The following is a 72,089-nucleotide window of genomic DNA, read 5'->3' on the forward strand; positions in this document are numbered from 1 at the left end:
CTCTATTTCAATTCGCTTATCATTCTATTTTGTTATTCCGATACTGACTTGAGCGTCGGAGGCTCTACGGTCGACACCCCCACCCGGTGCTCAACCTAGGGCTCTTACGTGTTCTTGTGTTGACAGGTTGCTAGTGCCCAATCTATCCGAACGTACAGACGTCAACTTCAATTGTAGATTTTAGCCTCTACAATTTGGCGCCCACCGTGGGGCCCTAGCAATCAAGCGAATCAACGCACTTTTCTTAGATCTCTACACGAGCATCAATCATGTCCGATAGTTGTGACGAATCTGAAACTCCTGATGCACCCCACATGGCTACTCAGGCTGACCTAGCCGCCCGGATCGCCACCAAGACGGAACTACATCACTCTTGATCCCGTCAAAGGGTACGTAGGCAACTCTGCAGAGCATGGCTCTACGGAGCACAATCTGGCCCAAGAACTACATTTTGTTTGATCCTCGCCGTATGTAGGTAGGAAACTCTCCGGAGTGCAGCCACCAACTTCAAATCGACGTGTCTCAGCCTGTCCTGCGACGTTAGCACCTTGCGAGATACAAGTCGCCAATGATGACTCATCTACACGGACAAGATCAACCTGTATCATTAAGGAAAGAAACATCATCACAACATGAAACTCAAGATCATTGGTCTCTAGTCATCTAGTTGAACGAACCACCCAGCTTGGACCAATCAATGAGATAGTCAAAAAGTTTGTAAATATTTATCTTTTTTAAAGCTAGAATTAGCTACTTGTTCAAATGTCCACATGGTACTAGCCACAGTTGGTCGAAGTCAGTACGACCCAAATATAATGAATTCCAACTTGCTTCAATTGGAAATACTTGACTTGGACAATTTAGAGCCAACAACTCTACGATTCCATATTTTGCTTCAAAAAATAATCCCAAGCCGACATGTTGCATGAAAGCATTAAATCAACTAACACGCCAAGATGGGACACAATTTGCCCAAGTCAAAATCACAAGTTGGCCAACGTCAGCCGATTCCAACTTGTATAACCAAAAGAAAATCAAAGTCCAGCTTGGCCTTACTCAAAAAACAATAAACTCTCCAACATCCGGTCCGACTTGTATAACCAAAAGAAAATCAAAGTCCAGCTTGGCCTTACTCAAAAAACAATAAACTCTCCAACATCCGGTCCAACTTGTATAACCAAAAGAAAATCAAAGTCTAGCTTGGCCTTGCTCAAAAAATAATAAACTCTCCATCATTCGGTCCAGGCTGGTACAACAAAATGAAGATGAGAAGGACAAGCTGCATCTATTAATCTCTTCGACATATTGGTGTTCTTTCGAATATACAAGCTACATTGTGTCAATCCATATGATATTGAATCCATGATTTCAATAAGGCTCATATATGCCCTAAACGGATTTATACGCAGAATAAATACAAGTATACATATCAAAATCACATACAATGCGACACATATGAATCCAGCCTGGTTCTGTCTAGATGCAATAAAATTGTCCAACATTAATTTCAGGCTGGAAAATTCGAAATGAAAATAAAATGACAAGTTGTGTCTATGCATCTCTTTAACATATCGTTGTTCTTTTGATGTACAAGTTGCAATACGTTGCACTAATCCATACGTTATCGAAACCATGATAACCAAGGTATTCACTTCATCAAACGAGATACTCAAACATGTGCACATATATGCTCCAAACAAATTCACATGCCAAATGGTGATACAATGATATCAGCAAACCACATTGAATTCTAGAATAAGGCAAACCTCACAGATATCTAGCAATTTCGACTTTCCAAAAGTTCACAAATGAAACGTCCTAATAAGACAGATAGCTCAAACCGACCCAATGGTTTAAAGTCCAAGCTGGAGATGAAACACACACATGGCGATACAGGAGGTCGGCTAAATAGTCAAGTCTCAAACAGTGCAATGCAAGCAAAATAAACGAAGTCTCTTTTTCGCTTAAGATTCACTCCCCCGGCTCAGGATGGTCATCTCCGGTGTTCAACCCGGCAAAGTCGCTAGCAAGTTGTGTCTCCTGCTCCTTGCCCGCTTTCCACTTATTAAATTCATCTAAGTATTGCCGGACATCCCAAGTCTTGGGGGGCTGATTCTCGAGATACGCCAAGGCCATCACTCCCCAAACTCGAACCTCCGTCTCATAGCTTGCATAAAGGATTTGTTGCTCCAAAGCAACAACCATAGCTTCGAAATCCTTGCAGTCCGTTGCAGCTCGCTCCACCCGACGAGCATTTTTCAACTTGGCAGACTCCAATTTTTTGACAATCTTATTGGCCTCATCATGCACCTTCTTGACGACTGCCATTTTGTCTATACAACTTGCTCGTTATGCCCTCAACTCACTAAGCTCCACCACCATCGCACATAACAGTGCTAGAATTATAAACGAGATACTTAAGCACACGTTGGAGGAAGATGACAACATTATAGCATAAAGCAATTATCAAATGCTCCAGAAATTCGGCCAATTTCACGACATTTAATTCTACAAAGAGAAGTCAAGCTCTAGATTTTATCACCGCTAAAAGCTTTGAAATCCAACGTGAATATACATCAATATTTATTCAAGTGGTTTTGTGGCTACAAGTGAAGTGTCGTAAGCTGAATCATGAAATCTATTATCAAATCGATGGTCTCAAAATACGAGATGGAGAGTCATATCCCACCATTTAATTTTCATCAAACTTAATCATATTGAGCATGCATACATGCACAATGTTCAAAAGACTATTTGAACTGTATGATTATTTCGAGTGAGCAACAACAAGCCAAATGACAATAATTTGGCCCCATAACCATTTGAAGAAAAAGTTAGAAAAACTTGATTCTGATGTCCTTTCGAGTGTGTGGAATAATATATACACGAAAAATACCAAATCATGGCATACCAATTTCACAGGGGCACTATTGATACATTCAATACAAGAATATCAAGTGTTTAACAAGGCTACGGATCACAGATCAAACTTCAATTTATACCACAATATGAAACACAAAAAGAAAGCAACAAGATGCATTTTCAGACAGCTGCAGTAATCCGGAAACGCTAGCAAGCGATGCATCAATTCTCGAAATTCTAAACCAACGAGTCTACGAGACACAAATAGAAGTTTTGATAAATATTCAGCCATAAGTTCTTCTGGACTTTTACACGAAGAATAGATACAAGGATCTAAGACATATTTTGACTAATCCTTTGGCAACTCCACAAAATCAGACACTGAATTGACGAACAATGACGAGATACAATCGACAAATACAACGCAGCAGATGAAGTGAAGCCGCTAAACCTTTTTTATCTTGTTACTTCTCTGCTCTCTCTCTCCCAAGCTAGTCGTTGCTACAGAGCTCAAACCTCCAAAAGACAAAAAGGAAATCTATAAGTAATAAATAAATGACAATTGTGAGCTATTCCTTATCACACAAAAGAGAAGTTACTAACCTCTACAGAGATTTCTCTCCTGCTTCCTCCCTACTGCAGAACTCACTCACTCCTTCATAGCTTAAGGAAACAAAAAACGACAATGATGAGGAATGGAAAGCAAAATATAGGGTGCTACTAATTTGTCTCGACCCCAGAGAACTATATCACAGTAAATTCACTCAACTACCAACAGTCTGAAAAGGAGAAGATTTGAAAAAATCGCCTATTACTCAAACTTTCTCCAACATTGTCTAAAACTAGGCTATGATCACTCCATTTTATTTCTTCACATAAAAAAGTGTACTTCATCTCAAACAAAAGAGGAAAGACAGCTGTAACTCAAGGCAAAATCAAATGCAAATACTCACCTCCCACGGCCCTAATAAACACAATAAATCTCAATAGCATTGTACGGGATACAACAGCGCCACCGGGCTGGAACATAATCACTTGAACAAAAATGGAATGTTTTAACCATATATAGCTGTATCAATACAATCCGATAACATATGAGATGATCCGAAAGTCGCGAATTTACTCCAAATATTTTGGATAAGCACAGAAAGATAACTCATCAAAAAGAAGCCCGAAGAACCTACCTAATTGGCCTCTATCACCGCCCCAGAGTTTCCAGCAGAGAGCCACTCGAATAGACTCCTCCAGCTCGTCTCCTTCGCTCCATGAATCAGCAGCCGCAATGAATGCAGCTAACCTCATGGCTAACCTGAATGCAGCAGGAACCAATTTCCTCCAACACCTCTGCCCAATTCATGACAAAACTTCCACTACTCAGCCATACTACAGTTCTTGATTTCAACCCGGTGTAGTCGAATTTCTTTTCGCCCGTTTGGCACTTATCTCGGATATCGCCTGAGCAAATGCCTCGACAATCCTCTGCTCAGACTCGAGCAACATCTCCATCCTCTTCAACTCCTCAATTCGCCTCTCCCACCTCGGAAATCTGCTACAACCGCCGCCGACGCCATGCTGTTGTCACACGAACTATAGCACTTGAATCTATCCCAAATTACAAGAATTCAAAAAGAGAAGGAATTATAGCACGATTTACCCCGGAAAGCTGTCGGACGCGGCTTCCCCAATTCGTCTCTCACCTCACAACTCAGCTACGGCTGCCGGCAACGCCGCATCGCCGCCCCTTGACCTCTCTCTTCAGCCGAACCAACCGCAGCAACTCCTCTTCCAGCGAAGGCACCACCACCTCCAAGTGATACACAATAGCAGCTTGAGATAAGATATTTTATATACACAGATCCGACCCAACCTTCTTCCCCACTGAACACCGGCGAAAAACGGCTGGAGTGTCACCTCCACCGCTTGAATCCAGCTCGTCTTCCTCACTTCACAAAATAGCAGTCGTCGCCGGTGACACCACGCCGTCTTCGGCCCATCTCCTCCTCTCTTCTCCTTCACAGGTGCGCGCCGCCGGGAGGCCCCCTCTCCTCGAATCAAGCAACGGCAGAAAAAGGGAGCCACCCCTTCTAATTTCGACATCTGGCGAAATCGCTGCTCGGCCTCACCCCTCTCTCTCGACTCCCTCTCCATCTCAGTTACCACCGCCGTCAATCGAGCGGCGCCGCCAACTCCGAACCTCAAATCCCCAAATTTGAAATAACCGAAAAACATCTTCTCCTTTGATTATCCGATGAAAGGTGTCGCCTCCGACCACCAGTTGCCTAACAGCCTTCAGGCTGCCTGAAAAACCCTGGGCGCGCCTAACGCCGTCAAACTTCTCTCCTGCTGGCCAAAACTCGAACCGCGGCGTCTGACCGTGAGAACGGCGGAGACGGCCGTTGCCTGCTCGACGGGAAAGATGAAGCAAGAGAGATAGAATAAGATGGGAGAGAGGAATGAAATATCCCCTTTCCTCTTCATTTGAACTAGACGAAGAAACCAAGAAAGAGATATCTCCCCTTCCTCTGTTTTGCGAGCCAGGCTGGAGATTAGCCAATTTGAAAATTGAATTCAATATCTTGCATACAGGCTGGAGTAATCAGAAAAATTCGCTACTTCAAATTTTCAAATTGAAAACTATCTGCCTTTTCTTCATTTTGCGAGCCAGGCTGGAGCATAGCCTATTTGAATCGTCCCCTCCTCTTTTCGCGAGCCAGGCTGGAATCAGCCCATTGGAAAATTAAATCCAATATGTTGCATACAGGCTGGAGCAATAATAAACTTATTTTCGACATACAAATCAGGTTGGAGTAATTGGAAATTCGCCCATTTCAAAATATTACAAGTTGGAGCATTTAATTATTTCGACAATTAGATCCAGGATGGAGTAATTAGAAAGTTGCCTACTTCAAATTTCGAAGCTAAGAGATATTTACCTATCTCAATTTCCAGGCTGCGAATTTTGATCGAACAAGATTTAACAGTCAAATGAATTCAACTCAGCTCACACATCTACGGGCTGGTATTTAATTTCAAATCAGCCTATATTCTCTATTTTCGCAACAATTATCAAGCTGGTGAGTCAAGTACACAATATATATATATACACTTTATGAAAATTCCAGCTTGCCAATTTTTCCTACAGCATGTTATTTTTATGTGGAATAACCTCAAGTTGGTAAAATACCAAATCCAAACAGACACATGCTTATATTCTTGCTCTAACAATATTTTTCCAAGATTGGTCAAACATCACGACCCATATTGGCAAACAGCTACAGACTGTACTCTTCCTTTGAATAGTTACAAGTTGGAAAATCACCAAATTCCATATTGGCAAACAGGTCCAGCCTGACTCACTTATGTATAAGCTGATACTTTGATCCCACGCCGGCAGACGGGTCCAAGTTATATTCTTTTTTCAGATAAACCTCAAGCCGGTAAAGCACTACAAGCTAGCAAAGCACTCTAAGCTCCACAGGCTGTATTCTTTCTTCAAATAATCCTCAAGCTGGTTAAGCACTCCAAATTAATAGAGTATCAAATCCCATGTTGGCAAATCGATCCAACATGGCTCACTTATTTACAGGCTATCAATTAATTTCGAATTGGTCCACACCATTTACCTTCACGGCTGGTATCGGCCCACATTAGTATTCCTCCGATTCGAGGCAAATATCACAATTCGTTTCAGCTTGGCAATTTGAATAGCTGGTAAATGTCAACTTGAATCATTGTCTTTTTACAAACCAATTGGCTCTACCAATTGAGACAGTCCGATATCCCCACCTATACAGAAAGGCTATAATCAATTAACTCTCCAATTAGAAAATTCTAATTGTAGAGTGGGGGGCTAACTGTAGTGGGCAAATTTCGTCAACTTGGTTCAAGCCCAATCAACATTCCAAGCTGGACTAATTAGACAAACAAACCGATCAGTCTAACCCGACAAACCTCGAACCAACTTGGAGCGATGACTAGGCTGACCCAATTACTTGTTCGTTCAGCCCGATAAGTCAAATTATACTTATTGCAAGATCAACCTGGGCCGACCCAGGCTGACTATCTCACTTCATATCCAACTCATCCAAACGGTCTAGCCGAATAATTCGCACCCAGCCTGGCCCATCAAGCTTGTCCACCAAGCTAGCTCACCAATCTGGCACGACCCTAAAAAGCCCAGTCAGTCAAACATATTGGTCCATCTAGCCCAAAAAGCTATAGTTCAACTTGAATCGATAACCAGGCTGGAGGTATCACATCCGGCCCAAAGGTTACCGCCCACCTTGTTGACGAAGTCACATGACCTAGCCATCAACCCTAAAAAATATCTTTCGCCAAGCTGACACAGTCAAATGATGAATCTTCATGATCCCGTCCAAATCGCAACAAACTTGGAAGTGGAAAGCGTGGACGGATAAGGTCAGCTTGTAAAACCCTAGCGGCTGGCTGCCCTTTATATAGACAGACTGACTAGGTTACAAGGGGGACACGAAAAGTCATACTTGCTCTCTACTTCTTAAACTTTCTCTCTACTCTGCCGCCAGGCTGATTACTCTTCCAAGTCGGATACAGCCAACTTGGCCGCCTTCCACCTTTCATAATCACGATTAACATTCCACGCAGATTGCTCCTCCCAATTAGAAATAGCCAACTTGGCCTATCTTCGCCTCTGACCTTCCGTTATCACAACACACTGTCACCGTTTCCACCCTCCGACGCCGCTTACAGCCTGGAGTCACCGCATACTCCAGCCTGTCTTTCTCTCTATTTCAATTCGCTTATCATTCTATTTTGTTATTCCGATACTGACTTGAGCGTCGGAGGCTCTACGGTCGACACCCCCACCCGGTGCTCAACCTAGGGCTCTTACGTGTTCTTGTGTTGACAGGTTGCTAGTGCTCAATCTATCCGGACGTACAGACGTCAACTTCAATTGTAGATTTTAGCTTCTACAATCATCTACTCGAAACGAAGATCGATCCTGTGTCATTTAATTATGTTAAATTAAATATTTTCGATACTCGAAAAATTATCAAATATTGGTTAACTCAATAGCCGATTTCCTACAATTTCACTCGGTACGATTAACGATCCTCCCTTGAATACTTTTTGACAAAAAAACCCCTTCCAATTAACTTTATTATTTGGATCGGGGGTCTCATATTTTTTTGTAGGATCACCGTTATTCGTTGATGCTAGATTTGAACTATCAAAAATAATTATAACTAAAAATCTGAAATTAAAAAAAAAAGTATTTCATTCATCCCATTATTTATATCACATACCTTTTGGACAATGAGATTAAAAAAAATAAAATTAAAAAAAAGTGTGTGTGCTACATATTTAATAAGGATGTACTTGCACCTAAAATAAAATAATAGGAGGGTTTTAGAACATTTTCCCTTAATTATATATTTGCAGGGGATGAGGGAATCATCTACTTCTATACTCTAAACTTTATTCGATAAAACCGAATTTCTACATAGACAACAAAGTAAAACTTAATTGATAGGAGACTTCACGTTTCAATTAAGGGTGATTCTATATATAGCTCCCATTTTACTCATTATAGCCCTTTTTATTTAAAAAATATTAAAATTATTTATTAATTACTATTTTGTCCCTAATAAAAAAGTTAACAAATAATAACTACAACAGCCATGAGAATGCAACCAAGCAAGGTCCAGGGTCTGTGAATCCATTCATTTTGTGTGGATTTTGTTTGTCATTTACTACAATGAAAACAAAACAATCTAATCTATAAAGTAATTTTAGAACTAATTATCATTTCTCCTTCGACCACCCTTTCCATCAAAATTGATTCTTTGACTTACTTTGATAATAATTGAGAAAAATGTAAAAGAGAATGAAAAATAAAAAGAGGATTGAAAAAATGAAAGCAGGAGTTAATGGAGAAAGAATTAAGGCATAATATGAAACCCCATAAATCCATCAAGTTCCATATTATATTCTAGGATGAGAAAGAATATAATTAACGAATAAAAAGGATGAAAAACCCTTAACTGTAAATTATGCACAGAAGATTGTACTATGAATTTTGTGAATTCTCTTGATCAAATATTATCAATCTTATTGAATGCAAACAAAATTCTCAAAATAAAACTATGATGAGAGAATTATTTTGAGTTAAAATTTTGAGAACTAAAAAAAATGAAATGTTCTTTCAATTTTTTTTCCCTGTAAATTTGTGAGAGCTTCGAACTGAAAACTGTTATCTTCTAATCCTCCGTTGTTTTGGGATGAAGAAAGGTAATAGTGTATATCTATTAATATTTTTATTACTTTTAAAAATAAATGGCTATAGAGAGAAAAAATGGGGCTATGAATAGAATTGCCCTTCAATTAATGGATGAAAAACTTAAGTTTGATTTCAAGGAAGCCCCACCCCAGCTTGAGAAAAGTAATTTGGTTTGGTAAGAAATATAAAAAGAAACCCAAAGCGTAGGTGACGTGGACATAGGCACATCGCCTTAGCACCAAAATCGCTGTTTGATTGGTGTTGAACTGAGAAATGCGACTTGTTTGAGCAGAAATGGAGTTGAGCAGAAATCCAGAAAGATAAGATAGATTGCGATAACATCTTTTACTACTTTCCAACTCCTATGATTCTTGGGTAATGGCGCTTTCTTCCCCTCCAATTCCGCCATTTGCTTCATCAAAATCCCTGCTAAGTTCCAAATCATTCAATCCGCTGCTTGTGCTGTCCCACTCTTTCAGGCCATCAACATATTTTGTGCATGCAAAATGTAGGCGGAGTGTGGCAGCCGCCGTCACTCTTGATTCCGGCAATGGCTCTGTCACGGTGGAAGACGTAGACGATCAATCTGCCGCCGCCAATGCCAATTCCTATGGCAGACAGTTCTTTCCTTTGGCTGCCGTCGTTGGCCAGGTTTTAACCGCTGCTCTACTTTGAAGCATAATGTCTTGTGCTAAAATCTTTCTTAGGGAGTTTAGGTTAAATTGTGATGACAATATTCAAGTCCTGTTATGCATCCGTTACCATTGTAAATTTTGTAATTGTATTTCAAGAGCGATTGTGCCCTTTTTGCATAGAATTGCTCTCTGGCTTCTATCTATTTACGACCAGTTGAACTTTTTCACTACAATTTTATGATGTTCCAATAAGAACAAATCCTTTTATCCCGTAGGAGACTCTAGCCTTGTTCCGATCACTAACTTGAACCTGTTAAGTCTACGCAGGATTGAGAACTGGAAGTTGATGTCAGCTAGTATCTTTTCATGACATAATGGACTTAGAAGTTCTTTTCCTTTGTTTTTTTTCCTAAATATGGAAGGTGGGATGTCTGTCTTGGGTCCTGGAGATAACATCTGTGCTTATGATAAGATATTGTTTAAATAAAGAATGAGATTAAGATGAAATCACTTTAGAGATTTGAGGCCTATCTTGGATGATATAATGCTTATATATGTATAGATTATCATATTATTCTCAGTAAAATGAATGAGTGTATTTTAAAAATCAGAATAATTGACTACCTATATGTCAGAACTGCATCTACATTCATAGCCTCAATCAGCTAGATAAAATGTATGTCTTCTCATCACTAAATTTGTTAAGTTAAATATTATATATGAACTCTCTATAAAGTGGAAATGTCGATTTTGTTTAGGACGCCATCAAGACTGCTCTTCTGCTTGGGGCTACAGACCGTGAGGTTGGGGGAATAGCAATATCTGGAAAGCGGGGAACTGCAAAAACTGTAATGGCACGTGGCTTGCATGCAATTCTTCCTCCTATTGAGGTAGTTGTGGGATCATTTGCAAATGCTGACCCAGCATGCCCAGAAGAGTAAGGTTTACTACTTTAGAAACATTATTATATGTTCTTAAATCTGAGTGATGTTAAGTAATTCAAAAAATGATGGTTCACAATTGTTTCAATTGGGAAGTCAAATTAACTAATTCTATTGCAAAGACTGCTAAATATATTCTGGTTTGCTAATCAGTTGAGGAATAGAGGTAAGAAATGAGTTACAACTCTGAGTATTGTATTTATTCAATGAATGCACAATACTGAGTCAAGATTCTTCAGTAGTGCAGTGAAAATGGCTCAACTAATGGTTTACGGTACTTGATATGAAATATAAAATCAAATAATTTCAAAATTGTATTCTAGTTTGTTCAACTGCTTACATGACATTTTGATTGTGATTCTGTGTCTTATTTTAAACTTGGAAAAGAATCTTGTGGTTTTGGTTTCACCGGTCGACAAACACATTCTGATGTGTCTCTTTCTTCATTAACTTTAAAGGTGGGAAGATGGGCTTTCAGATAAGTTAGAGTACGATTCTTCTGGTAATATAAAGACCCAGATTATCAAGTCACCTTTTGTCCAGGTAGTTTCTGAAAAAGCAATCATTTTGAGTAGGAAGATCTATTATTTGTTATCTTAATTTCAATTGTTTTGCAGATTCCACTTGGTGTTACGGAAGATAGACTGATAGGATCTGTTGATGTTGAGGAGTCTGTGAAATCTGGAACAACAGTTTTCCAGCCGGGACTTCTTGCAGAGGCTCATAGGGGAGTATTGTATGTTGATGAGATAAACCTTTTGGATGAAGGAATTAGCAATTTGCTTCTTAATGTATTGACAGAGGGGGTCAATATTGTAGAGAGGGAAGGTATCAGCTTTAGACACCCTTGCAAACCACTTCTGATTGCTACTTATAATCCTGAAGAGGGGGCTGTCCGGGAACATCTATTGGATCGAATTGCGATAAATTTGAGGTAAGATTAGTGATCAGTTTTAATATGGAATGCCCCATTATTGAGGCTGGTATATAAATTAGGACACTGAGTTCATTGTTTAAGCAACACATTATTTCATATATGATATTAAGTTTACTTTTAGACGTTGACAAATAAGTCATGAAATCAATATTAATAACCTCTAGAAGATTTTTTTTTTTGTTCATTTTTATCAGTTTTGATAGTATAATGAATTTCAGCAATATAGTAGTATTTGTATCTGTAGATAGCATGGTCCATGTCTTACATGTTTCAATTAAATTGAGATTTGTCCCTACTATTTCATTCTAGTAGGAAAATAATTTAATACCATGAGTCCCTGATACATGGTAAAAACAGAACTATGCCTTAAGGCTGCTTCATTGCTGGCATTAAATATTCAGTTTCATCAATAATGTATGACATTGGTCTTCAATAAATTTATTTTCTGTACTATTTATTTCCCTTGTTTCCCATTCGTTTTGCCTGTGCTAATGTGGAAGATGAGTTTCTGCCCTTATTTAAATTTCTCATTTTAACTATCTGTTAATGGAGTTGACAGATGAAAACCATTAATGATACGAAACAGACTTAATATCTACTCTCTGGAGCAACTACTTGATTGCACTTCAGTGCAACAGTCGGAGCTAAAGTGTTAATACTTTTGATATACAAAGAATTTTTCTTCTTGTTTTCAGTGTAAGTAATTGGTTTATGTAAAACTCTTTCTCGCCACATATTTTATGCGGCTTAATACCTGACAGACTTCCCATGTCATGCTTACATTCTATATGCATCACTTTCTATATCCGAAACCTACCACCATTCTATCTCACAAATTTTGGTGTTTAGCGTATTATTCATACCAAAAAAGAAGATGAAGAACAGATCAAATTTTGATGTGTGATTGGAACATAAAATCTGCCTAATGCCTCGGTACATTTTGGCACCAAAAACTTGCTCAAGTGCGATCACAAAGATGACGGTAATATGATTAACACCTGAATTATTAATTTAAGAGGAAAGCCACATGTTCTAGTTCTGCCCACATGTTTCACTTATGGCTTTCAGATAACCTAGTCGACATACTATTTCTCCCCCAACGTTTGAAATCTTTATCATCCAATGTTTCCATTTGTGATATTCTGATTTTTTGAATTTGTAATGCTGATAACACCCTCTTCTGCAGTGCAGATCTTCCTATGAGTTTTGAAGACCGTGTTGCTGCTGTTGAAATTGCGACACAGTTTCAAAACCAAAGTGGTGAAGTTATTAAAATGGTTGAGGAAGAGATGGACTTGGCAAAGACGCAGGTAATTTGTGTCTAAAAGAAAAATAGTTATATTATAGTGTAAAAGTTGTCATCAATAAGCAACAGGGATAATATCAATAACCCAACATACAGGTCCATCCTCACCCCTCCCCCCACTGCCTCTGACTTCCGCTGTCATCACTGCACTACTTCTAGCCCCAATCCACAAGCTTTGCCACCTCTCTCATGGATCTTCCTTTGCTTCCACCCCTAAGTCCTTCACTATCATCTTTTTTACCTCCTCTCTACACATTCCTTTTCTCAAATTTAATCAAGTTTCAAGTAATTTGCAGATAGATGATGGATTCAGATAATTCTAACTTACAGTTTTGATATCGACTAAGTCGTATAGAAAAGAAAGAAATGCTGAGTCCTAATATAATTAATATAATTATATTAATTTGGGTGCGATGAGCTTAATATAATTAATTTGGAATTTTGCCAGTTTAACACCACAATTGAAGCATTTGTCCATGAAATTTCAACGTAATTCAATTCAGCGAGGCTGCGAGAGAGAGCGGGAGTAAAGATTTTGTTGCATAAGTGCATGTTACAATTCATATAAACAAAATTGTTGGATTGGAGCCACCTTGACACATTTGCTTCATGTTTATAATGCTTTATCCTGTTTGTCAATAGCTATTACCATGAGTATGTAATCTAGTTGACTTTGAAGATCACAGGACACATATGAATGTGTATATAGTCTTGCACTATCACATATTTGTCTGATTTTCAGAAAATCTTAGATAAGCAGGTTATTCGAAACAGTAGGGCATTTCATTGAAATTTTAACGAAAAGTGATTAAGGACGTCTTCCTATATCTTTGATCAAGTAATAGTTATAGATGTAGAAGGTACTAAGGCTCAATGTATTAAAACCTTGAACTGTGCACTTTAGCAACAAAATTCAGTTTCACTCTATATTAAGCTTATAAAATATAAGCACCTTCCTACGCATTAATTTCCTAATAAATTTTGTTCTTATATAAAATAAGAGGTAATGCTCTAGTACATAAAAATGAAGACAGTGGTTTTGGAGAAGCTGATGAAGTTGAAATTGGAAATGATCATTGGGAAACTGAAGGATTTTATTTAGAAGATGATGACTTATTGCCACGTTGAGCTTAATGCTGAATCAACAGCTCAGACATGCTTATTTAGTAGGGCAATCATGTCCTCAGTTATTCTTTTAATGTCCCATGAACCTGTTTCTTTTTGTTATGGATTTAAAAGTGCAAGCCAATTTTACAAATATAAACTAAAAATGTTTTTCAGCCCTTAGATCGTGAGATCTATGGTGGATTCATCACTTTTTGCTAAATGAATTCGTGGTCCTGGCTTCGAATCCTATGGGAGGCAAGAATTCCATTTTTTTGAATTCATCATTTTTCACAGCGAATCTATCATTTTCACAACAAATTCATCATTATGTAATAATACTATAAAGGGGGGTGAGGTGAGGGGGGGTGGGGGGGGGGGGTAGTATAACCCTACCCTGTATATAGTCAATGTCTCATTGAATAATGATATTGTCTTCTATGCAGATAATTTTGGCACGGGAGTATTTGAAGGATGTGAGCATAAGCAGAGATCAAGTAAAATACCTGGTCATGGAAGCCCTCCGAGGTGGTTGCCAGGTTTCTGGTTTGAAACTCTTCTTAATTTTTTCCTAATAAGTTCTCTTATACTCATTATTACGTTGACATGGAACTTTCATTCTATATTTGTTGATTTAATTATAAGTTTATGCTTCTTGTCTATTTTTTCCCTTGGGCTGGGCCGATCCAAAGGGCATTCTTTAATCCCATGTAGGGAGAGAATCTGTTAGTCTTATCGATGTAGTTTATCATGCAAGATAGAATTTTGTGGTGTCTTATAAGTCTGGTACCATGCTGTTTTGGCTGCTAACACCAGCAACTTATCCAAACAACTTGATGAAACTAACTACGTACCTTTTTGGGCATATGTGTCATGCCATTTAATGAAAAGGATATGCTTCTATTTGTTATTTATTTTATTAGTGGTTCTATACTTCTATCGATAAAGTGTACATAAAAACTTTAGAAGGCTATGTATGAATAGCATATTCTGTCCATATTTAAATTGCAGGGGCACAGAGCTGAGTTATATGCTGCACGAGTCGCCAGGTGTCTAGCTGCTCTTGAGGGCCGAGAGAAAGTCAATGTGGATGACCTGAAAAAAGCTGTAAGTAAGACAATCTTGCATTATGTTTCCTTATCTGTCATTTTATTAGAAACAACGGTGTCTAAGAAATGTCTTACAGTGGAACGTGAAGATGACCATAGGTGTTGATTATCAAAGTATGAAACGGATTCTTGCATAAGTCTATACCAGTTAGGCTTTTCCAACTGACGATAAAGACAATCTTGGCTGTTTATCAGACTGCTTAGGTGATCATTTGATTGGGTTGGGAACTGAGCTTAGTTGTTTAAGGTGCACAGTTTCTGAGACGATCTAGCTTTTATGACAAACCTCCATTGCCATGATCTCACAATTGTCTAAGGGACCTGGAAAGCAATATAAGGCATTTGGTTTGACTTTGAGTGATAATGCATGATTGATAAAATAATCCAACTTAATCAAGTGTTTGGTTTGCATGATTCAGCCTGTGATAGATAACTCGGCCTGCACCCTAATCATGCAATTGGATGATAATTTATCACCCCAAAGTTGGGTTCATTATTTAATCATCCTCCAATCCTATCAATCTTAAAAGGATGGGACCTGCCAAGCAGAGATACTCGAACCTCAACTTGATTCATACCCAAACCTGACCAAAAACTTAGCTACATCATCCGAACTTGACCTAAATTGGATTACTTTACCTGTGCACTACCCATACCCACCCGCTAATTCAACATCTTATTTTAGTAGATAACACCCCAATTCGAAACTAAAAAACATCAGAAAAATCCATTATCTTGTTGAAATCAACAAACACTCAATGACATGACAAATTCAAAAGATGGACAATGGAATATGCTCAAGTTACATGTAAGGAGTGAAGATCTAAAAATGAATGAAAACATGTCTAGATCTGTGATCCATAACATCAAATTTTATAACACTAGTTAGCAATAACCCTCTCAAGCTTTTTATTCAGAAAAATAACACTAGTTAGCAATAACCCTCTCAAGCTTACCTTGCCAAACGTTAATGGAGAGAATTATGACAGGTTGCTGTTAATGCAGGTAGAATTGGTTATCCTTCCACGCTCCAGCATTAATGAGACTCCACCCGATCAGCAAAACCAGCAACCCCCTCCACCTCCTCCGCCACAAAATCAGGATGCTGGAGAAGAACAAAATGAAGAGGAAGATAAAGATGAGGTGGTCTACTTGTTCATTAATTTTAATTCTTTACTTGCCTTTTTCAATTAACCATTTGTCACTAAATGGATGAGTAAATGAACTCCATTATGAGGAAAATTCTAAGGATTTAACCTTGCTTATCATCATGAATGTTCTCTGTGGTAATAGGAAGATAATGATGAGGAGAAAGATGAAGAGAATGAGCAAGAACAGGACCAAATACCTGAAGAGTTCATCTTTGATGCTGAAGGAGGTTTAGTGGATGAGAAACTTCTATTCTTTGCACAACAGGCACAGAGACGAAAAGGGAAAGCTGGGAGAGCGAAGAATGTTATCTTTTCTGAGGATCGAGGGCGATATATTAAGCCAATGCTTCCAAAGGTCAGATTCTTTTCTTTCATCTCATCCTTGAGGAAGCTTTACTTGGTCTGAGACATTAAAATGGTCAATATGCTACTTGTAAATTTCACTATTAGAAAGCACCTCTCTTAAACTTCTATATAGATGTATGTTAAATTGTGTAGAAACTTCTCTTATAGAGCTCTATAATGAAAAGCAGGGTCCTGTAAAGAGGTTGGCTGTTGATGCAACACTTAGAGCAGCTGCACCTTATCAAAAGTTGCGACGGGAGAAGGATATCCAGAAGACTAGGAAAGTTTTTGTAGAGAAATCAGACATGCGTGCTAAAAGAATGGCTCGAAAAGCAGGAGCCCTGGTAGAGTAAAAAAACCTACTTCTTTTGATTCTTACTTATGTCTTTACATTCGTTCTTGGTAATGCTATTAGAAGCAATACTTTGTGTCTTATATCAACCTGGCTTCTTGATATACTCATTCTTTTATGCTTGAATTGGAAGTTTCTTTTTAGTTATGACTATTAGAACAAATTAGTAGCTAGTAGATACAAATCCATAGTGATCACATACATCATTTTTAGTTAAAACGTTTCTGAATCATAGGTATGGAACAGATGCTAATCTTGTATGCATCCATCTGCCAATTGTATAAGCTTCTAGATTTCTTTGTGACAACATAATTAGTAACTGAGGTTCTGCTAATTATGGCAGGTCATATTTGTTGTTGATGCAAGTGGAAGTATGGCACTAAACAGAATGCAAAATGCCAAAGGTGCAGCACTTAAACTACTAGCCGAGAGTTATACAAGCAGAGATCAGGTGCATCTAAAATGATCCTCTCCCTTTCCATGTTTTCCGGGATTAGCTTCTATCTGCTCAATTGTTTCTGCAGTTTCTCAATCATTATTGTTTCTGGAGGTAGTTTTTGTGTGGACTATTTTGAAGTAACAAATGTAATGGGGGCTTGCAAATGAACTACTTTTGTGTTCTTATTTAAGGCTTGAATATGTAGGTCTCTATCATACCGTTCCGTGGAGATGCAGCAGAAGTTCTACTGCCTCCTTCCAGGTCAATTTCCATGGCAAGGAAACGTCTAGAGAGACTTCCATGTGGTGGGGGCTCCCCTCTTGCTCATGGTCTTACCACGGTATGCAGATCTGATGCTGTGATTATCACTGAAACTCCATTAAAATATAATGATCCAAAAATATGCTGCGATCAGTGGACCTGCTAGTTTGTTAAGTTTCGATGCATCTGTATTGCATGGATAAAAATTACTAACATTTGATACGGAGAAGCTTCTAAGTTTTCTTAAGCTTCAAAATAAATGTGGTTTCGTATTTGAGCAGACCATGTTTTCCAACTACTAATATTAATGTGAAGAAACTGCAATTACTGATGGCATATTATCTACGCTTGAGTAATTGCTAAATAATCTTTAACTAGCTCATCTATTAACTTCTGATCCCTTGTTTGCCAAACCTTTTCTACAGGCTGTTAGAGTTGGGATGAACGCAGAGAAGAGTGGTGATGTTGGGCGCATAATGATTGTTGCGATAACAGATGGAAGAGCCAACATATCACTAAAAAGATCTACTGATCTAGAAGCTGCTGCTGATCTGCCTAAACCCACTGCTCAAGAATTGAAGGTAAAACATTAAAGAATGGTGGAATGATGTACTGAATCTAAATTGCTCTACTCGATTTTAATGAACTAGTCTTGTTTCTTTCAGGATGAGATTCTTGAGGTTGCAGGGAAAATATTCAAAGCAGGAATGTCTCTTCTAGTTATTGACACAGAGAATAAGTTTGTTTCGACTGGTTTCGCCAAAGAGATCGCACGAGTGGCTCAAGGTATGTAACTTTAAGTAGTACTACTTCATATTCAGACTTTTGGAAATGAAGCTTTTTTTAATGTCACTTTTCTATTAAATTTCCAGGAAAATACTACTACCTCCCTAATGCTTCAGATGCTGTAATCTCAGCAACTACAAAGGATGCTTTGTCAGCTTTGAAAAACTCCTAAATACAATAAACAAAAGCATCAGACAATGTTGCTTAGCATATATGAAATATGGTGAGCAGTTTGTTCAATTTTGCCCTTTCTGATGTTATTTGTATGTAGAGAAATGTAATTAGTACAAGCAAAAACTTGTACTTTATCTTCTCAGAAAAAAAAACCTCGTACTTTATTTTTTAATGTTGACAGTAGAATCTATTCTTTGTTACCCTGTGAAATGACTTAAATCAAGCTGTTGGAGAAAATTTATAAGTTTTTCTTTATTTAATTTTCATTTTAGGGGGCATTTACTATTCTTGAATAACCTATATCTATACTAACATAAAAATTGTCTTGGGCACAAAATATAAAATTATCTATTATATCCTTATTACATGTTTTATTTTAAGGATAATTGTGTTAATGAAATATTATATATATAATAAATAGGGCTTATATTATATGTAAATTCTTCAAAATATATTTTATTGGATACAAATATTTATTTAATTATAAGCCTTATTAAATAGCTACAAATATATAGCAAATAGATTTAGTGTAATATCTAATGAATTGATACATTTTTATTAGGGGTATTGGCTTGTAAATAATCGAACTTTTTCCATTTTCTAGTTTTGCACCCCAACTTTAAATCTGCTTATAAATATCTTAATTTTGTATTAATTCTGATTTTGCACCCGACGAATTTTTATCCCCAATCGTTGCTGACATGGCAGTCGAATTGACATCCCAAATTCTACAATTACATGTTCTATATCTCACATTGACAATAAAGTTATTTGCTTCATTATGTACTTAAACTTCCCTCTCAATTCAGTTGTTATGTCAGTAATGATTTGAGGGTAAAAATTCATCGGATGCAAATTCAGAAAAAATACAAAGTTCAGGTATTTGTAGCTATTTGATAATGCTTATAATTAAATAAATATCTGTATACAATAAAATATATTTCGAAGAATACATATATTGATTCAGCATGAATATATTAGTTACTTTCTCCGTCCTGCTATTCATGCCTATTTCTTTTGGGCATGAATATTTAAGAGAATAAGATTATAGTGTAAAAGTTTCAAAAGGTGTGTGGGGCTACATTATTTGTAGTGTAAAATCATTACTAAAAATAGAAATAGGCCATGAATAATGGGACATTCCGAAAAGGAAAATAGGCCATGAATAATGGGACGGAGGAAGTATTAGATTTACATCAAAATTTTGTCCGATTTCATATTTCATAGTTATCTATATAATAAAAGATGAGTTTTTTCCCTCCAATTTTTCCCTCTTTTTTTTTTCTCTCTCTTCTCTCATCAATTTTTTCCTCTTTTTAATATATATAATTTAATTATTTTCTAAACATCGTCAAATTTGATTTATGAAGAATTTTTGTAATATACATCTTAAATTTAAGTCAGTGACAAAATATTTAATATGGTGTAAAATCATCAAAAAATGAATTTAAAACGAGTAAGTTATGAAAATTTTAAAATGTTTTATTTTCTTTCTCTTCATTAAAATTTACAACTCTATAATAATAATATGTAATGTTAATTTTCATTATCAATTTAAAATTATTTAATAAATATAATTATCATTACATTTTATAAAGAATTGAAAATTTACGTTATTAAATTTGAGATTTTATTGAGTAATTTATGTGGATTATATTATTTTTAAAACATATATTGCATTTATTTATATTTTAATTCTATTTAATATGTATACTTATTTATTTAAGGGTTAATTGCCCATAAAATACTGAACTTTCATCCAATTCTGGTTTTGCACACAAACTTTGAACTGTGGCGTGATAATTACTAAACTTTTGATTTTATCTGATTTTGCTACTAATCCAAATTCCGGCCAAATAGCAAGCTAATATATAATAAGGTGTGTCAATTTTGACGTGACGTATTTATTATTGCGTGACAATTAATTGACAAAATAATATTTTTTATTTAATTTCTTATCAATAAAAAAAGAACACAAAGCAAATAACTCAAATTGTCAATAATTTAATATATCAAATCAAATAATAGTATTTTTTTAGTTGAATTAATTAATTGAATAAATTTGATAATAGTAAGGGGATTCTTCCAATTTAGGTGCGTCAACCAAAGAACATTTTAATTATCAATAACTTAATATATAAAAAATTTATTTAACTAAGTAATAAAGTTTGTTAAATTTTCATTATCTGAAGATTAATTTTTTTTATAAACTATATATATTTATACTATTTGAATGACTTATATTTTATATATTGGAGTAATCAGTTGTGTAATAGTGAACTAGAAAAAAATGATTTAAACTTGATAATTAAAAAAAAAATACTATTATTTGATTTGATATATTAAGTTATTGACAATTTTGGTTATTTGCTTTGTGTTCTTTTTTATTATTATTAATAAGAAATTAACAATAGATACGTCACGTCAAATATTTGCACGTCATATTAGCTTGGTATTTGGCCGGAATTTGGATTAGTAGCAAAATCAGATAAAATCTAAAGTTTAGTAATTTTCACGCTACATTTCAAAGTTTGTGTGCAAAATCAGAATTGAAAGAAAGTTCAGTATTTTATGGGAAATTAACCCTTTATTTAAACATATCGTTTAATTTCGATATTCTCCGTGCATCGCACGGATGGATGTACTAGTATTTAAAAATATATTTGTGGTTTTGTTTCACATTTCTACTAAAAGAAAAAGAATTAGATCCCAAAAATACTAGTACAAGAATATATTAATTCATTAAATTATATATTAAAATCTATGATTTTATCTTTCATCGCTAAATTAGTTAAAAATCTATCTTCGGTTTTATATTAACCATGAAAAGAATAGTTTTTCATATTTGTGAAATTTATCACAATTATTCAGCTCTAGCAATTTATTAATGTGAAGTTCATGAATTGTGTGCAATGCACACACTCTCTGTTAGTATTGATAAAAATATTATACTAAGCTAATTAGTTATTTATTAAGATGGATTCAAAATTTGAGATACCTTAAAACTTCTGATAATACCTACAATTTTAGATAACTTGATTCATATTCAATTAAAATGGATAGGATTGGATAAATTTTAGTGATTAAAATAAAATCACTCAATCATGTGTGTTGCGAATCATGAATAGTAATTTTTTTTTGTTAATGTTTATGTTATTTCCTTTTAAACTTATATTTTTGGGTGATAAAAGTCAGAATGTAAGATGTAGCTTGCCATTTGATGGATCTCAACACATACCCAAGTCTGTTACTTGCATTCTTGAGAATAATGAAGTTTGTAGCATAGTTATTAATAATGCAAATAGCGCTCGTGGTCGCACCGCATCGCGATTTAGAGGTTAATGTTCAATAGCGAGCATTATTTTCTGATCGCGCATCGTGCTAAAATCGCGCTATTGATATATTTTCTACATAGGTTATTAATTACTGCATGGGCTTTCAATATTTAATTAGGGTTTAAAGTTATAGATAACTTATAAATTAAGTCTGATTTGACCGTCAAACTCCAACTGCATGACAGACTCTTTGGTTGTTATTTTATTTTAAAGTTAACCGTTTTTGTTTCTTTCATCCCCTAATCCCAAGCGACAGACAGACTCTGTTAGGTCCTGAGGGTCTCGAATAGGTGTATGGGGGGGGGAAATACACCTATGGGCTATTTTTAACAAATCCTCAATAAGAGGGATCTCAGTCAGAGATCAAAACGAAACTTTACATGCAAACAAAGACGCATGTTTTACTGAAATCAGTTTTGACCAAACAGGGTTGACGACTGATACTGAAAGCTCTTCAGTAAAGAGTTATCAGTTAAGTTGCTGGAACTTAACTGATGCAAGTAAGGGCTTCAGTCGAGTTTGCTAAAACAGAGATGATAACACTCTTCCTGACTATCAGAAGATAGATCAGTCAGACTGATATCATACGTAGCGGAAATTAAACTTAGTTTCGCAATAGCCTCGGTGGAGCACGATGTTGGTTATTCGGTTTCTCTTTGCAGTTAATCAGTATTCAGTTTATCAATTGAAATAACACAAGTAAGAACGTAAAGCTGAAAACTGTAAACAAAACAGAGACTTTTACGTGGTTCGGAAAAATTCCTACATCCACGGTTGGTTGATCAGACCAACAATTCACTCTGTAAGTGCTTAACAGGTGCACTGCAAGCCAAACCGTGTGCTTGCCGGGTGCACACAACCGTACCACTGAAGAAAACCCTTCTTCAGGACCCACGCTTCACTCGCGTCGGATTTCTCTGCTCAACACAACCCGTGCTAAGACTTCTCACTCAGAGTCAGAGTACCTTCCTGAACTCCGAATCACTCAAACACTCTTTTGGGAGGAGGTTTGAACGAGTGCCAACTATACTTACAAAGAACAAGTTCTTTGAAGCAAGTTTGACCTTTGGCTTCTGGGTAAACAGAGGTTTGCCTAAGGTCTAAGAGAATGTGTGTAATCAGCAGTGACTGATTTTGGCTTTGGAATTCTCTTCTTCGATTCAAGCTTTGTGGAGATTAAGCTTTAGGCTGAGTAGCAATTTCGGCAGAGCTTCAGCTTATGTCGTTGAATCGGTGAAGGTTGAAGTGATCCTCGAGCGCTATTTGTAGGAGAACTCTTGAATAGATCCGTTGGCGTAGATCGTCCTCAAGATTTCTTCCGTTGGAGAGCAATTCGAATTTGGACTGAGGCTTCAATCTTCGAGGTTCCTTGTCTGGGTGGAAACGGCTCTCTTTGATGGACAGGAGATGTGACGTCTCAGAAAAGTAACCACCAGATAGGAATGACCTCTGCAGAGATAAGATCCTGAGATCTCTGCATTTAATGCGGCTGTACTTTGTGAGTACGTGGCTTCCTCTGAACGTTGGAAGATCAGTCCGAGGAGGAATATTCAACTGATACTTGACTTTAGTATCAGTCCATTGCGCGCATTCAGTAATCAGTCTTCAACTGATTCTTCAACTGATACTTCAGTTGGTATCTGCAGTCTTCAGTCTTCAGTATTCGACACTACAAGCTAAACTAGAAACGAACTCTAACACTTGAGTTCAAAAACGATTCCAGTCTATTACAGTTAAGACCTATGAATTTTGGTATCATCAAAACAAGGGTTAGGATATTCCACAAGGTTCCCAACAGACTCTTTGGTTCTTGAAGAATCGTTCTTCACTTCTTCTTCCTCTCATTTTTTCATATTCATCACTTCTTCCTCCCCTTCTCTCATATTCAGTTTCTGGTATTTCACGAAACCAACACCTAAACTAGAAAGCAATAAACGACACCGAATTTACGTGGTTCGGTCGAGAAGACCTACGTCCACGGGGTGTTGGGGATTTTTCACTATAATCGAGAGAGTATTACATTTTACAAGAGATGAATGAGTAAAAAATAAGATGATGCTCTAACCTACTACTAAGTCTCTATTTATAAGCATGTAAATAAGCCCTAGGGCCTCAAGCCCATTTACTAAGATAATTGGGCTTAAGCCCCTTTAGCACATTGACCTTGGTCTGAATCGCCTATGCTTGCTTGACTACGCCGGAAGCTCTATTATTTCTTTTATTATCCCAAATCTCCAATTAAACCTGCACTGGTTAGCTTAATAATAATAATACTAATCATAAGCATAAATAGAAATGTTCCCATTATATAGTGCATAGCGCTGGTGCATATTTCAGTCCTCATCAGCTACTCCCCCCTGGTCTGGTTGAACCGGGTATTCTTCGTGTTCAGCCAGCGAAGTATTGTTAAAGCCAGCGCTGTGCTGTTTTCCTTAATCCCTGCAAATCATGAAGACATAAGAGTTTTAATATTATAAGAAAGCAAAGATAAGCATTTTCCCCTTGACTTTGGAATTGTAGTTCCAAGTTAGATTTCCTTCTTGTTTGTTGAATGTTGACAAAGATAAATAATTTCCATTTCTTTGGGCGCATAAGAAGACCAGCGCTGAGAATACCCCATATTGAATACTTTGCATAGATAAGCAATATAAATGCTTTGTGTTGGATGAACCAGAAGACCGCTGCAAGAATACCCGAATAACATAGGAAGACCCGTGTCGAAGTTGAGAAATATGATACTCTGATCATGTGAGAAAACCCGTCATAAATATTTGTCGACTCTGAACAATATACCCTGTTGTTGAGCGCGTAAAAAATCCAGCGCGTGAGAAGACCAATAGATAACATTGGCACGCCCAAGAGGCGGCTTACTTCTCGCTGAGCAGTGATTAGAATAGATCAAAACAACCCATAAAGCAGAGGCGCAAAATAGTGTAGCCCGTAGAGTAGAACAGAGAAATACCCCAGCCCGATCAGAGCAGAGAAGTATCCCAGCCCGATCAGAGCAGAGAAATGCATATCAGATCAGAGAAATGCCCGTCAGAGCAGAGAAACGTCCCTCAGAGCAGAGAATTGTCCCTTAGAGCAGAGAATTGTCCCTCAGAGCAGCCCGGTCAGAGCAGAGAAATGCCCTTTCAGAGCAGAGAACTATCCTTCGGAGCAGAGAATTGTCCCTCAGAGCAGCCCGGTCAGAGCAGAGAAATGCCCTTTCAGAGCAGAGAACTGTCCCTCAGAGCAGAGAATTGTCCCTCAGAGCAGAGAATTGTCCCTCAGAGCAGCCCGGTCAGAGCAGAGAAATGCCCTTTCAGAGCAGAGAACTGTCCCTCAGAGCAGAGAATTGTCCCTCAGAGCAGAGAATTGTCCCTCAGAGCAGCCCGGTCAGAGCAGATAAATGCCCTTTCAGAGCAGAGAACTGCGGCAGAGTATTGAAATCATGCCAGAGCATTGAAATCCCGACAGAGGATTGAAATCCCGGAAGAGCATTGAAATCCCGACAAATGATTGAGATCCCGGTAGAGCATTGGAATCACGAACGGCGGCAGAGCATTGGGATCACGGACGGCGGCAGAGCATTGGGATCACGGACGGTGGTTGAGCATTGGGATCACGGACGGTGGCTGAGCATTGGGATCACGGACGGTGGCTGAGCATTGGGATCACGGACGGTGGCTGAGCATTGGGATCACTGCAGAGCAGTGAAATCACGGCAGAGCAGTGAAATCATGGCAGAGCATTCCTCAACTGCTTCCCTCCTTTGTATGCATTCCTTTGTTGCTTCCCTCCTTTGCTGCTTCCCATCCAAGCTTTGAGCACTCTGCGCGGAGCATGGAAGACCCGGGGGGTGCAACCAACTTTCGCGGCTTACGATTAAAAGAACCCCCTGCACGGAGCATGGAAGACCCGGGGGGTGCAACCAACTTTCGTGGCTTACGGTTAAGTGCAACCTCTGCACGGAGCATGGAGGACCCGGGGGGTGCAACCAACTTTCGTGGCTTACGATTATGTGCAACCTCTGCGCGGAGCATGGAAGGCCCGGATGGCACGACCAACTTTCGCGGCTTACGATTAAAAGAACCCCCTGCACGGAGCATGGAAGACCCGGGGGGTGCAACCAACTTTCGTGGCTTACGGTTAAGTGCAACCTCTGCACGGAGCATGGAGGACCCGGGGGGTGCAACCAACTTTCGTGGCTTACGATTATGTGCAACCTCTGCGCGGAGCATGGAAGGCCCGGATGGCACGACCAACTTTCGCGGCTTACGATTAAACAGTAACCCTCTGCACGGAGCATGGAGGACCCGGGGGGTGCAACCAACTTTCGCGGCTTACGATTAAACAGTAACCCTCTGCGCGGAGCATGGAGGACCCGGGGGTTGCAACCAACTTTCGCGGCTTACGATTAAATAGTAACCCTCTGCGCGGAGCATGGAAGGCCCGGATGGCACGACCAACTTTTGCGGCTTACGATTAAACAGTAACCCTCTGCGCGGAGCATGGAAGGCCCGGATGGCACGACCAACTTTCGCGGCTTACGATTAAACAGTAACCCTCTGCGCGGAGCATGGAAGGCCCGGATGGCACGACCAACTTTCGCGGCTTACGATTAAATAGTAACCCTCTGCGCGGAGCATGGAAGGCCCGGATGGCACGACCAACTTTCGCGGCTTACGATTAAATAGTAACCCTCTGCGCGGAGCATGGAAGGCCCGGATGGCACGACCAACTTTCGCGGCTTATGATTAAATAGTAACCCTCTGCGCGGAGCATGGAAGGCCCGGATGGCACGACCAACTTTCGCGGCTTACGATTAAACGATGATTTCTGCGCGGAGCATGGAGGGCCCGGATGGCGCAACCAACTTTCGCGGCTTACGACTACACGATGATTTCTGCGCGGAGCATGGAGGGCCCGGATGGCGCAACCAACTTTCGCGGCTTACGACTAAACGGTGATATCTGCGCGGAGCATGGAGGGCCCGGGTGGCGCAACCAACTTTCGCGGCTTACGAGCGCTTCCCTCTGTTCTGGTGGAGCATGATCCCTCTGCTCTGCTGGAGCATGATCCCTCTGTTTTTCCCTTGACTTGCTGAGAAGCAATTTTTGAATTTGAAAATTGGGGACTACGGGTATACACCCTACTCCCCCTCTGGTGACATGTGCAATACTCTGTTATGAACATGTTAAGTGTGTGTGTGTTTGGTGCTCATGCTTGTGATGATTGTGAGAGAGTTAGCATAACTACAGTTCCCAAGTAACATAATTCAAGTTGCAGTTCAAGCCCTAGCACATATGCAGAAGGTGTGCAGCTTCGTGTACTTAGTCAATTCATAATCTAGCCCTAGGCACATATGCAGAAGGTGTGCAGCTTCCAAGACATAATTATTATTGCATAAATCCCAGCACAGATCATATAAGTCATGGTTTTGCCCAAGTAAAGAAGTAGAATATTTCCCAAATCCCTGTCATGCTTTCATGCTCCCATAAAAATACCCTAAGGTCATCATTTTGCCTAGTGATAACGCATAATGTTCCCCCATCATGCTCACATGCTTCCACGAGATAAAATTCAGCGAAGTACCTGAATTACCACTTACAAGTGGATTAGCTTTTCGTGTTATGGTGATTACCATACTTGTTCAAGTTTTTTCCCAAAGCTGTTTATCACGTGCTGTAAGAACTCTTGAACGAGAATATTAGTAAAATATGAGAGCCCCTTGAGACAGGGCTGCAAAGAGAATCCGAACCCTAGATTATATAATTCATTGCCACAACTTGATTCCCATATTCATATACCGATGAATTCATTCAAATTTTCAAATCCCATCAAAGATCATATAAATCATGATTTTGCCCAAGTGACAAAATATCACATATCCCAATCATGCTCCTCCCATTGATAGAGTTCAGCGAAATACCTGAATTACCACTTACTAGTGGGTTACCCTGTTTTACATTATGGTATTTACCATAATGGTTCAAATCATTCCCCAAATTTGTTTATCCTGTGCTACAAAAACTCTTAAGCACATATATATTAGTAAAATATGAGAGCCCTTAGAGATAGGGCTGTAAATCAATTAACAAGTAAAAAAGTGTACGCTTCGCTTTTGCCAAGTAACAGTGCCGCCCTAAACATTTATTCCATCGAATAAAAGTTATGAGAATCCCCAAAAATGACACATAAATTAGAATATTTGTGTCCCAATGGCTGAAATTCACAATCCTGAAATCACGATTCTCAAAGAGAAAGTATAATGGATAAACAATAATTATTCGTCAGTGCAAATGATATGAAACCACAAATTTAATAATGTCTTTATCCCAAAAACCCATGTCACGATTAGTCTTTTTTTTTTTGTGAGTATGTTCAGCAGCCCTGTCTTGACGCTATAACGTTCCCCAAAAGTTGAGCTTAGGACCCGAGCAAGTAACTAGCAGAGCTGTCGTTTGTCCCCTTTTGTCAAGAGCTCCCATGAATAAACCATATTTGGCTCAGCTAGGCAATTGTAGTGTTCTCAACAGCGAGCAAATGTTGAAATACCCGTCTTGGTGGTCCTGAACTCACAATGCGAAATCGGGGTTAAGTTAGTCCAACAAAATGACAGAATTAATCCCCAAAATCAGAGCAAAAATCATAGCTAAATCACTCCCAAGTTCAGAGTTATATCTCAACAACATCAAGTAAATTAACAAAACTCATTGAACTACACCCCATCATGAACACATATAATCCCAAAGCAACACAATCTCACAGAAAAATATGCGTATAACCATAGATAACCAAACAATATTCCCGAAAATCCATCCCACAATTAAACACATAAAATCCCTTGAGTTTGATTGAGCATTTTAGCAACCCACAAAATTCTCCAAAAATCCTAGACATTCCCCATATACATATATATATATATATATCAATGACTAAAAGAACATATAAACTGAGCTCAATTTTCTGGATTGCAAGTAGAATAAGAAAACGAAATTTAAATCTTCTCTGTCAAATTAGGCAGCGCCATATTTTCGGTGAGTCGCGCCTCTGATCCGCGGCAGAGCTGTGCAGAGCGAGGCGGTGCGGGGATTGATGGTAGATCACTGGAAGCTGGATAAACTATCTCCGAGAATTCCATTTTCCTCCTTGAAAAAGGGCCAGGATCTGATATTAGGCTTTCTCGCCCTAAAATCCCTGTCGATTTCTTAGCTGTCGCCTCGTTGTCGAGGTAGGGAGAGAGAGGAGAGTTAGGCGAAGACGTCGCCGACAGGACGAAGCGCCGGCCTCGCCGGAGTTCTGATAAGAAAGTAGAGCTGACTGATTGTCAGCGAGAGAAAGAGGGATGGTCGTGTTCTGTTATTCTCGGGAACTTTGAGGGAATCGCCGATCCAAACCGTGAGATAGAGATCCCATCGTTCCCGTAGAGGAATCGAAGGCTTACAGATTTTGGGGATTTTCTATTGGAGTTGAAAACATTTGATTTTAAGGAATCACCGAAAGATTTATGGAGAGACTACATTGGGGTGCTGGATTCGAAAGGAAATTGAAGACGGGTGGTGTGATGGGCAGCTGGGTTTTGCTTGAATTCAGATGAGAAATCTCGGGAAGAACAGCCGGAATATTTTACAGATCCCCCCATTTTTTTTCTTCGATGAACAGTAACCGGCGATGAACAGTGACTGACAGTGATGAATAGTCCCGGTGAACAGTGACTGAAAAAACAATGAATCTCAGGCCTTAGCTCGATTTTCCCACAGACGGCGCCAGTTGGTATTTCACGAAACCAACACCTAAACTAGAAAGCAATAAACGACACCGAATTTACGTGGTTCGGTCGAGAAGACCTACGTCCACGGGGTGTTGGGGATTTTTCACTATAATCGAGAGAGTATTACATTTTACAAGAGATGAATGAGTAAAAAATAAGATGATGCTCTAACCTACTACTAAGTCTCTATTTATAAGCATGTAAATAAGCCCTAGGGCCTCAAGCCCATTTACTAAGATAATTGGGCTTAAGCCCCTTTAGCACATTGACCTTGGTCTGAATCGCCTATGCTTGCTTGACTACGCCGGAAGCTCTATTATTTCTTTTATTATCCCAAATCTCCAATTAAACCTGCACTGGTTAGCTTAATAATAATAATACTAATCATAAGCATAAATAGAAATGTTCCCATTATATAGTGCATAGCGCTGGTGCATATTTCAGTCCTCATCAGTTTCTATTCTATGGCAAGTTCAACTAGTGAAAAATATATGGATGCAGATAGTCGCATGAAACTATGGTAAACCAAACAACACAAAAATCGTTAGATGCAATTATTGCTCTAAAATCTACAAATGAGAGATCACAATGTTGAAAAAGCATTTAGCCGGATGCTATAGAAATGCAGCAACCTATAAGATTGTTTATCCTACAATCCGACAAGAGATGAAAGAGCATTTTGAAGAAAAAAAGAATGCAATAGCATTGATGGATGTGATTCCTCACTTTGATGATATAGTTGACATGGAAAAATACGAAGATGATGAAGAAGAAGTTCCACATACAAAATCTCATGAAAAACAGCTATTAGTCGAGTCATCTACAAATTCTGCAGCCTTGAAGAAACCACGAAATCTTGGTCGTTCGGATTTAATCTACCGGAAGCTACTAAATGCAAAGAGTTCTAGAACTTCACAATCACAATTTGAAGAAGCTCAAAAGAAATTAAGGGATGATGATGTTCAAAAGTTTACAAGGTGAATGAATGATGCATGTATTTCATTCAATGCACATTGATGAGTGATGAATGGAGGGATAAAAAGGGAAGATCACTCATCAACTTTTTAGTGAATACGCCTAACGGAAGCATGTTTATAAAGTCTATTGATACTTATGAATATTCTCACGCTGGGATGAAGATGTTTGAGCTATTATACAAATTCATTCAGGAGGTGGGAGAAAAACATATGGTGCAAGTTGTTACGGATAGTGCTTCTAATAATGTTTATGCTGGTACGTACGTAGTTTTAAATTATTAATAGTTATGTTTTATTTTATTTAAAAGTATAATATAATTAATTATTCTTATATTTTTCATTTTGTACTTATTAGGAAAATTGTTGGAAGAGAAGTACAAACACATATTTTGGTCTCCTTGTACTGCACACTGCTTAGATTTAATGTTTGAAGACATCTTCAAAATGCTTGATTTGAAGAAAACACTTGAACGTGCTATTATGGTTAATGGTTATATTTACAACTGCACTCAAGTGTTGAGCATCTTGAGGAATTTACGAACAAAAGAGACATGATTAGGCAAGCAAATACTCGCTTTGCGACTGCGTTTTTGACATTGAGGAGCTTCCAATTGCAAAAGCAGAATTTGAATAACATGTTCAGTTCTGAAAAATGGAATAAGAGCAAGTTTGCAAAGAAGAAGCAAGGTAAACTCGTGTCAAGCATTATCTTCATGAATTCTTTTTGGAATACTGTACGTTACGGAAAGTAGGCGCCCCACTTGTGCATCTCTTTCGATTGGTGGATTGTTAGAAAAAACCTCCCATGAGATATATTTATGAAGCTATGAATCGTGCAAAGGAGCAAACAACAGTTGCATTTTCCCATGTTGAGGATATATACAAAGATTTCTATGACATTATAGATAAGAGATGGGATGTTCAACTTCATCAACCTCTACATGCAACCGACTATTTTTTGAATCCCGAGTTTTTCTATAACGATCCAGATGAGATGGCTCAAGTTGTGGAAGACATAGAAGGATTCTATGATTCAATTACAAAATTGACCAATTCTAATGGCATAGAAGATGAAATACTTAAGGAGTTGGTTATTTACAAAAAAGTAGATGAAATTTTTTCTATACCGGCTGCAAAAATGGAAAGAACTCTGATCTCGCTGGCTGAATGGTGGGGGTTATATGGGGCATCAACACCTAACCTACAAAAATTAGCTATCAAGATTTTAAGTCTGACTTGTAGCTCATCGGGTTGTGAACGCAATTAGAGTGTGTTTGAACATGTAAAGTACTTTCAAATTTTAAATTATAATTTATTTTGTTTAATTATATAACTATTATATATATCTAATGCATTTTTCTTAATTGATATAGCTTCATTAATTCCAAAAAAAGAAACCGATTATCACATACAATATGGCACTTCGTCGTAGGTATGATAAGTGTGACACAATTGACCCTATCATCTTGGGTAATGGGGTTGATAATGAGAACGAGTGGATGATAGGAAGAATGGAGAATGAAGAAAATGTCCCTATTTTTGACAATGATGATCTCAATGGCGTGAATGTAAAAACTGTCATAGGAGTGAATGAAGAACCTTATCAACTAAGGGGATCTCGAGGTGGAGATTCTCAATCTTGAGGTGGTGGAGCAGTTAAGTCTACATATATATTCTAAGAAAAAAGTGGCAAAAAATAAAGGAACTGCCACTACATCCACATCTAAGGCACTCATTCAAAATGAAGAGAATAAATCTCCATTCAGTTTCGAAGAAGAGAGTGGCGATGATGAAAAGATTGACATCGAGCTCTACAAAGATGATGAAGGAGATGGTTCGCTATTTGGTTCGGAGGATGAGGATGATCATTAGAGGCTTTAATGCAATTAAATATTTATTTTTATTTGAAATTAAGTTTTTGTAATTTTGTCTTTTTATTAACTAGACATATGCATATTTTTCTTATGATTATGATATCTATGTTTTTGTGCGATATATTCCAATAGCGTGAGTGTCGCGGTGCGCGATGCACGATAGCGTAGATGAGTGACTTGGGTTTGATGCACTACATCCTCGGAATGGAGGTAAGTCAAGAAGAAGAATGCATCTTCTTATCAATAAGTTCAAGATGCAAGATTGCAAGCCGGTCGTCACTCCTCTAATCCCAAATGAGAAGTTAAAGAAAGAATACGACACAAGGCCTACCGATGCTACCAACTATCGGAGCTTAATTGGGAGTTACTTAACAACGACGAGGCCAGCCATCATGTACGCCACAAGTCTTCTATCCAGATTTACGGAAAATCCGACGAAAACACACTATGGAGCAGCAAAAAGACTCCTTAGATATCTGCAAGGAACTCTCAACTACGGTATTTGGTATAAGTCAAGTTCCGACTCACAACTCGTTGGATATTGTTACAGTGATTGGGCTGGATCACAAGATGATATGAAAAGCACCTCTGGCTACGTATTTAAGCTCGGATCAGGAGTTTTCTCATGGGGATCAAAGAAGCAAGACTCAGTTGCACTTTCATCAATTAAAGCTGAGTACGTCGCAGCAGCCGGAGCAACATGTCAGCTATATGGCTTAAAAGAATATTGGAAGACATGGGAGAACTACAAAACTTGGCAACCAAGATTTACTGCGATAACAAGTCAGCTATCGCAATGGCCAAGAATCCAATTCAACATAATCACACAAAGCACATTGATATCAAGTATCACTTCTTGAGAGATGTCCAAGCCAAAGGACTTTGATAGAGTGAAGACGGAATTATGAGAATAAGAACTGAATTGAATGATAATCCTCAAAAGAGGCCGCAGAGATTAAACTCTGTCACAGCGTCAAGCGCTATCAACAATAATATCTGGATGCCCTAATTTACTAAAAAGAATGAAATAAATACTTAGTTCCTACTAAGGCCCATGCATAAGACATAAAGCCCGTACAACCCAAAAAGAAATAAACTGAATAAATAAAAGAATTCATAAAATTCTCCTGCGATCTGCTACTCTGCTGCCTTCTTAAAACGGCGCCGGGTATACACCTTTAATCCACCCGGCGCTGCTCCATCAATTACTCCCGGGGACGAAGCATCCTTGTCCTCCCCGCATATCTGCCACATCCACCCAGCTACTCCCCTCGACACCCAAACCCAACCATTGAATAAGCACTTGCTCCACTGTAATGCTAGCCCGAACCACGAAACGACACTCCAACACACCGATCAAAACAAATGGGGGATCAATTGTGAGCAGTTCATTTGGTAGAATAGGAGAGACAACTGTAGCTCCAACTGCTTGCTTTAACAGAGAAATGTGAAAAACAGTGTGCACCTTTGAATTATCCGGCAGCTGAAGGCGATAAGCTGATGAGCCAATTCGTGCAACTACCGCGAGTGGCCCAAAAAAACGTGGAGCGAGCTTAACACAGGTGGTAGAGAATAAACTCCTTTGTCGATAAGAATGAAATTTAAGATAAACCATGTCGCATATGGAAAACTCCAATGGACGTCGATGCTTATTTGCCTCGTGCACCATGCGCTTCTGCGGGCGCTGTAAATGGAGCCGTAACTGGTTAAGCACTTCATCTCGCTCGCGAAGCGAGTCCGCCACAGCTTGGACCCGAATTTTCCCCGACAAAAAAGGAACTAAAAGAGGAGGGGGTCGGTCATACACCGCTTCAAATGGTGTCATGCCAGCACTCGATTGGAAATCAGTGTTAAAGCAAAACTCAGCCCACGAAAGCCATTGTCCCCAACTCTTAGGCCGTTCTGAGACAAAGCAACATAAATATGTCTCCAAGCACCCGTTCATAACCTCAGATTGGTCATCCGTCTCAGGATGGTATGCAATTCACGCGCAACATCGTCCCCATTGTTTTAAACAATTCTCTCCAGAAGGCGCTTAAAAAATGGGATCCCGATCAGACACTATCGATGTCGGCATCCCATGCAGCCGTATAACCTCCTTGGCAAACAATTCAGCCATGGTCCTTGCTGTAAACGGATGCCTCAATCCCATAAAATGACAATACTTTGAGAGTCAATCCACTACCACGAGGATGCAATTAAATCCTCCAGAGCACGGCAATTCGGTAATGAAATCCACGCTAATATCGTCCCAAATTTTACTGGGAATGGGAAGTGGGTTGAGCAGACCGGCTGGGATCTTAGCTACATATTTATTCCGTTGGCACATGTCGCACGCAACTACATACTTGGTGACACACTTTATCATTCCAGGCCAATAAATAAATGCTGCCAACTGACGGTAGGTACGGAATGCCCCTGAATGCCCGCCTCCTGGAGTCGCATGAAATTCTTCTAACAATCGCTTTGCCTACGGAGAGTTAGATGGAAGGACAACCCGTCCCTTATAGAAAAGTGTTCCCTGCGTCACACTGTAGTGCTTTGGCCCTGGTTTCCCCTTCTTCAACGACGCTATGATTTGAGATAATTTGGAATCATTTTTCACCGCTCCCTGGACGGTTTGCCAATCGACCCACACTGTGGTATCGACACTGCCCCTAACTCAAGCTCGTCATCGCGTCTTAAGAGAGCATCAACTGCTATTTTAGTTCGCCCCTCCTTGTAGACAATCTCAAAATCAAAACCTAAAAGCTTTGCAGCCCAATTTTGCTGCGCCGGGGTTGTTAAAGCCTGAGCTAGCAAGTGTTTTAGGCTGCGTTGATCAGTATGAACCACAAAACGTCGTCCTAGCAAGTAAGGGTACCAATGTTGGACTGAAAGAACAAGTGCCATAAGCTCCTTCTCATACGTTGATTTAGATAGATAGGAGTCGACCAGATAAAATTTTGCTGAAATATGCTATTGGCTGTCGTTCTTGCATTAACACTGCTCCAATGCTGCGGCCGAAAGCATCACACTCAATCACAAAAGGTTGGGAGAATTCTGGCATGCGAAGAACTGGAACTGAGGTGAGTGCAATTTTGAGAGCCTGGAATGCTTCATCTGCCTCGATTGGCCCCTCTTCCTTTTTAAGTAGGGTCGTCAATGGTGCAACTAGCTTGCCGTAGTTGTGGATAAAACGGCGATAGTATCCAGTTAATCCCAAGAAGCCACGTAACCCTTTTAGGAAGGTGGGAGTTAGCCACTTTAAGACAGCTCCGACCTTGGCAGGGTCCATTTGCATGCCCTTTTTAGATATAATGTGGCCTAAGTACTCAACCTATGAGGCGCCAACTACACATTTCTTGGGGTTAATAATCAATGAGTGGGTATGGAGTATAGTAAGTACCATGCGCAAATGAAGCAGGTGTTCGATCCAACTTGTGCTGTAGACCAATATGTCATCGAAGAATACTAACACGAACTTTCTCAAGTGTGATCGGAATATATCATTCATAAGACACTGAAAAGTGGCTGGTGCATTGGTAAGCCCAAATGGCATAACTAAGAACTCGTAGTGTCCTGAATGGGTGCGGAAAGCTTCTTTAGAATGTCCTCGGGTATGATTCTGATTTGATGGTATCCAGCCCGCAAGTCGAGTTTGGTGAACCACCTTGCGCCATGCAACTCATCGAGAAGTTCTTGGATGACTGGAATTGGGTACTTATCTGCCACAGTCACCTTGTTTAATGCTCGATAATCCACGCAGAACCTCCAAGAGCCATCTTTCTTGCGTACTAGCAACACTGGACTGGAATATGGCTATTACTGGGCTGAATAATTCCTGTTGTTATCATCTCCGATACTAACTTTTCCATCTCATATTTTTGCAAATGGTTGTATCGGTATGGACGAACAGACACCGAGGGCACTCCCTCTTGTAAGGTTATCTGATGGTCGTATTGGTGGGCTGGCGGAAGGCCTGTGGGGGCCTGCGTGACGTCTGGAAATTCAGAGAGCAGGTTTTCTACGTTCGCTTGTTCTCGAGTGGTTTGCGACCTGTCACGATTAACACTCATCATGTCAAGCCCATCTCTAGCCCACAACAGCCAGGCCTCATCACTTGGCTCAGACGAACTAAGTTCAGTGCGAACACAAACTTTATGGATCAGCGATGGGTCACCACGTAAGCACACTTTCTTGCCCTCAACCTCGAATTCCATAGTGAGTCTAGCCCAATTGGCCGTCACATCGCCAAGCTGAGCTAGCCAAGAAACTCCCAATATAACTTCAACACTGCGGAGAGCAAAGACCTAGCAAGTAATATGAAATATTTGATTGGAGATGAGGAAAGGTACTGCCTTACAAACTCCGCGGCTGCGCACCGACGTGCCATCCCCGAGAACTACGAAAAAGGTTGTGGTCTGTTCCACTTTCAGTTTCAGCTTTTGTGCTACATGTTCCGTAATAAAGCAATGGCTAGCGCCATTATCCACCATTGTTAGCAGTCGTCGGTCTCCCACTCTACTAAACAGCTTCAAAGTTTGGGCTCCATCAAACCCATTGGATGATAATTTGGAAAGCTGTAGTTGCTACAATTTTGCCCAAGGATCCTGATCCTCGTCATCCTCGTTTCCTTGCTATTCCATATCGATTTCCGCCTTTTCTATGTCGTCTTCCTCCGCATCCAAAATCACCATGAGTGATTTGGCCACACACCTGTGCGTGGGGCTGTAGCGTTCCCCACATTTAAAACACTTTCCTTTAGCTATATATCCTTTTTATTGCTTCGGACTGAGTCGCGAGTTGCGGCTTCCCCGTGGACCAGATGAGGCTGACGATATAAATTGGGGTCGATTCCTAGGGTTTCCAGACTGTTGTGATTGACTCCAAGTCGCTGATGGGCTATGGTAGGTTGAAACTGACCTTGTGAATGTCCCTGTAGTGAACCTGAACTTTGATGGTGCAGCGGAAGTCCTTTGGGATCGTGCAATTCTTCGCGTCGATCTAATGGCAGCAAAAACGTCGGTCATCTCCAAGCTTGGGATGCAATCTCTGATGGATTGATACAAGCCGCCGAGGAACATGCCCAACTGTTACTCAGGTGGCAGAGGTGGAAGTTGGGCGATTCGCTCCTCAAATAAGGTTAAATAATCTTCCAATGACCCTGTTTGACGAGTCACGTGCATGGCCTCATAAGCGTTGATAGCCGAGCTGTCGCCAAACCGCTCTATTAACTCCTGCGTGAACTGATCCCATGGTATGGTTGCAGAGCGACGCAGCACCCACTGCACCCAAAACATCGAGCGTCCTGACATGGCGATAAGCGCCAATCACACTTTCTGGTCAGTTGGAACGCGCTGCACCAGAAAGTATTGTTCCTATGGATGTAAAAAAAGCCCGAAACCGACGGGTCGACCCGAATAGACCGATAAAAAAGGTGGGTTAGGGCTGAAAATTTTTAGCCCGAAAAAAAATTAGCCCAAATGGCCCGAACCGAAAATAGCCCGAGCCCGATAGGGTTGGCCCAAAAACCGAGTGGGTTGGCCCGATTAACCTAACATATTCTTAATAATTGATTTGTAAACTTTAATACTTTACTTTTTAATTCGATAATAACATTTTGAAGCTTGTAGAATATGTTTTGATTTTTTCCAACGGTTAATAACAAACATCTATGATATAAAAGTCAAAGAAAGATAGTCATTTATGTTAAATCTATATACAATTTTTATCAGAAACGAAATTAATGTTAGATATTATGTAAACTTATGTTAAAATAACACTATTTTTTGTATCTAAAATAAAGTGAAATGTTTTGATTTAAAAAATTCGACATATTTTTATTACAAGAATATGATTATCTATACAAAAATTAAACATATAAAAAAATCGTAAAACTTGCAGGTCCGAAACCGAGTGGGTTAGGGTTAGAGTCGAAAAATTTTAGCCCAAAAAATAAAAAAATCGACTAGCCCGAACCGAAAATAACCCGAAACCGAATGGGCTGACCCGAAACCGAGTGGGCTGGCCCGATTGACATCCCTAATTGTTCCGCCTGTGCTAGCCACGCGATGGGATCCGTCTCATCAAACATCAGTAAATCCATCCGTGGTGAGGTTGTGTCTGAAGTATGATGCTTACCCAATTCCCCACTACTATCCGAGCTACTTGAACTTTCCTTGTCTGATAGTTTAGCCAAAATAGCGGCTAGGGTTTTCTGCATGGTAGCCATCGAATTCTCCAATCCGCCAACTGCCGCCTGCACTTCCTCTACCGTCTTTTCTACCTGTTCAATCCGTTCCTTATTCGTCGCCATAGGATTCCATGCTCACCGCACCAAATTGATAGAGTGAAGACGAAATTATGAGAATAAGAACTGAATTGAATGATAATCCTCAAAAGAGGCCGCAGAGATTAAACTCTGTCACAACGTCAAGCGCTATCAACAATAATATCTGGATGCCCTAATTTACTGAAAATAAGGAAATAAATACTTAGTTCCTACTAAGGCCCATGCATAAGACATAAAGCCCGTACAACCAAAAAAGAAATAAACTGAATAAATAAAAGAATTCATAGAATTCTCCTGCGATCTGCTACTTTGCTGCCATCTTAAAACGGCGCCGGGTATACACCTTTAATCCACCCGGCGCTGCTCCATCAGACTTATCGAGATAAAGCACTGTCCAACAGAAGAACAACTAGCAGATATCTTCACCAAGGCGCTACCAAGACATAGATTCCAGTTCCTACGAAAAATGCTTGGAGTCAATGATAAATGCATCAAGGAGGAGTATTGAAGTGTGATGCATTTATCTAGAATATTCGAGTTCAAAATTTTTGTAGGCCACTAACTTAGGGCACTTTGCAAAATTAGGCCACATTTTTTCGGGCTTGCAAATTTGGGCCATTTATTATTAATTTGGGCATAAATGAGCCACATTTGGGCCTGGTCGGGCTATAATGTGGCTCACTTACGCCGAAATTAATAATAAATGGCCCAAATTTGAAAGCCCGAAAAAATATGGCCTAATTTTGCAAAGTGCCTTAAGTTAGTGGCCTACAAAATTTTTTGAACTGAATTAAATTGGTGGCTAAAATTTGATTTTCACATATTTTGAGAATGTATATAATGAGAATAAGTGTAAATAAAAGAAATTTGAGAAAATTAATATTTTCCTATTATATAGTATAAGATGTCTTTTTATAAATATATAAATAATTATTGTTATCTTGAGGAACATATATATTTTTTTACACAGTGCATTAGGATATCTCGAGGAACATATATATTCCTACAATTTAATTTCGAACCTCCGATGTATCGTCGAGCAAAGGAAATTATTTGTATATTTTAATGTATTTTAAAAATGTTTTTTAATTCATTTTTTATTTGTGTTTTTTTAATTATGATTATTTTATTATTTATTTTTACATATGTATAAATATACCAAATAAAAGAATGAAATAAAATTCCACATCAGCGTTCAAGCTCCAACTGTGAAGTCACGCACGTCTCACGTACAAAATAGCTCGATCGGGCCCAAATGTGGCTCATTTATGACGAAATTAATAATAAATGGCCCAAATTTGCAAGCCCGAAAAAATATGGCCTAATTTTGCAAAGTGCCCTAAGTTAGTGGCTTACAAAATGTTTGAACTCAGAATATTCTAAGTGATAATAAGCTATGTATATTCTAGAGAATTCACCACTAGCTAGATTAATCTAGAGTACTCTAAATAATACCTAGAAAAAGTATAAGTATTCTAGAGATTAGATATTTTCCATAGAGTATCTAGAGAATTCCTTAAATAGATACTTGTAGAAAAACTAATGTAGTGGGATCTAGAGAGATCTTCCCACACCTATAAATAGAGCTCTTGTGAGCTATTTGTAACCATCTCAAAAATATCACTCTATCTAACATTATCTAAGTTCTTTGGAGACAAGAGCTCCACTCTAAAATCATTCTCTCTATCTTCTACACACACTACACTCACAATATTCTCTACACCACTTCACTACAATCACTCACCACACTCAAACCACTGTATAATCCCACCATTTCTAACAGAATTGAACTCGAGATGTGTTCGTTTCACTCATTACTTGGGTGTTCTTTTAGGGATTAAAAAAATAATAGAAAATTGTTTTGCCATATGGGGAGGCTAAGAAATGAATTATTTACAAGTAAAAGGATAATAATGAATCTGTTATTTTGTGTCATCCATCATCTGATCAATTATTAAGATTTAGTAAGTATTTTGTTTTTTGTAAGAGATAAATATGAGAGTCCCCCACGTAGTGGTAGCAATGAACTCTGGTTGGCTGAAGCCGACAACAGAAAATGTTATAGTTGGAGACAGTGAAAGAGAGAGACATATACAGAATCAAATGGCAATGAAATGATGGTTCTTGTGCACATTTCAATTTGCAAAACAGTAGTAATTTCTGATGCAATGTAAATACCATTAAAATTGTGGGTCAAATAAATTTCCAGCTGCATTATGGACTAGTTTTTTGTTTTGTAGTATTTCCAATTGGTGAGTAGGAATTAGTGGTGGGTAATGGATGGACCCCACCCCTTTCTGGATATACCTCCTGCCTCAACATACAAAAGGGTCGCCACGTGGCACTCATTCTTTCCCATGGTTTAACTTTAATAATAAAAATGTAGTAAGAATTAAGTTGAAATCTACATGACTGTCTCAGTCTGTATATATATACACAATTATCACAAGTGATTTGCAGGTAGCTAGCCATGGCTGATTATCATCAATTGATCTTGAAAGAGTCGTTCGATCCCGACGTGGAGTTGATCAACAATCTCTCAGCCTCAGGGCTATTCCAAAATCATGAAGATTTCAATTTCCACAACTCAATTTTACCAACTCATCATGAGTTTGATGATCATAAACAAAGGAATAAGGGGAAAGCCAGCACCCCTGCAGAGAGCACTTGTTCATATCAATCGCATCATACTGCCAATGTCAGCTACTTCTTCTCCTAATCCCTAATTATTTTTTTTAGGTTGAATTAAATTATATAACTATATGTATGTGTATGAATGAATTACAGCAGCAGCAGCAGCGGCGTGGAGGAAGAGCAAAGAAAGAAGAAGAAAAAGGAGGTGAAGTGATTCATGTAAGAGCCAAGAGAGGCCAAGCCACCGATAGTCACAGTTTAGCTGAACGAGTACGTTTTTATTTATTTATTATTATTATTATTATTATTATTATTATTATTATTATTATTATTATTATTATTATTATTATTATTATTATTATTATTATCCCCATCCCCATTAATATATATATTATATATCCTCATCAGGTTAGAAGAGGAAAAATTAATGAGCGATTACGGTGTTTGCGAGATATTGTTCCTGGATGCTACAAGGTACTTTAATTATATATAGATTTACTTTTTATTCTAGTTATAAAAATTAATTAATTGTTTGATATTCTGTGATAAAATGAAACAGACGATGGGCATGGCAGTGATGTTGGACGAGATCATCAACTACGTCCAGTCGTTGCAAAATCAAGTGGAGGTAATCAAATTAAACACAATTAAGGAATTGATTAATCAAAATTATATATATATGAATGGAGTAATTAATTGTAGCTGGTGTTGTTGAAAATGAAACCAGTTTCTGTCGATGAAGCTGACAGCAGCTAGTTCCTTTTACGACTTCAACTCAGACACAGATGCCATCGAGGCAATGCAGGTGCACATCACTAAATTAATCCTATATTTATTTATATATATTGTTTATTTAATCCTCGTGGCTTACAAAGTTGGACGTTTTATTTGCAGGGAGCAAATGCAATTGAAGCAATCAAGGCTGGGAATGTAGCAAACCCTTGTGCTCATCTACCCCACAATTTCGGCTACTATCCATGAACATTAATTAATTCCCACTCTCCAATAATATTATTCTATTTTTGAATTTGTATAAGGCAAAGAAAGGCACTAGTCGATTGTCTATTTATACTTAGAGATTTGTATCTCCATAATTCTCAAATCTTGAGAATTAATTAACCATTTAATTAGTTTGATCGAGTGCATGTGTCGCATTTGTAACAATAAATTTTGTAAAAATATATAGGGTTTGTGCTGATGTATAATTGGATTGTGGTTATCTTAATTTGAACTCGGAATTTATCCATACACATATATAGTTTTCTTATTTAATTTTCTTTTATAAGTCGGCGCTCTATATCATATATAGTATAAGTTTATATTTATTTTTTTGAGATATTATTATTATTAGTTGTCTCACTCAATTAACTTTTTGTGGATAGGGGATTGACCGTGTTTGTGTCTTGATAGCATGTTTTTATAAATTATTATCGTTTATTTAATAATTGGTTTGAGTTTGTCCTCAGCTTCCATCATAAATCCACTACCTGTTCATCAGTAGCTATCAACTATGTATAGATAGAGAAAATTTAATATTGTAGGGCCTCAACAATTTGATTAATTATTAGTAGAAGAAAGTATATATCTTCTTTAATTTTTGAGACAACGCCTTTGGCTGTTTTTCTTCACATTATCCACACAAACTTATTTCATGAACCCAGTAAATTTAATTAGGTGGTTTTGTATGAAAAATTTAATATTTTAGTTTACTAAGGTGTGTGTTGGTTTTGCAATATAATGCAAACTTTTTCTGTTTTAATTTCCTTATATTTATAGTTTTAATTTAGATATCAAGTACAAATACCAGTCTACCTAAATGTATGAAATGGCTAAACTATTTAGAAACTGGAACAATACCCTGTAAACTATTAGAAAATTGATAAATTAATCTACATTTGTAGTAGCCCGCTCTTTTAATTATGATTAAAACTAGTAAATGCAATTTTTATAAATGAATCCAGTTTATGCTGTTTGTGATTAGTATAGCACCAACAGGTTTTAATGTGCTTTATATCGTATGTACTTATGTGATATATTTATGTGTATGAACATCATGAAGATTATTGACTATGATAAATCATGTGTACGTCTATTCAATATATACAATTAAGTGTCATAAATCATAGTGATGATGTGTGTATATGTGTAATATAATAACTCTACATTATTGATGTGCTAATAGATAAAGAAAAATCAAAGTTTAGATAAGTTATTTTTTTCATCTTTTGCTAATGATGTACACGTCTCTCTCCACCAACTCTTACTTTTTCCAACTCCACCACCCTTTGCTCCACCAACTATCAGCCACCACTCCACCATCATTTGCTTTCCACCCAACAAATGCAATGCTTGGCTTCAATGCTTTCTTCTTCTTTGATTAAGTTCACCTGAAATAAAACAAGAACCATCGTTCATTACAGTTAATCTCCTATTAAAACCAATCTACTATAGCAAACAGTACAGCAACTAAGCCAAATAACTTCAAGGTGAGTTTTATATCTTTTAACTCTACCATTTCTGCCAGAGTTTTCTTCATTCGTGTAAGCAAAGGCACCTTCAATTTATTTCAGTTTCTATCCACTGATTCAATCACACAGCAGCCACCCAAGCACAAGGATCCACAGGTAAATACTAAGCACTATTATTTCGAATCCAGTACGCATATCATCCAACAAGCATGAAGTGAATAGCATAATCAGTTCCAGATGATATAAGACTCTCATAAGCATGATAGACATAACAGACGCGGGCTTTATCATGTAGAACACCAACCACTGTTGTGAACAAGTGACAGTTCATATGAAATTTTAAACGAGCATAATTTGAGATGTAAGCAAAACAAGAAAATTACACCTTATCTTTGCCTATTTCACGTTAAGAACCGATAGAAAAAGGAGCGAGATTATTTTTGACTTAGCTTTAGAAGGGAGCGGGCTGCTGCCCTGCTCTGATTTGAGGAGACGACTCGACGACGGAGTTTCCATCAACATCGGAATGGGAGAATCGCCGCTGCAGCAAGTTTTCCCCTCAACTCGCCGATTCTGGATGGAAGCAGGGGCGGCATACCTTCATCAAAACCAGCAGCAGCGTGGCTGAACCGAAGGCGAGAACGACCAGCAGTGACTGATTCGCCGGATCCCGGAGCCGCGGCGGCGGACTCCTCGGCTGAGGACGGATCGAGAGAAAGAGATGGCTGCGGTGCGTGAGTTGATGCGAAAGAGAGAGAAGAGGTGGAAGAAGCAGACGATCCCTGGATTCCGAGCGGCGGCTGCTCGCCGGCGGTTGGGACGGCCAGAGCAGCGGCAGACGAAGCCCTCGGCGGCCTGACGAGCAGCGGACGCCGCTGCGAGTGAAGCGGCACGGTGTATCTCGCCGGCCTTCTAGTTGCAGTGGCGGCAGTCTTCGTTTCTCTGGAAGAACTAGGGCTTGGTTCTAGCCCCATCATCCGTGCGCTCTAGCGACTGATCGAGACTCGAGAGGGAGAGCTGAGGTGGTGATTTCTGAATTGAGAGAAACTAGGGCACGATTTTGGGGACTTTGCGCTGAGGAGAGAGAACGGCGGTGAGGTTGGACGCCGGTCGGAGAAGAGGCGGCGGCTGAAGTCTCGACTGATTTTGAGAGAGACCGCGATTGATTTTTGAAGAAGAGGGAGAGAAGTCTCGACTGGTTTGAGAGAGAAGGAGGAATCGGCTCCTTGAGAAAGAGAGAAGCCGAGAATTGAGAGAGAGAGAAATAGTATGGGTTGTGTTTTATTTGGGCCATTCCCTTATGTGATTTGGGCCATTTTATGTGGGCCGAATTTTGGGCTTGTTTTTTTAAAAACTTGGGCTTTGTTTAATTTGTTTTGGGCTTTCCTTATAATTAATAAATTGGGCCGATTTTAATTACTGTATGGGCCTCTGATTTTAATTTAAGTTGGGCCTAATTTATTTTATTCTACAATTGGGCCTTCGTTTTTAATTATTTTGGAGCTTGATTTTATATTATTTGGGCTTCCATATAGTAAATTCGAACTGGGCCATTTCCTTATGAAATTTGGGTCGAATCATTTTTTTTTAAGTTTAGGCTTCAATTGTTTTAAAAGAATTGGGCTGAGATATTGTTGTTAATGGACTATTATTCCAAATCCCAATTATATTGTTTGGGCTCGAATTTTTTTTAATTGTTTTGGGCCAAATACTTTTAAGATGGGCTTTAATTCTTTTAAAAGATTGGGCTTGAATTGTTTTAAGTTTGGACTGATGTAAAGTTGTGATAGACTTTTTATTCCATGTCACAAATAAATTCACCGGGCCTGTTTATTTCTTCATGGGGCCGATTTTATTTGAATAAGTAAGCTAGATTAATTCTTTTCAGCCCACGTTAATATGGACTTCTCCATTATTTTAAATTATACTGTTACGGCGCTTAAATTCGAGCCATTCACGAATAATTATCAGGCTGCCTTATTGAGCCTCTTAATTATTGAGCTTATAATATTGTTTCCTTTAAGGCCAAAATTATTATTTTGAGCTGCCATTATTTATTTGAGTTAAGCTACTCGTTTTATTTAATTAATTGGCTACTCTCTTTTGAGCCTATTAATTATTTGAAGTTACGCTAGTAATGATGCTTCTATCGAAAAGCCCGATAATTTCTACAAGGTCACACCTCGTTTAAAGCCGAGTTAGTCCTTTTTCAATCAAGTACAAATGCGAGGTTTATTTCACGACTAGAATATTCCGATGAGGAAGGAAGAATCACAGTTTTATTCGACCGCGCTAGACGAGAATTAGCTAAATCTATTAACGAGGATTAATAGTAGAATTCCCGATTATCGCTCAGAGTATTAGTTCATGCATACCAGATTCATGCATAGTTAAATTACGCTTTCTCATTAATTAAGAATTTTCCTCGAGGCAATGTCTTATTTTATATTCTCGTGATTAAGGTCAAGCGCGAGAGTAAGAACTACACAAGGAGTTAGAGTACCTTAGCAAAACTTTGCTATCAGGTGGGCAATTTCTTACGCGTAAATAAAATGCTATGCATGTGTTATGCTTTAAATGCAAATTGGATCTTCAAGTATGGTATGCTTTATTACGCTTAAATGAGTTAAGCTTTATTATGCTGCACGTTAAATGATTTACGCTATGCTGTTTATACTATTTACGCCCTATGTAATTTACGCTTGATTACACTTATTTACGCTTGAATGCTTTACGCTGATAAGTTTATGCTTATGTTTGATGCTTGCGTCTGTTGGGGGAGGCCTCCCTCAACAGTACGATGCCGTGTCCGCTGAGGAGGGCCTTCCTCACGGCGCGATGCCCGTGTCCGCTGAGAGAGGCCTCTCTCGCGGCGCGATGCCAGTATGCCAGTATGCCAGTGTTACAGCGTCTATTGGGGGAGGCCTCCCTCAATAGTACGATGCCGTGACCGCTGAGGGAGGCTCCCTTCACGGCACGATGCCCGTGTTCGTTGGGGAAGGCCTTCTCCACGACACGATGCGTGTTTATGATTGTTAATGATGAAGAATGCGCTCATGCTGTTTATGAATTTGGAAATGTTTAAAGAGCAAAGGATTTGAAATAAACTTATGCCTCTTATGCGATGTTGTTGATGTTATGTTATGCTTGGCAACTGCCCACTAAGTACTCTTGTACTTAGCCCTTCGATGTTTATGTTTGTGCAGGTTGAGCTGTGATGGGCGATGAAGTGTTGTTGCTGAGTGGAGTTTTTGTCGAACTTAAAGTAGGCTCAGAAAGGATACATGTCTTCATACATGTATCTCAGTTATGCATTCCGCTGTAAACACTGATTATTTCAGTTACACCTTCCGTTGCAAACTCTGATAATGTTTTTAGCCAAGCCCCTAACGATGCCTTTTTCCTTTTAAGGAATATAACGCTTATACAAATTCGTTGAGTACCCTTTTTATGCGAACTATGCCTTTTTCCTTTTTAAGGAATATTTCACGCGTATTCAAGCTCTTTGAGTATTCTTTTATGCGCCCCTTTCTAAACCCGCTTCTTAATTTCCCTTCCCCAGTCATGGTTTTCCCGGATTAATTATCCTTAATTAAGGCCGGTCGTGACAGAGTGGTATCAGAGCAGTTCGTTTGCTCTGAGCCTAAGAGTTTATTTAAGCCAAACTTAGAATGGATCACTAAAGTGTCTAGAGTTCCATTGACAAAGCTCAGCACTTCATCGCATCACACTCAACGAAGCAGAATGGTAAGCTATTCCAAGTTTTGAGTTAATGTTTACAAAAAGTGAGAATTATCGTAATAGCAAAGTGAGTAACTGTTAATAGCTATGTTATGTTGTTATTGAATGAAAAGATTTACGTAAATGCGATTAAGTATGCCTATGGAATGAATCCATATGAACATAGAGCTATTAAGTTATGAGCTCACCACTACTACAGAACATAGAAGCAAACATAGAAGAAATTAGATTGTATCTTTTGGTGGCTATAGTGAAGGCAGCAAGATAAGTGATGCGTATATAATAATTTTTAAGCTCATGATTTTATAGCCGCTATAAATCTCCATGACTTATGCCTAAGTATCCAGTTTAGATTATGAGATATTATATGCTTAAGAATTGATATGACTCATGGAAATGAGATGCTAAGGACCCTTAAAAGCTTACTACATCAATGTTGTCATTGGAGTTATGACTTGTTTACAAGTTAGAATAAGTTAACCTGTACAAGAATTCTTTAGAGGCTTGTATTAGATTATGCTAGAGTGTACTAATTGGCACATCTTTGCTATCAGAATGCCGCCTAAGAGAGGACGCCCTGCGAGAAACAATAACAATCGCAGAAACCGTAACGCTGTACCCGAAGAACCACAAAATGCTCGAGGACATAACCCATCCCCTCCGCCTCCGACTAGGAGAGTCGAAGAACTCTTTTTAAGGCAAAATCCACCTACGTTTGACGGAACGAGTGAACCGGCTGAAGCTGAGATTTGGGTGCGTGCAATGGAACGCATTTTCAACTTTCTACGCTGTACTGATGAGGAGCGCCTATCTTGCGTCTCTTTCCAACTAACAGGATCAGCGGATTTCTGGTGGGAAGCACGACGAAAAATTCTGACACCTGAACAATGGGCAAGTTATACTTGGAAAGATTTTAAGACAGGATTATATGATAAATATATTCCGAAAAGCTATAGGAAGAAGAAAGAAGCTGAGTTCTACGAGTTGAAGCAAGGAAAGAAATCCGTGGTTGAATACGACAAGGAATTCTGCAACCTGTCGAGGTTTGCTCCACAACAAGTGGACACAGAGGAGAAGATGGCAGAGAAATTTTGTGCCGGACTACGGTACGAAATTAAGATGGCTCTAGCAAGCCACGGAGGACTCTCATATACGGAGTCTCTGAACAGGGCACTTGACATTGAAGCCGCAATGCCGTCAGACAAGTCAGCCCCACCATTGATCTCAACGCCAAACGATCTACCAGGAGCCTCACATACTCTCAAAGGGAAGCGCAAGTGGAACAACAACGAAGACAATATCAATCAGACTAGTAAGAAAGTGTGGCAAGAAAAGGAACGGGCCGAACAGTTTATTCAACCAAGGTATGAGGCACAGACTAATCTCGAGCCAACTGGAGGTAACCAAGGTCAGAAAGGAATTTCACCTTGCCCAAATTGCGGTAAGATGCATAGGGGTATCTGTCGGGCTGGAACTAACGGTTGTTACAATTGTGGCCAAAAAGGTCACTACTCCACGCAATGCCCCAACAGACAACGAGGTTCAACAATTGAGAACAACCACACCTCTTTGCCAGCAATACGCGGACACTTGCGAAATCAGCCTCAATCACATCAGTAAAAATCTTATGGAGACACCGCAGACAAGAGAAGCTACGCGGGAATTTGAAGACAAGATGAAGGAAAAATATCCCGAACTATTTTAACAGAGATATGCAAATTTCGGGACGAAATTTTTGTTAAGAGGGGTAGTATGTAGTAGCCCGCTCTTTTAATTATGATTAAAACTAGTAAATGCAATTTTTATAAATGAATCCAGTTTATGCTGTTTGTGATTAGTATAGCACCAACAGGTTTTAATGTGCTTTATATCGTATGTACTTATGTGATATATTTATGTGTATGAACATCATGAAGATTATTGACTATGATAAATCATGTGTACGTCTATTCAATATATACAATTAAGTGTCATAAATCATAGTGATGATGTGTGTATATGTGTAATATAATAACTCTACATTATTGATGTGCTAATAGATAAAGCAAAATCAAAGTTTAGATAAGTTATTTTTTTCATCTTTTGCTAATGATGTACACGTCTCTCTCCACCAACTCTTACTTTTTCCAACTCCACCACCCTTTGCTCCACCAACTATCAGCCACCACTCCACCATCATTTGCTTTCCACCCAACAAATGCAATGCTTGGCTTCAATGCTTTCTTCTTCTTTGATTAAGTTCACCTGAAATAAAACAAGAACCATCGTTCATTACAGTTAATCTCCTATTAAAACCAATCTACTATAGCAAACAGTACAGCAACTAAGCCAAATAACTTCAAGGTGAGTTTTATATCTTTTAACTCTACCATTTCTGCCAGAGTTTTCTTCATTCGTGTAAGCAAAGGCACCTTCAATTTATTTCAGTTTCTATCCACTGATTCAATCACACAGCAGCCACCCAAGCACAAGGATCCACAGGTAAATACTAAGCACTATTATTTCGAATCCAGTACGCATATCATCCAACAAGCATGAAGTGAATAGCATAATCAGTTCCAGATGATATAAGACTCTCATAAGCATGATAGACATAACAGACGCGGGCTTTATCATGTAGAACACCAACCACTGTTGTGAACAAGTGACAGTTCATATGAAATTTTAAACGAGCATAATTTGAGATGTAAGCAAAACAAGAAAATTACACCTTATCTTTGCCTATTTCACGTTAAGAACCGATAGAAAAAGGAGCGAGATTATTTTTGACTTAGCTTTAGAAGGGAGCGGGCTGCTGCCCTGCTCTGATTTGAGGAGACGACTCGACGACGGAGTTTCCATCAACATCGGAATGGGAGAATCGCCGCTGCAGCAAGTTTTCCCCTCAACTCGCCGATTCTGGATGGAAGCAGGGGCGGCATACCTTCATCAAAACCAGCAGCAGCGTGGCTGAACCGAAGGCGAGAACGACCAGCAGTGACTGATTCGCCGGATCCCGGAGCCGCGGCGGCGGACTCCTCGGCTGAGGACGGATCGAGAGAAAGAGATGGCTGCGGTGCGTGAGTTGATGCGAAAGAGAGAGAAGAGGTGGAAGAAGCAGACGATCCCTGGATTCCGAGCGGCGGCTGCTCGCCGGCGGTTGGGACGGCCAGAGCAGCGGCAGACGAAGCCCTCGGCGGCCTGACGAGCAGCGGACGCCGCTGCGAGTGAAGCGGCACGGTGTATCTCGCCGGCCTTCTAGTTGCAGTGGCGGCAGTCTTCGTTTCTCTGGAAGAACTAGGGCTTGGTTCTAGCCCCATCATCCGTGCGCTCTAGCGACTGATCGAGACTCGAGAGGGAGAGCTGAGGTGGTGATTTCTGAATTGAGAGAAACTAGGGCACGATTTTGGGGACTTTGCGCTGAGGAGAGAGAACGGCGGTGAGGTTGGACGCCGGTCGGAGAAGAGGCGGCGGCTGAAGTCTCGACTGATTTTGAGAGAGACCGCGATTGATTTTTGAAGAAGAGGGAGAGAAGTCTCGACTGGTTTGAGAGAGAAGGAGGAATCGGCTCCTTGAGAAAGAGAGAAGCCGAGAATTGAGAGAGAGAGAAATAGTATGGGTTGTGTTTTATTTGGGCCATTCCCTTATGTGATTTGGGCCATTTTATGTGGGCCGAATTTTGGGCTTGTTTTTTTAAAAACTTGGGCTTTGTTTAATTTGTTTTGGGCTTTCCTTATAATTAATAAATTGGGCCGATTTTAATTACTGTATGGGCCTCTGATTTTAATTTAAGTTGGGCCTAATTTATTTTATTCTACAATTGGGCCTTCGTTTTTAATTATTTTGGAGCTTGATTTTATATTATTTGGGCTTCCATATAGTAAATTCGAACTGGGCCATTTCCTTATGAAATTTGGGTCGAATCATTTTTTTTTAAGTTTAGGCTTCAATTGTTTTAAAAGAATTGGGCTGAGATATTGTTGTTAATGGACTATTATTCCAAATCCCAATTATATTGTTTGGGCTCGAATTTTTTTTAATTGTTTTGGGCCAAATACTTTTAAGATGGGCTTTAATTCTTTTAAAAGATTGGGCTTGAATTGTTTTAAGTTTGGACTGATGTAAAGTTGTGATAGACTTTTTATTCCATGTCACAAATAAATTCACCGGGCCTGTTTATTTCTTCATGGGGCCGATTTTATTTGAATAAGTAAGCTAGATTAATTCTTTTCAGCCCACGTTAATATGGACTTCTCCATTATTTTAAATTATACTGTTACGGCGCTTAAATTCGAGCCATTCACGAATAATTATCAGGCTGCCTTATTGAGCCTCTTAATTATTGAGCTTATAATATTGTTTCCTTTAAGGCCAAAATTATTATTTTGAGCTGCCATTATTTATTTGAGTTAAGCTACTCGTTTTATTTAATTAATTGGCTACTCTCTTTTGAGCCTATTAATTATTTGAAGTTACGCTAGTAATGATGCTTCTATCGAAAAGCCCGATAATTTCTACAAGGTCACACCTCGTTTAAAGCCGAGTTAGTCCTTTTTCAATCAAGTACAAATGCGAGGTTTATTTCACGACTAGAATATTCCGATGAGGAAGGAAGAATCACAGTTTTATTCGACCGCGCTAGACGAGAATTAGCTAAATCTATTAACGAGGATTAATAGTAGAATTCCCGATTATCGCTCAGAGTATTAGTTCATGCATACCAGATTCATGCATAGTTAAATTACGCTTTCTCATTAATTAAGAATTTTCCTCGAGGCAATGTCTTATTTTATATTCTCGTGATTAAGGTCAAGCGCGAGAGTAAGAACTACACAAGGAGTTAGAGTACCTTAGCAAAACTTTGCTATCAGGTGGGCAATTTCTTACGCGTAAATAAAATGCTATGCATGTGTTATGCTTTAAATGCAAATTGGATCTTCAAGTATGGTATGCTTTATTACGCTTAAATGAGTTAAGCTTTATTATGCTGCACGTTAAATGATTTACGCTATGCTGTTTATACTATTTACGCCCTATGTAATTTACGCTTGATTACACTTATTTACGCTTGAATGCTTTACGCTGATAAGTTTATGCTTATGTTTGATGCTTGCGTCTGTTGGGGGAGGCCTCCCTCAACAGTACGATGCCGTGTCCGCTGAGGAGGGCCTTCCTCACGGCGCGATGCCCGTGTCCGCTGAGAGAGGCCTCTCTCGCGGCGCGATGCCAGTATGCCAGTATGCCAGTGTTACAGCGTCTATTGGGGGAGGCCTCCCTCAATAGTACGATGCCGTGACCGCTGAGGGAGGCTCCCTTCACGGCACGATGCCCGTGTTCGTTGGGGAAGGCCTTCTCCACGACACGATGCGTGTTTATGATTGTTAATGATGAAGAATGCGCTCATGCTGTTTATGAATTTGGAAATGTTTAAAGAGCAAAGGATTTGAAATAAACTTATGCCTCTTATGCGATGTTGTTGATGTTATGTTATGCTTGGCAACTGCCCACTAAGTACTCTTGTACTTAGCCCTTCGATGTTTATGTTTGTGCAGGTTGAGCTGTGATGGGCGATGAAGTGTTGTTGCTGAGTGGAGTTTTTGTCGAACTTAAAGTAGGCTCAGAAAGGATACATGTCTTCATACATGTATCTCAGTTATGCATTCCGCTGTAAACACTGATTATTTCAGTTACACCTTCCGTTGCAAACTCTGATAATGTTTTTAGCCAAGCCCCTAACGATGCCTTTTTCCTTTTAAGGAATATAACGCTTATACAAATTCGTTGAGTACCCTTTTTATGCGAACTATGCCTTTTTCCTTTTTAAGGAATATTTCACGCGTATTCAAGCTCTTTGAGTATTCTTTTATGCGCCCCTTTCTAAACCCGCTTCTTAATTTCCCTTCCCCAGTCATGGTTTTCCCGGATTAATTATCCTTAATTAAGGCCGGTCGTGACAACATTTGACTAATAAATTTATTTCTCCGATTCTCTCATCAGAATTCCTAGGCTTATGTATCAGAATTTTTATCCAAAAGTTGAGTACTTGAACAAAAATAGACGGTTTCAACTAAAACTGTCAATCAAGTATTGTTTAAAGGACCAATATCTACAATATTTTTAAATAAATTTGGTGTCTAGAAATTATTCCGACGTTGAGGTGAGAGTGATGCTATGTATTATGTATATAGTTCGAAAGCATATTACTTAATTTGTAACATATCCTTTATCACCTTTTTTTTTCTTCAAATTTATCAATTTTATTTTGATCTTTCCAATGTTTATCGATTCTATCATCTGAGAAATGTACAGACTTTAATTTGAAACTCGAAATTAATAGAGGGTTTCTTAATATCTATACTTTGGGTTGTCCGGTCATATATATATATTTTCAATTTTTTCGTCAAATATTTAGTAACAAAATAGTTGAGTAGAAAAGTCTATGAGATGATGAAACGGACAACAAAGTCTTTTTATAATTCTGAGAATCTCATGCTTAGGTGTGTTTTCATTTCATTATTGATTTTTTTTTTTTGAATTTAGAGGATGGGGGATATTGGAGTTTGAACCCTAAATTCTTTTATTTACATATATAGGAGGTCTTTATTATTTGAACAATTCCTAAAATTTCTTCAATCCCCATCATATTCATATCGAATTATATAATTAATCAATGATATTTTATAATCTCTCAAAATTTTCAATTTATCTTAATTAGTGAAAAAGAGATTAGCCTCTACTACTTTTGAATAATATTCAAAAGCAAGCACCCACCTACGGAATAGAATGACAATAAGTTGATCAATAATAGACTGTTAGACTGGTTTTTATCACCCATTAGGTCATCAAAACCATGAATTGCTTTGTGTTCAATTATGTTAAGTCATTCCCTCAGAAACATTAATTATATTATATTATTGTATTATTTGTCATGACATATATGATAATTATGGAGGAAATTCAAATGTTTCAAGAAATCAACCATCCTCGAGTCCCCCCCCAAAAAAAAAACGAAGCCAACCATCCTTTGGAACATTGTGAAAAGAAAATACATGTGGTCAATCGTGCACATTATACAAATTAAAATGATGATGTAATTTGCATAAATTAGATTATAACGATTTCAATTCTCATTAAGTTAATTACTACATCTTTAGTCAATGACTAATAGGAGTGACACAGAATTAATACAAATCAGTTATTAGAGCACTCCCAGCAGAAATCCCAAAATTATGCTCCTATATTCCTCCCTAAAGCTTCCCTATTTAATTTTAGGATCTCGATTTTATAAATGCATACACCAGATCTCCTATTTTCTACATAAAAATAATAATTATGTGTGGGCCCTACTAATTATAAGCTTAAAATAAATTTAGGGTGGGTGTAAAAATTTTTGTGGGCCCCATCCAATTTAGGGGATCTGCTGGATGCATTTTTTATCTCATTTTCAATTGTTTTAGCCTAAATTTAGAGTTAGTGATGCATTTAGGTAGCCATTATAGTCAATGAATTTCATTGTTAGTACTTTGTTAGAATGTATTCGAATTGTCACATATGCATGTCCCACTATTAGATCGGCGATTGCTGTAAATTTGTAATACAACTAATTAACAACTGCCGTGCGAAGTATATGATAATATTGCTTTTGAGATAAAAATAAAAAATAAATTAATTCAACTCGAAATATGATGTTATAATAATTCAGAATGAAAAATTCCACCTTCAAATCATTACATTCTAAATATCGATGGAAAGATTATGGATTGCAACCTCATTTGCTTCCCTTCATGCATGACATATAAATCAAACACAACGTGCTTCCTCATAAGATAATCACTTATTGACTCTATTGTTTTTATAGGACTCGTGGAGAACATGTATTGCTAAAAGAGAGCCGGTAACAAAATGACGTACGTGAAAATGTTACATAAATTATTGATGATCACCAACAAGATAATTAACGTGCATAAAAATGTTACATATATTATTGATGATCGAGGTCATTCATTTCATTGTACTGTGTTTTATGTTGATAAACGATCACAAAAATAAAAAAACATGGGACCATAATAATTATTCACTATATACATTAAACATGAAACAGGTGCCTTGCATGCACAACACGAGTATTATTGCAGAACTTTGAATTGCCAATGCAATGAAAATTAATCAATATATACAAATGCGATATTTACTAATAAATAAATATAGGAATTGGATCAAATAATTAAAAAGATCTCTTAATGTACAAAATACAAATTCCTTGCATTTAATTTATAAAGTAATTGCACTTGACGTATTAAATATCTACACTTTCGTGGTTTCGAATTTAAATTCCAACAGGACAATTAATTTATTACCAAAAAGAATATACTATATGTTAAGTAAAGATACTCTATAGGTTAAGTGCAATATTTTTAATTTTTACATTAGATAAATTTGTACAGGAACATTACCATATATATAGGGAGAAACAATCTCATCCCATTGATCATTATCCATCAAACGGTCAATAATTAAGAATAAATCACGTTTCCAGATTTTAATGAACATATCAATAATTGTGATAACATGTTAATAAATTTTTATGAACGGACATATTTGTTGAAAAGACGTATTTGTTGAAAATCTCACACTATAGGATTCGATCCCCAAACGTTCAATAAAGTTAATGGTAAGTTCATAAAAAATAATTGACATGCCAATGTTTCTAAATTTCACAAAAAAATAATTTCTCCATCCCTATATATATATATATATATATATATATATATATATATATATATATATATATATATATATGGTGCGGTTATAGTGAGAACCACACTTATGTGAGAACATAAGAACCATTAAAATCAATGCATCTACTATATAAATTAATGCATTCGCTATTAAATTTAATGCATCCGAAAGTAATAAAATTTTTGCTCCCTTCAGGATTCGAACTCAGGATCTGCATTCATCCACCAAGATGATGCATCCACCGTAGATCTTGATGATCGAATGGCTTAAAATGGTTATCTGTTCTAATTTTATTTAGTAGTTCTTATTTGAACCTCTCCCTATATATATATATATATATATATATATATATATATATATATATATATATATAGGTAAATGATCAAGTGAGAACCGCATCTTTTAGGTAGTATGTAGTACCCAATCTAGGTCACACATTTTGTACATGTGACACACCAAGATTGTGACACGTGGCAAAGAGCTTCCAAAGCTTTCTAAGGCCAAATTCGTGTAGGAAAAAAATCGGAATATTAAAAAACAATTAATTTTTTATTATTTTTTGCTGATTTTTTTTTTAGATTTTTAAAAACAGACATGTTTTCCATGCTAAAATTTTACACAAAAATACACAACTCTACATACCAAAATGCATTAAATTGGACAAAAAATGCATTGCATTTAACGACAAATCTGAATTTTTTTTGCCCCTGACCCACCCTACCCCCGTCATTTTTTTTTAGATTTTTAGAAACAAATATGTTTTCCCTACATAAAGTTTTACATGAAAATGAATAACCCTGTAGATCAAAATGCATTAAATTGTATAAAAAATGTATTGCATTTTTCGATCGATCATGTTTTTTTGCCTCTAACCCACCCCACCCTCACCCACCGGTCAATTTTTTTGTTTATCTTTGTTAGATTTTTGTAAACATACATGTTTTCCATGCATAAAGTTTCACACAAAAATGCATAACCCTATACACGAATATTCATTAAATTGTATAAAATGTACCCCCTCTGTCCCTCAAATATCTTCCCCTCTTTCTATTTTGGTCTGTTTCCAAAACATCTTCCTAACTTATTTTTGGAAACAATTTCATTAATTATTACTTTTACAATTTCACTTTTTGTGGGATCCATTCTCCATTTCACTATTACTATTGCAATTACACAATTACATTTTTTATGGAACCCATTCTCCACCTATCAAATACACAACTAACTTTTATTAAAACATGTGTCATCTTTCCTTAAGAAGATGTTTGGGGGACGGAGGGAGTATTGCATTTTTCGACCAATTAGATTTTTTTGCCGCTAACCCACCCCGCATCCGTCATTTTTTTTTTCTTTTTTCTGTTGAATTTTTTTTAGATTTTAGAAACAGACATGCATGCATAAAGTTTCACATAAAAATGCATAACCCTGCAGATCAAAATGCATTAACTTGTAAAAAAAAATGCATTGCATTTTTAGAAACAGACATATTTTTGTGTGCAATGTTATGCATTTTTATTTTTATACATAAGCATTTTTTTTGTGCAAAGTAATGCAAAAAAAAATAAAAAAAATAAAAGAAGAAAAACATATTGACCGGGGTGGGATGGGGGGTGTAGGTGGGTGGGGTGGCGAGAAATACCAGATTTGTCAAAAAATGCATCAGTTTTTGTACAATTTAATACATTTTTATGTGTAGGGTTATACATGTTTGTGTGAAACTTTATACATGGAAAACATGTTTGTTTTAGAAAATCTAAAAAAAACAACAAAAAATATTATATATATTTTTTAATGTCCAATTTTTTTTTTTTTCAATTTTACCCCTGTGCGGATTTGGCCTTGGAAGGCCTCTACAACGTGTCATAATCTTGGTGCGCCACATGGACAAAATATGTGGTTCATAATTGGTACAACATACTACTTAATGCTTGGATACTGCATGATCCTACTCATATATATAGGAAAATGAATGTTTGCAAAGAAAAGAGAAACAATCTTAGCCACTGATCATGATCCATCGAACGGTCAATAATTAAAATTAAATTTCGCATCCAGATTTTTTATGAACACATAGGTAATTGTTTTGAACGTATCCGACCAGGTTTCAAACCCCAAAAATCCCAAACGTTCAATAAAATTATTGGTATGTTCAACTGCATTACTAACACGTTCAATGTTTCTTAATTTCTTGTATAAACTCATTTTTCTTGTAGAAACCAACCATATATATATATATAGGGGCGCGCTCCAGTGAGACCCCATATTTTTCGTGAAACACTAGGACAATGAATAAGACATATAATACTAATGAACAAAACGTATATCTAATGAACAAGATGTATATACTGATGAAAAATAAAATTTAAAAAATTCGTAATGAATAAGACATATATACTGATGAACAGAGCCGTATATACTGATGAACAATGCAGTATATACTGATGAATAACAAAATTTAAAATATTCTGCTCCCTCCAGGATTCGAACCCTGCGAAAAAAAATCACCCTCCAGATACAATATCAGCCATAGGATTGATAAAATAAACGCACCAGATCGTGCCCTAGATCTCACTAAAATTAGGGGGACTCATTGGAGCGCCCCCCTATATATATATAATGAGATCCCCTATATGTGGTGAGATCTTAAATTGATTTGTAAGTGTTAATTTAATATATCATATGACTGATATTTATCTGGAGGGGGGAAATTTTTACCTGGGTTCGAATCCTGGAAGGAGCGAAAATTTTACTAATTTTTTTAAATCGTATTCAACACTATATATTGTCTTATTCATTAGTCTCATGATCTCACGAAAAATAATAATCTCACTGGAACCTACCCTTATATATATAGGGTTGGGTTATACTAAGAATGCTATCTTTCATAAGAAATAAAAATAGTGTATAAGTCAATATATCGTGTTGCATAATGAAATTCAATTAATTGATAAAATTTTCGCTCCCTTCAAAATTCAAACTCAGGTAAAAATTCGCCGCCTCTAGATAAATATTAGCCATAGGATTTAAAAATCCAACGTTACAGATTTCATAATTTCTCATCACATTTGTCCATTCTCATTTGATCATCTCCCTAATATACATATATGTATAGGGGAGGGCTGCGATATAAACATTTCTTAACATATAAAATACGAACTAGCTAAAATGTATTAATTCTATGTAGAACGCATATGAATTCGTTGTGTAAATGTATGAATTGTGAAAAATAAATTTTTTGCTGCCTATGAGATTCGAACTCGTGACCATAAATTCGAATATCTTAGTTTTAATGTAGCTTTCAAATAGTTTTAATTCTAATTTTTCATTTCACTTTTTAATTATTATTTTTTAATCTTCAAATGCATTTAAAAATATTTTTAGCTTAAGGAGAAAATAAAAATGAAAATTAGTGTACCGTAACATTTTTTAAATTATCTCATTTTTTAATTAATGTAATATTAAATAATTTTAATGAAATTTTTATTATTAAATTAGAAGTTAAAATTAATTGTAAATAACATTAAATTAAATTTAAAATGAAAAATAAAATTTAAGAGTCGAGGCGGAGGCTCTCCCACTGAAAAGAGTGGGCTTTTAACTAATGAGGACCACTTTTAAGAGTCCAATCTGATTCTTCACTACGAATACTCTTAAGATTTCAGCACAACAATTTTTATTTAAAATCAGGTCCATTGTCATCTTTCGTCTGTATCTTCAATATTTCACCAGAGTTATATTGTGTTACTATCCCGTATTAACATTGACAACTCTTGCAAATAAGCTCATTTGTCTATTTGAGATTCTTTTAATTAAAATATATTAAACTCTATTATCAATCCACTATTAAGTAGGGTATATAGCTTTCCTTCCTCACCAATCACATTGAAGAGTATCCCTTAAAGAAAAATTAAAGATAAGTAATTTAACCTAGCCACAATTCACAAGGAAACTCGTCGAAGCAATTGACGCATTATGATTAAATTCAAGTAGATATCGAGATGGGCAAGTGGAACCCAACAAATTAATAATACAAAGGTCCAAATCTCATGGATGTTGCCAATTCATGATATGAATGATTGAGAAAATGGATTTTCACTTGTATTTTTCTTCATACATATTTAAATTGATTTTTTTTTTTAAAGAAACAAACTAAAGTAGCTAGCTAGATGCAATGCACAGTCTTGAATGGACAGGTATGGGGTAGACCCTGTTTCAAAGAGGATGAACAATGTGTGTTTCCCTAAATAAATAAAAAGTTTATGAGATCACTTTTTCACTCAAAAAATCTCTCTCATGTGAAATCCCATTTGACCAATTGTTATTTGTTGCATGTTTTGGAATACATATATCATATATGCATGCACAAGGATGACAAACCATGGCATGTCATGGCCCCATTCTAACAAATTAAATTTGATACATGTATAGTCGCTTTATATTCTTTATGACATGACACTACGTTTCTCGTTTGTTTTAACTCAACGCATCAATTTAAGTTTACAACTTATAATGCCATCATCAAATTAATAATAGTATAGATATATTTGTACTCTAGTCCAATTTGGCATTTCATGTAGGCAAATTAAGATTTAACTAAGAAAATGATGTCCATCAACATTTTATGTACCCTTATTTGGAGAAACTTGCATGAGATTAATCATGAAAAAAAGTATCTGACCATATATGATTGGAACACACAAAATAGAGTTGAATTTATATTTTTGAAATGGAGAGAGCGGAATAGCAATTAAAACTTAATTTCAGTGCAATAATATACGAAAATATTTCCAAGGTTCTATTTTATTTTCTGATACTACGCATAATTACCTATATCATTTATAAATTTAGAAATATATATATATATAGGGTTGGGATCTATGAAGAAGTAACTATATTTCGTTCTGAATAAGTCAATAAATTTACCGAATAAATCACGCGACCGCACGAATAGTTATTTTACTGAATAAACACGTACATTTTTCGTTCATGCGCTCGCGTGATTTATTCAGTAAATGTATTGAGTTATTCAGCCTTCGTTGTTTCCTTCTACATTTAGCATTCTTTATTGATCCCTTCCCTATATATATATAGGGGGCCGCTCCAATGAGACCCCCTAATTTTAGTGAGATCTAAGGCACAATCTGGTGCGTTTATTTTATCAATCCTATGGTTGATATTGTATCTGAAGGGAGAATTTTTTTCGCAGGGTTCGAATCCTGGAGGGAGCAGAATTTTTGAAATTTTGTTATTCATCAGTATGTTTGTTCATCAGTATATACTGCCATGTTCATCAGTATATATGTCTTATTCATTACCAATTTTTTAAATTTTATTTTTCATCAATATATACATCTTGTTCGTAAGATGTACGTCTTGTTCATTAGTATTATATGTCTTATTCATTGTCTTCAGTGTTTCACGAAAAATAGGGGGTCTCACTATATATATTAAGTTGAGGTCAACTGAGACCTATCTAGGACACTGGAGGTTTTGATTTTTGTTTCAATTAATTAGTATTGTATTAGTACGATGCGCGTAGGATGCACTGCGAATATAAATTTTAAAAAGTTAATAAGAATTTTAATGTAATATTTTGAATTTTATAATTTATAATATCTTATTAATATATTATTATTGTATAATAGATCTCTAATTCCCGATTAATAAGAATAATTATCCTTGTGATAATTTAAAGAGTCTTGATACATAGGTTTTCTCTTAATTAAGAAAGAAGGGAAATAAAATAAATTGAGATATTTATGTTATTTCTTCAATGGGCTAGCACATTGATTTAAAATCAATATATATATAGATATATTTATGCTTTAAAGTATGAAAGACTAAGTGCATAATTATTTTCATACGAGTTCATTTTTAAGTCAGGTTTCAACGAATTTGGGATCGTAGGAGGGGCCACGGGTGGGCCGATTTTGGGCAAAGGCTTGTGCCAATTTTAAGCCCTATTATTTAGTTAAATATCAGCCCATTTTGAAGCCCAAGCTCATAGTGTGATCAACCACCTCTTTTTTTTTTTCCTTTTTTTTATAAATATTTTACCAACATAATGATTAATGTAAATGCGTGAGAAGTGTAAAAGTCTCTACACCAATGCACTCATGCATTGGTGGCAGCCACCCTACCCCTCCCCTCCCCCTAGGAAGTTTTTGGTCCCCTCACCCCTCTCTAAAGCCATTTGGATGATCAAACTTCTCTCACACTCTTTAGAGCATCCGTAGTGGGGGGCTCGGGAGCCGGTGCGCATTAGGCTCGACCGAGCCCCCACCCAATACCGCACCCAGCAGACGCGCTCCAGGCTCACTTCTCCGCACTCGATGCAGACGATATTTTAGTTAGGCACGTGCGCTGCACCACCCTTTAAATAAAAAATAATAATTACTATTTTTCAATCGATTTTTTTTTATGAAAATTGTTTAAAACTTCAAATTTTAATTTTAATTTTAACTAAAATGTAACTTCACTATTTATTGTGTACTACACATTGTAGAGAATCCTACATTTTTCAACGTGGGATTCAATATATTATCAACTTAATGTAGCTTTACTATTCATAATTTACTACACATTGTAGATAATCCTACATTTTTCAATGTGTGATTTAATACAATATCAACTTAATATAGTGCTTCACTATTTATAGTGTACTACACATTGTAGAGAATCCTACATTTTTCAATGTGGAATTCAATACAATATCTTGCTTCCAAATAGTTTTAATTCTAATTTTTCATTTCACTTTTATATTATTATTTTTTAATCTAAAAATACATTTAAAATAAGGATAAAATAGAAAAGAAAACTATTGTAATGTTTTTTTAATTATGTCATTTTTTTAATTAATGTAATGTTAAATTTTAATTTTAATGAAATTTATGTTGTTATATTTAATACTAAAATTAATTGAAAATACCAATAAAAATAAAGATAAAATGAAAAGAAAATTTTAAGAGCCTGGATGGAGGTTCTCCCACTATGCGGACCATTTTTAAGAGCCCATATGGGCTCTCCACTACGGATGCTCTTAACTATCTCTAAAAACTTAAAAGTCACACCCCTCTTCATTTCCCCCTCATTTTCGTCCCTCCTCATTTCCCCCACTCTCACAGGTCTTCTCCCACCGTTCTCACACTCCATAGCAGCTCTTGAAGCCCCTGGTTAAGTAGGAAGGCAAGGAAAAAACGTGGGAAACTGAGAGCGTAAAGTAAGAGTGAAGATATTGCTAAGGGTGAGTTTTCTTTTGGTTTTTCAAACTAAAAAATGCTTGAATGCCATGAATTTTTTCATATATGTGTAGTATGATTCATGGGGGTATGTATGATGGTCTTGGATGATGTTTTTGGCGAAGTTTTATGGAGATCAACCGTGTATAAGGTGAAGCTGAGAATCTGTCGTAGGCACACTACTCTGGCAGTGTTTTGCAAGGCGAATCCATCCATTCAAACGGTGCCCAAAATTTACAGTGTGACCATTCATATATCTTCTGTATTGTGGTCCAATTTCAGAATTTTCGGTGCCCAAAAATTACCAAAATATGTGGATTTTCAAACTTTGTTTACCGTCTAGATTTCAGTTTTGGTACGTAGACGAATATAGAGAGGGCATAAGTCAAGTTTCAAACTACGAAAACCTTTGAAACTTGAATATGTTGCTCTAGAATTCCATAGATTTCTTTTGACACCGCCTCACCATTTTTGGGTGAGGGAAATAGTTGGTGGAAATTCTTTAAGCCTAGTGTTTATTCTGTGAACCTCCCAGTGAATTCTACGAACCCACGACTTTGGGAAGGCAAAAACCAACCCAAACCTTTGATTTTTGAGCCCATGTTTCTACAAAATGTTGTTTGCCATGATGTGAACCTATGTGTTACATTTCATAATTTTTGGTTCATCCTAAGGTTGTTTTTCCGATTTATGTTACGAATCTGCCGTACTTGAATCCTAAATGTGCACTGAACTTTAAGCGTTAATATCTCCTGAACCATGAACCTTTTTAGGTTGAATCCAACTAGAGAAGCGTTCTACACTCTCCCTAGTTTTCGGATTAAACCTTGAGTCTCCAGTGGACGTTTGAAATGGAAAATATGATTTTTTAAAGATAGTCCACAGACTTAGCTTTAATCTGGCAATATGAAATTGTCAGATTTTGCTTGATAAATGTCTATCTTTAAAGGGGCATATCTTGCTTGTTTGAACTCCTATTGACTCAATTCAAATTGGAGAATGATATTTGCAAGGTATAAATTTTAAACCTTTTTCAGGTTGATGGAGTCGGGCGCAGTGGAGGCCAAGAGGTGGTGATGGTCCGAAGCTATTAAGAAGGCCGGGGTTCCCTTGACAAAAATCCATTCCCTGAGTCTTTGCTTACAAACTTTTTATTTTGTTGGTTATGCCCTATGTGGCATTTATAAACTTATTTATTGTTTTTCTTAATGAACATTTGGGTTGCTTTTGAGCACCAAAAACCTTGACAACGAAGTCCCCAAACTTGATCGGAGTCTTCATACTCCGTGTCAAGTCGGTTTTCCTTTTAACTGAACAATCTAAGAATAGGTTAATGAATTCTGCTAACTAATCGAGTTTTTCAACACAAGAATAGATAGGTTAATTATTTTCGCTAATTAACAGTCTAGCATGACTGGTTCCTAGATGAGTCGGGCCGTCACATTCAAATACATTTTATTACACACGCTTGTGTGTGTGTGTCTATTTATTTATTTATTTATTATTTTTAAAATAGTATATATAAGACATTCATTTTCTTACTAATATAATTAAAATAAGATTTTATTAAAAAAGAAAGGAAAAACTGAAGAACCTAAACCCTTGAAAGCACAGAAAAGCAGACTAAGGGCCGAGCCTCGTTAAAACCTCAGAGAGAGAAAAAAGAGTACTCGTCTAAGAAGAAAAAAGTGTAGGAAGCGGAGATGGGAGAATCTCAGAAGCTCCGGCCGAACCATTGCCCCTAGATAAACCCGGCTTCCCAACACAAGGGGAAAACAAGAAGGAAAAGTAACGCAAAAAAGGGGAAACAAAATACGAGAAGCAAAAGAAAAAGTAGCAGCGGTCATAGAAAGAACGTCGGCCGGTAAGACGCCGTCGCCGAAGTCTTTCTCCAGCCGACGAACAGCAAAGAAAATGATGCTAAACAGCCGGTGAGACGCCGTCGCTGAAATGACATCCTCCCCAGAACAAAGGCCGTTTCCGATAGCATTACTAACCGCGCTGCCGAGAAGACTTCCGAGAAAGGTCGACACTCTGGCAGCCCCGAGAAGGAAACGAAAAAATTCGAAAAGACGCTCAGCAAGGAGCAGAGTACAGCACTTCAACGACCAAAGCATGCTGACTCCAGATCCCCAAAACCGATAAGAGAACACTCTTACCTTCGGGCTGCCAATAGGATCCGACCGTTTGAACCCCAGCATTGAGCGCACCCAAATACTGTAAAAAAGTTGAAACGACGCCCCAAACAAACTCCCTAATAACCACAACCACGAGCCACCATCCCAAACAGAAACGAGCAACACCACAAGTTGTCTCTCCAAACACCAAAAAACCCTAACCCCTGATAGTGCGTACATGACTATGCGTAGACATGTCTCTTGTAACCGCATGGCGAATCACATCAATAGCTGACGGCCACCATCCTTCCACCCGATCATTGTTAGCCACGATATCAGTAGGCTGATTTCCCTCTCAAAGATATGAGTAACAATCAGATGGAACTTCTGAAGAAGATGAAGAGAGTTGTTCCAAGAGGCATAGAAACGCCAAGGAACATCCGAAGATCGAGTCTCCAACAATCGGAACACATACATGGAGTCTGACTCAATCCACAAGTAGTGCCACTTTCTATCATGAGCCAGATTAATAGCAGTGATGACTGCTAAAAGCTCAGCTTCAAACGAAAAACCAATCCCCCCGTTAATGTGATAGCAGCCACGAACTACCGCATGATGGTCCCTAAAAACCCCGCCCGCAGCAATGATCCCCGGCGCCCCCAAAGCAGAGCCGTCAGTGTTGACTTTCATCCAAGCAGGAGGCCACCAATGAACTTCAACCATGCGAGGCGGAGGGGCTGATCGGCTGCCAACCTCGATTGATCTGGTGATTAAATAATCCTGCCAAGTGTTGCTGATGTTGCCAAGATTTTTGAAATTGTAATCGAGCTCTTTGAAATAAGATTTGACGAAGACCAAAATCCGTCGAGAATCAAAAGTAACATCATCAAAAACCATAGAGTTCCGACACTCCCAAATCTTCCAAATGATAGAGATCATCCTCGCTTTCCAGAACGAAAGAATTTGAGGGCTAAGATCCGTCGTCCACGCCTTCACCAGGAACGAGTGAATATCCAAGCAATCCCCGAGGGAGGTTTTGTCAAACCAAGAGAGAAATTCCTGCCAGATGGGTTTCACCTTAGAGCAATTCCAAAGGACGTGAGAAATTGTTTCCTCTCTCTCCAAGCAAAGGGTACAGCCATTAGGAGCTACCAGGCCTTGTCTAATAAGAGTATCAAGAGTAGGAAGACGCCCATGAATAACACGCCAGCAAAGGATCGACCGTCTAACCGGAATGAAGGGCTCCCAAATCCACTTTCCCCAATTCACCTCCAGGAAACGATGACAATTTTTAGCAAAGGCAAGAGCGGCGGAAACATCCCCACGAATAGAATGTTTCCAGAATCTAACGTCTTTACTCCCATTTGTGGGAAAGAGTATGATGTCAGCCACCACGTCAGGAAACCGATTTACAAAAGCAGCCGTGAAATGCCAGACCCCGTCATGAAAGTAGTCATGCACAGAAAAGTTAAGAAACTTATGCATATAGGTAGGAATCCTCAGCCTATCAACCAGCTTATAGCCCTGCCAGTCATCTTTCCAAAAGTAAACGCAGTCCCCACGGTCAATGCAAGCATAAGTGTCATTCACCAACTCATTGATTTCATCTTTCATTCCCAACCAGATAGAAGAGTTTGCGATATTCTGCTTGGCATAACTGAAACCAGTAAGGTATCTGGAACGCAAGATTTTGTGAGCCCAATCATCTCCCTTTATCGTCTTCCAAGTCAACTTCATTAAGAAGGACTGATTCATCAGGGTAAAAGATCGAATTCCCAAGCCGCCTTCAGGCCGAGGGGAGCAAGTGCGACCCCAACTAACAGAGCAGCTGGGACGCTGATCAATATTACCAGTCCAAACAAAATTTCTGCATTTTCTATCCAAAGAGTGAAGAAGCGACTTAGGCCACTTGTAAACCATCATGGAGTGAACAATTGAACTTTGAATAACCGATTTCACTAGACAAAGTCGACCAGCTATAGAGAGTTGAATACCCTTCCACTTCGCAAATTTCTGAACAATCTTATCAAAGATCTGCATGAAATAAAAGGCGCGAGGACGACCGACAAAGATAGGCACTCCCAGATAGGTCATAGGAAGGCTTCCTACCGAGAAACCAAGAGCACGATGAATAGATCTTCTTCTATCAGTAGTGACGCAACTAGAGAAAAAGATATTGGACTTCTCTTGACTACAGTGCTGTCCAAAGATAGTACCATAGTACTGAAAGATCTCTTTAACTTTTTTCGCATTACGAACAGTAGCACGGCAAAAGAGAATAATATCATCAGCATACAGCAGATGAGTGGGAAAATTAGAAGCCCGGGAGAAGCTCATAGGAGTTAGATGTTTAGAGTCCACGCAACTGCTAATTAGACGGCTCAAGACGTCTTCAGCAATACCAAAAATAATGGGAGACAAAGGATCACCTTGCCGAACCCCACGGGAGCAGGCGAAGTAGCCAGAAATACGACCATTATAAAGAATGGAAAGTCGAGCAGAGCTGAAAATGATCGAAATCCAACGAATGAAATTGTCGTGATAGCCATTAGCCCTAAGCACTTGAAAAATGAAGCCCCATCGCAAAGTATCAAAGGCTTTTCTGATATCCACCTTACACGCCATGTTTATGCCACGATTGGTGCGCTGCATACAATTGAAACCCTCCGAGCTTAGCATAATGCAGTCATGAATATTTCGACCGTTGATAAAGCCAAACTGATTTGGCGCAACATGAGAATTAGCCACAGTACTAAGACGTGAAGCCATAACTTTTGAGATGATCTTGAAGAAAAAGTTGGAAAGAACAATAGGGCGGAGGTCCGCCACAGTGGAGACCACATCTTTCTTCGGAATAAGAATCATCATGCTAGCATTACACCCATTGGGCAGGTAAGAGTGGCTGAAAAATATCTGCACCGCAGCAACGATATCAACCTTAATAGTCGTCCAGCAACTATGGAAGAACATGCCATAAAAACCATCCGGACCTGGCGCACTATGAACATCCATACTGAAAACCGCAGCTGCAATCTCCCCCTCATCAGGAATACGGATAAGCAAGATATTCTGGTCCTCCGAAATACTAGGCTGGATAAGAGCATCAATCTCTAATTGATCTGCCAGCTCACTCCCATCGTCGGTGAAAAGCTCCGAAAAGTGACTAACAATATGTTGCTCAATAATCCCAGAATCATACACATCAACACCATTGATATTCAGCCTCGTAAAAGTATTATTACGCTTTTTGAACTTTGCGAGGCGGTGAAAGAAGGCTGTGTTTCTATCACCATCCACCAGCCAAGATGCTCGACTTTTTTGTTGCAAAAGGCTGTTTTTCCTTGAGAGAGCCACGTTAAGTTCAGCTTGAAGACGCACCTCCTCATTAAACAGATCATCAGTATAGCCAGAAACCGCTATTTGTTTTTGGGTGTCCATCAGTTGCTTCTGCCATTGATTTTTGGCAACGTCGACATTACCAAACACCTCTTTATTCCAGACTCTAATATCAGCCCGCAAACGCTTAAGCTTTAACATAACACGAACAATAGGGCATAAGGCGTCAACCGATCTAGACCAAGAGTTCTCGACCATCTCGCTGAAAGAAGCATGTTGGACCCACATATTAAGAAAACGAAACTGCCGCTTGCCAGGAGGAGTAGCCCGACGACACTGCATAACTAAAGGAGAGTGATCAGAAGTGAGGCGGGGAAGATCTGTCGTGATAATCGAATCCCACAAATCAGCAAAATTCTGAGAAAAAATCGCCCTATCCAACACCGATTCGACATGATGGGGTAAGAACCGACGACCCGACCAAGTAAAGCGTAAGCCATCCGTTGGAGATTCGATGAACTGAGTATCATCAATAAAAGAACAGAAGTCCCGACAAGAGCCACGCTGAGGGGTTAGAGGACTTATTCTCTCATGAGCCCCCTTGACCGTGTTAAAATCCCCTATAAACACCGTATTACCCGAAACAAAACGGAGAAGATCCCGCCAACGAGAGCGGCGAGAGATTTGATCATTTGCACCATGAATAATCACCACACGAAAATCCAACGAATGCCAAGAACAATCCACCACAACCAGTTGATCCGAGGAGAAAACCGTGGTCGAGATGACAGAGGGGTGAGACAGAACCCAGATATTAGAGCACCGGGGTGCACGGCAGTTCTGATGCACTCGGATCAAATTCAGAGAAGTCCAGAAGGAATGGCGAACTTTATGGAAGGCCTTCTTGGGTTCTAAAAGCCCCAGAATAATGGGAGAAAATGAGCTACAGTGCTCCTTGAGCAGACGCTTGGATTCATCCGTCATCCCACGGATGTTCCAGGCCATAATATTCATAACTAATTATTAAGACGAGCGGAAGAAGCCTCGCTTCGTTCCACTTCCGCCGCCCAGCTTTCTTTAGCCACATTATCCATCGCAGCAAAGCAGTCCTTAGAGCTATCATCAATGACAAAACTATGATATTTTTGCCCAGTATATGTGGAATGGCGTAAACGACTCTTAATGCTATCCTGAGCGTGCTTGTTAATATGTGTCGCAGCCTTGGTCGCTTGCTCCTGTTTAGAAGGTCTTCCACGTTTTTTCGCTGGCGGTGCTTCGGTCTGTATAGGAGCGTTAGCAATGGCAAGAATCTGCTCTAAGCGTTGAGCCTTCAAGGAATTTTCCAAAGCAATGGCCTTTTTATTCTCCTTGCCTTGTCTATCATTACTCCAAACCGTTTCCTCCACAACAATCTCCTCGTCGACCTGTTCCTCCTCATCAGAAGCCACAGGTGATCCATGAATGGGAGCTTGAACATGTTTTGATATGGCCTCCAGAAGATCTGGTCCAGACATAGGGCCAACCTCGTGTCCAATAGTGCTAACTTCCTTCAGCACTTCAAATCTATTGCCACTGTCCTTAGAAGAAACACGCCTTCCGTCATCAGGCTCGACAGTAGCCCCCAGATTGGGAGTCATTCTCGGCGTCCTGGAGCTCGTCTGTTCAGCCGAGCGTGAAGTATCACTCTCAGGCAGATTTGTTTCGTGAAGCGCTAAGGACCCACTTCTCTTGTCAATATCATCATGTCCAGCGTTTTGATCCAGCTGGGAAGAATCCTTCTCGGGAACAAGTTGCCATTGTTCACTCAAGTCCATGGTCTTCCCTTGTTTATTTGTGGCTGATTTCCAGCATTCCGCGAGCCCTCACCATCGATGGGTTTTTCTTTCCGACATTTATCAAGAGCATGTCCTGTTGTTTTGCATCTGGAACAAAAAAGAGGAAGATATTCATAGGTAAATTTCACATGAAAAGCAACATCATCTCCATCAACAAGAAGAGTATTAGGCAAAGGTTTAGACATATCTATTTCAATAAGGATTCTAGCAAATTGGCCAAAGTCTCTTTTAGCTGAAGTCCCATCAACCCTTAAAGGGTGTCCCACAAAACGTGCAATGCCTGTGAGAACTTCGACATTCCAGTATTCGATGGGCAAATAGTGTATCCTCACCCAGACGTTTGCCAACGAGGAATGTTCTTTGAACGGATCAAAGTTTTTCACCCATTCTCTAAGATGCAAGTGTCCACCAGAAACTTCCCAAATAACTTGAGCTTTAGCGCGAAGCTTGTCCTCAGCATTGTTGAAGATCAACGTGTAATATCCCTTGCCCAAAGGAATAAGTTTCCAGGATGCTTCGATGCCCCATAACCTTTGTAGTTCGTCCTTAACCATCATGGCAGTCTTAGGTTTTTCTCCCTTCTTTAGAAGCAGCCTTCCAGTTAAAGCATGAGAGAATTGAGCGATCTCTTTGCGAATCAATTCCTTGGGAATTTTAAGGGAGAAGTGATCCCCCTCCTTTGTGGGTCGCAGCGCATGATAATGGTGGGCAGGTAAATCTGGACGTCTCAGAGCACGGTTGGTAGCAATATCTGCATAGGATCTTCCATTAGGCGCCTCGTCAAGAGTGGAGCCATCGACCACTTCCTTTCCCCGAGAAGGGTTTCGTAGAAGAGTTCTATCATCCATGTGAGATCTGTTGGAGTTAGCGTTCACGTCATGTTCAGGGTTTTGATTGAGAACCGTCGTCTTCAAAGAGCCTTCATGAGTATTCTTCAAGTGCGGAGAGAAATTGCTGGTGAGGGAAGGAAGGTTCAGACCGCCAGAGCCCGAGAGGCCAAGGGGAGCGTCGCCGTGGTCAGTCATCGGACGGCAGCAACAGGCAATCAACGGCGAAAGAGGATTGTCGAAGAAGCTAGGGTTAGGGTTAGGGCTCTCATCTTAACCTTCCGCATAAATCTACTTC

The 72,089-nt window shown here is 38.3% G+C and overlaps 5 protein-coding genes and 1 long non-coding RNA gene across 13 annotated transcripts; 5 read left to right on the plus strand and 1 right to left on the minus strand.

The window, feature by feature from the left end:
• Positions 1 to 9,382: 9,382 nt before the first annotated feature.
• LOC131007118 (magnesium-chelatase subunit ChlD, chloroplastic-like) lies at positions 9,383 to 18,927 on the plus strand. Its single transcript, XM_057934276.1, has 15 exons — positions 9,383 to 9,772; positions 10,515 to 10,693; positions 11,156 to 11,240; positions 11,315 to 11,631; positions 12,821 to 12,944; positions 14,491 to 14,583; positions 15,056 to 15,151; positions 16,159 to 16,296; positions 16,447 to 16,659; positions 16,838 to 16,993; positions 17,345 to 17,452; positions 17,646 to 17,780; positions 18,127 to 18,282; positions 18,367 to 18,487; positions 18,574 to 18,927. The coding sequence occupies exons 1-15, from the start codon at positions 9,500 to 9,502 to the stop codon at positions 18,657 to 18,659; spliced, it is 2,280 nt and encodes a 759-aa protein (XP_057790259.1). The 5' UTR covers positions 9,383 to 9,499; the 3' UTR covers positions 18,660 to 18,927.
• A 12,353-nt stretch (positions 18,928 to 31,280) lies between these two features.
• On the plus strand, positions 31,281 to 31,996 carry LOC131004083 (uncharacterized). The gene is made up of 2 exons (XM_057930715.1): positions 31,281 to 31,416; positions 31,554 to 31,996. Exons 1-2 carry the CDS (start codon positions 31,281 to 31,283, stop codon positions 31,994 to 31,996), a joined length of 579 nt encoding a protein of 192 aa, XP_057786698.1.
• An 8,520-nt stretch (positions 31,997 to 40,516) lies between these two features.
• Positions 40,517 to 42,756, plus strand: LOC131007119 (transcription factor BEE 3-like). 3 transcript variants are annotated; one of them, XM_057934279.1, is made up of 6 exons: positions 40,517 to 41,575; positions 41,668 to 41,781; positions 41,920 to 41,985; positions 42,071 to 42,139; positions 42,239 to 42,316; positions 42,406 to 42,756. In XM_057934279.1, exons 1-6 carry the CDS (start codon positions 41,348 to 41,350, stop codon positions 42,490 to 42,492), a joined length of 642 nt encoding a protein of 213 aa, XP_057790262.1. In that variant the 5' UTR covers positions 40,517 to 41,347; the 3' UTR covers positions 42,493 to 42,756. The 3 variants fall into 3 exon arrangements, with proteins under 3 accessions (XP_057790262.1, XP_057790260.1, XP_057790261.1); XM_057934277.1 differs by having other exon boundaries at positions 41,223 to 41,575; positions 41,662 to 41,781; XM_057934278.1 differs by having other exon boundaries at positions 41,223 to 41,575; positions 41,665 to 41,781.
• A 956-nt stretch (positions 42,757 to 43,712) lies between these two features.
• Positions 43,713 to 47,439, plus strand: LOC131007121 (uncharacterized). 2 transcript variants are annotated; one of them, XR_009095916.1, is made up of 3 exons: positions 43,713 to 44,135; positions 46,442 to 46,504; positions 47,186 to 47,439. It is a non-coding gene; the product is annotated as an uncharacterized LOC131007121 (long non-coding RNA). The 2 variants fall into 2 exon arrangements; XR_009095917.1 differs by lacking the exon at positions 46,442 to 46,504.
• Positions 47,440 to 48,227: 788 nt separating this feature from the next.
• Positions 48,228 to 53,649, plus strand: LOC131007122 (uncharacterized). 5 transcript variants are annotated; one of them, XM_057934283.1, is made up of 4 exons: positions 48,228 to 50,063; positions 50,148 to 50,201; positions 52,508 to 52,570; positions 53,252 to 53,649. In XM_057934283.1, the coding sequence occupies exon 1, from the start codon at positions 48,237 to 48,239 to the stop codon at positions 49,338 to 49,340; it is 1,104 nt and encodes a 367-aa protein (XP_057790266.1). In that variant the 5' UTR covers positions 48,228 to 48,236; the 3' UTR covers positions 49,341 to 50,063; positions 50,148 to 50,201; positions 52,508 to 52,570; positions 53,252 to 53,649. The 5 variants fall into 5 exon arrangements, with proteins under 5 accessions (XP_057790266.1, XP_057790263.1, XP_057790267.1 ...); XM_057934280.1 differs by having other exon boundaries at positions 48,228 to 50,201; XM_057934284.1 differs by lacking the exon at positions 52,508 to 52,570.
• Positions 53,650 to 66,072: 12,423 nt separating this feature from the next.
• Positions 66,073 to 70,134, minus strand: LOC131004240 (uncharacterized). The gene has a single exon (XM_057930915.1). The coding sequence runs from the start codon at positions 70,132 to 70,134 to the stop codon at positions 66,073 to 66,075; it is 4,062 nt and encodes a 1,353-aa protein (XP_057786898.1).
• Between the last annotated feature and the right edge of the window lie 1,955 nt (positions 70,135 to 72,089).

This window comes from Salvia miltiorrhiza, chromosome 1 (genome assembly GCF_028751815.1).
Source record: "Salvia miltiorrhiza cultivar Shanhuang (shh) chromosome 1, IMPLAD_Smil_shh, whole genome shotgun sequence".
NCBI lineage: Eukaryota > Viridiplantae > Streptophyta > Magnoliopsida > Lamiales > Lamiaceae > Salvia > Salvia miltiorrhiza.

Excerpts from the sequence above, each read along its gene's own strand:
- LOC131007118 (XM_057934276.1), top strand. The coding sequence starts at position 9,500 with ATGGCGCTTTCTTCCCCTCCAATTCCGCCATTTGCTTCATCAAAATCC. Across the intron at positions 12,945-14,490 it reads TGGACTTGGCAAAGACGCAG|ATAATTTTGGCACGGGAGTA; the intron begins GTAATTTGTGTC and ends TCTTCTATGCAG. Across the intron at positions 16,994-17,344 it reads CTCGAAAAGCAGGAGCCCTG|GTCATATTTGTTGTTGATGC; the intron begins GTAGAGTAAAAA and ends TAATTATGGCAG.
- LOC131004083 (XM_057930715.1), top strand. The coding sequence starts at position 31,281 with ATGATTAGGCAAGCAAATACTCGCTTTGCGACTGCGTTTTTGACATTG. Across the intron at positions 31,417-31,553 it reads GTTTGCAAAGAAGAAGCAAG|CTATGAATCGTGCAAAGGAG; the intron begins GTAAACTCGTGT and ends ATATTTATGAAG.
- LOC131007119 (XM_057934277.1), top strand. The coding sequence starts at position 41,348 with ATGGCTGATTATCATCAATTGATCTTGAAAGAGTCGTTCGATCCCGAC. Across the intron at positions 41,986-42,070 it reads TTGTTCCTGGATGCTACAAG|ACGATGGGCATGGCAGTGAT; the intron begins GTACTTTAATTA and ends AAAATGAAACAG. Across the intron at positions 42,317-42,405 it reads ATGCCATCGAGGCAATGCAG|GGAGCAAATGCAATTGAAGC; the intron begins GTGCACATCACT and ends TTTTATTTGCAG.
- LOC131007122 (XM_057934280.1), top strand. The coding sequence starts at position 48,237 with ATGCTAGAGTGTACTAATTGGCACATCTTTGCTATCAGAATGCCGCCT.
- LOC131004240 (XM_057930915.1), bottom strand. The coding sequence starts at position 70,134 with ATGGCCTGGAACATCCGTGGGATGACGGATGAATCCAAGCGTCTGCTC.